This window comes from Canis aureus, chromosome 3 (genome assembly GCF_053574225.1).
Source record: "Canis aureus isolate CA01 chromosome 3, VMU_Caureus_v.1.0, whole genome shotgun sequence".
Taxonomy (NCBI): domain Eukaryota; kingdom Metazoa; phylum Chordata; class Mammalia; order Carnivora; family Canidae; genus Canis; species Canis aureus.
The window spans coordinates 57,122,046-57,183,324 of record NC_135613.1 but is presented as its reverse complement, the minus strand read 5'-3'; the positions used below and the strand labels follow the sequence as shown (position 1 = coordinate 57,183,324).

The following is a 61,279-nucleotide window of genomic DNA, read 5'->3' as shown; positions in this document are numbered from 1 at the left end:
TCTGCTCCTTTTATCCCTCTTTTCTTCCCCCTCTTCCTCCTTTGTAAGAAACATTCCAGCCTTTGGGGAAAGCTCAGGCTTCTGGAAGGAAAGAAGAAGAGAGATTGAACAAAGCCCCAAAGAGCTGAAACTATGGGTTTTTTTTTTGAGGAGAGGATACAGGAACTCCTGTGCGCTACGTTTAGCTAAAGCCTGAGGGGGGATGACTTTGGTTGTGGGGATTGAGGGCATGGTGGAGAACCAGGAAGTTTACCTCAAGAAGCTCCAAGTCTGATGGAAGATACTGGGCGTGGAAACCTCGCATTCGGGGCTTGGGTTAAGGGAAAACAGATTGATGTTGAAAGGAAAGACTTAAAAAAAAAGAGAGAGAGAGAGACTTGATGGGCAGAGGAAGGGACCAGCCTCCCAAATGAAATGGGAGGGTCCAGAATGACCTCATTATCTACCCCTGCTCCTCACCCTCCAGGCTGGATCTCTATTTGAAGCTGATTTCTCCTGCTAGATGGGGTCAAGCTTAATGTAATCATTTTAAAACAACAATATGTGGCCGCCCCTCTGGTTATGCTGAAGCTGCAGCCTAATGGGAAGCTCTTACCCATGGTCATCCAGGTAAGAGGCCCCAGGTTTCTTTTGCACAGACACGGATCCCCTTAGAGACTGGGGCACACAGGTCCCAACCCCTCCCCTCTCTCCTGCTCCAGCTGCAGCCTCCTCATCACGGCTGCCCCACACCCATGCTGCCCTCCAACCCCCCTATGGCCTGGCTGCTGGCCAAGACCTGGGTCCGTAGCTCTGACTTCCAGATGCACCAGCTACAGTCACATCTCCTGTGGGGACACCTGATGGCTGAGGTTATTTCTGTGGCCACGATGAGGACCCTGCCCAGCCTGCATCCCATCTACAAGGTATGTCAGCGTCTCTTCTGTATTTGACTGCACTTTGTGTCACACACCCTTTGAAGCCTCGGGAAGCACCTCCACAGAGTCTGACCTTGTACTAGAGGAAGTCATCTGGGGTTTGTAGCTACAGCGGACGATTTGGCCTAGGACATAACAGTAGGTAGGATGTGCCTGGCCTTTATAAACTGTGAGTGAGGAGTGAAGGAAGACACGGAGCAAGACAAGGGACATCCACTGAGGTGGGAGGGAAACAAAAGGCTTGGTGTCGTGGAGGCCAAGGAGAGAAAGCACTTGAAGAGGGAGGCATGGTTATCCGTGTGACATGCTGCCAAGAAGCCAGCGACATCACAGCCAGAGGAGCCACATTTGGACGTCAGTGTGGAGACCATTGGTTAATCCACTGAGTGATGTCTGGGGGAGTGGAGGTGGCGGCAGGTGACGCAGGTGACGGGAGAGATGGGGCAGAGGGAGCCTTTTGAGAAGACTTGCTGTGGAAGGGAAGCAAGAAGTGAGGAGGCTGCTGGGAAGGCATGCATGCGGGGAGAAGCCAGGGTTTTCTGTGCGAAGGTATCCAGGATGAGGCGTGTGTGTGTGTGTGTGTGTGTGTGTGAGAGAGAGAGAGAGGGACGGGGTTGGAGTGGGGGGGGACAGGGGTGGAGAGAGGGGGAGGAGGAGCGAGGAGGAGAGGAAGGAGAGATTGCCAGGGGTGACATTCCAGGGAAAGCACAAGAGGACAGGAGACATTTGCCTTTGCAGGGAGCAGAGATACTCCTTCTTCTTCCTCTTTTAGATTTAATTAATTAATTAATTTAAGAGAGAGAGAGCATAAACAGGGGGATGGGCAGAGGGAGAAGCATACGCCCCATGGAGCAGGGAACCCGATGCAGGACTCAATCCCAGGACCCTGGAATCATGACTTGAGCTGAAGGCAGAGGCTTCACCGACAGAGCCCCCCAACCCTGGCGCCCCCCACAGATACTTCCTTGAGGGGAATAAGACACAGGCACGAGATAGTTTCACATGTGGGACCTTTGCTAGGTTTTGTGGTGCGAGACCAGAGAGTCCTGGGATTCTTAGAGATCATGTGAGACTGTACACTCCTCAACCTGGGGAGACCTTGGGAAGACCCTTCCCCATCTGTCTTCTCCCACATCTTACCCTGACCCACTCCAGTCCAGTGGGAGGTCTGTCGTTCTCATGGAGACCTGCCCTCTGCCTTCTTCTCTGTCCTTGCTCCTTAAATTTCCACTCCCCTCCTGGACCCCAGGATCCCCCCCTTACCAGTCCTGTTCCTTTCTCCCACAATCAGCTCCTGATCCCACACTTCCGCCACACCATGGAGATCAACATCCCCGCCTGGAGCAATCTTGTCTCCAGATGGGGAATTTTTGACCTGGTACGGAGTAGGATGGGTAAGGAGGGCAGAGGGCTCAACAGTGAAAGCATCCGGGGATCCCTGGGTGGCTCAGCGGTTTGGTGCCTGCCTTTGGCCCAGGGCGCGATCCTGGAGTCCCGGGATTGAATCCCACGTCGGGCTCCCGGCATGGAGCCTGCTTCTCCCTCTGCCTGTGTCTCTGCCTCTCTCTCTCTATCATAAGTAAATAAATAAATCTTAAAAAAAAATAAAACATTAAAAAAAAAAAACAGTGAAAGCATCCCGATGGGTGTTTGGCTGGCCCCACCACCACCAGCCCTGCATCCCCCATGAAGGCATCTCCCTGATTCCCTCACACCCGGGGAGGGACCTGAGCGGGACCACTGACTAGAATCTGACCCTGAAACCGGCCCCCCACCTCCACCCCCCGTGGCTGATCCTGGCATCTGCGGTGGGGTCGTCCTCAGGGGGTGAGCACCAGTAGCGGAGGCCATGTGGACATTCTCCAGAGAGCCACAGCTTGCTTGACCTATCATTCCCTCTGCCCTCTGGCCGACCTGGCTGACCGTGGGCTCTTGGATGTGAAGGCTTCTCTCTAGGCCAAGATGCCCTCAGGCTGTGGGGGATCATCAGCCGGTGAGGGTGACGCAGAGAGGGCGACCCAGCGGGCTTGCTGGAGAGAACGAGGAGGGGGTGGGCCACAGGTCCAGCTGGCCCCGCGGTCGGCAGCCTGGGACCAAGGGCTTTCTTGCCGGGGAGCAGGTACGTGGAGGGGATGGTCGGTCTTTTCTACATGACTGATGAAGCTGTGAGGGATGATCCAGAGCTGCAGGCCTGGTGCAGAGAGATCACCGAGACGGGGTTGCAGGGTGCCCGGGACCGGGGGTAAGTGCGAGCCCCTCCCCACGACCCATGTCACCTCACCCGCCCATCAGCAGTGCACACTCACAGTGTCGTAAGCCCCCTACCGTGGGTGCCCTGAGCACCCCGGGGGGCTCACCGGAGCATCCTCCAGAAATCCTCCTGCCCTCGTGCACCCAGAGCTCCCTCCGCAACCAGACCCTTTTCTCCCGAGTATTTTCCATCCTCTCTGTAGCACCTGACAGTGCCTTTCACTGACATGATGCTTCTGTCATGTCCTGGTCTCAAAGTCGCTGCTTCCATTCTGGTCACCCAGGTTCCCCGTCTCCTTAGACACCCGGGTTCAGCTCTGCCACTTTGTCACCATGTGTATCTTCATGTGCCCAGGTCAGCATGCCTCTGCCCACCTGGGCCAGGTAGGCGGCTGCGATCAGCCCTAGGGGCTCCCGGGATGGAGTCGGCGGGAGGTCGAGTGCCCTGTGGTCGGCCTGGGTTCCTGAGGCTCCTGCACCTGCAGCTGGACTGGTACTCCTGGATCCCCAATGGCCCGTGCACCATGCGGAAGCCCCTGCCCGTCTCCAAGGACGTGACAGAGAAGGATATAGTGGACTCGCTGCCCACGGCCCACCAGGCCCACATGCAGAAGACCTTCACAAAGTTCCTTGGCAGACGCCAGCCCATCATGGTGGAGACCGATGCCTGGGCCCTGGGGGCTGGCGGGGAGAGGAGGCGGCTTAGGAGGGGTGGTATTCTTGGCTGAGGGGCCCAGGGCTGAGCCGTTTTGTTCTCCCCTTCTCAGGTGGCCCTGGGGCAGCACAAGGAGAGATATTTCTCAGGCCCTCGGCCCCAGGCCGTGGCTGCCGTGGACCAGGAGATAGAGGCCCGCAATGCAGGCCTGCAGCTGCCCTATGAGTACCTTCGACCCAGCATGGTGGAGAACAGCGTGACCATATGAGAAGGGTCACCCCGGAGCTCCGGCCTCCCCAAGTGCCTCTGAGCACCCTCCACGTTCCTTGGCCACATCCTCTTGTGACCAGACTGACCACCCCCCCATGCTGTGTCGTCCAGGCGCCCAAGGCGGCTGCCTCAAACAGCTCCAGGGGACTCACAGGGAGGGGTTCCTGTCGACTTCTGGAGCCCAGCATCCCCTGTGCCCACCCTACCTTAATGTCCAGCCTGTCCTGCACTTCGGCCCTCTCCTTTTCCCCAGAGGATCTGGCTTACCCATCATTAAAGAAAGACCTGATTAAATAATAAAGTTGGTTTTGTGAGGTCTGTTGCCCTGCCCTCATTCAGATTTCAAGGAAGAAAAATAAGTGCTGTCCTGGAGTAAAAAGGTCTTCCCGCAATGAGTGTTCCCTTCAAGGGCTTCCTTCCGTCCACCGACAGAAGTTTTGAGCGGCTTCTTGGAACCTGGCTGCGGACAGTAGCTCTTGCCTTGATGCTTCTTGGAGTCCTCACCCACCGCGTCCCATAGGCTGCCTCCAAAGGTCTCCAGCGTGACCCCTAGCCCCGCCTTCCCTCCATCGTGTTCCTTGCCTGGGCATCCCCCACGTCCCTCCCCAGGACTCCCGATAAACCCTCCCCTCGTTTCTGCTTCTTCCTCCCTCCAGCCATCCAAATGTACATGGTAGCCCACAGTCTGAGACGCTGCAAACAGACAAATAAGGAACTAGCTAGAGCAAGTACCAAGGGGTTTCAAATACATGATCTCAATTTATCTACATTGTACTGATGATGATGATGATGATGATGATGATGATTATTTTGCCCAGGCACTTCTGCGTACAGCAGGCGTACTGTTGCCTCATGAGAGTACCGTCGTTGCTCATCTCCAGCTCAGGAAATGCACTAAATCACATGCCTGGTTGGACCTGCATTCTGGTGCTGTTTTGTGCTATTTTACCAGAATGATGGTGTTATCTGGAATTTTGCAGCACAGCAGCCGTATGTGGGGGGCGGGGGGAATGAATGTGTGCAAGCATCCTGAGTTCTTGAGCACCCCCACCATTCCATTAGGCTGGGCACCCTGTTCCAAGCTCATCTCTCCATCTCTGTTGCATTCTATTCTGTGGTAATGTAACAGCAGGTCCTCCGTATTCGTTTCTGGCCCATAGAGGGATTTCGATTCAAATATCACAGGATTGTCCAAAAAAATTTTATATCATCTATCTATCTATCTATCTATCTATCTATCTATCTATCATCTATCTATCTATCATAGAATTGTCTCCAAACCTCTACCAGGCTGCCAAGCGGCCTTAGTATGCTTCCTTCTTTGGAGCATTTGCATTGTTCCCCCCCTTCCCTTGTTTTGCAATAAGTCAAAAGCAACCTAACAAAACCAATCTCCTATTATTTACAAAGAGAACAGTTAATGGTTGGACATGAAAGGATAAAGGGCCACAGCATTTGGCCAGTGTGGACTAAGTACTTTGGACAAAGCACTTCTATTATGTCTGGGTTTTAAGTCTGCTAGTGTAGATTCTAACTAGATTTTTAGTTTCTAGTCATTCTAACTAGATTTATCTGCCTTTGAGTAGGATGCTAGGCTTGAGGGGTACTAGTGATGGATCGCAGATCTCCTTAATCCCATCAGGGGCTAAGTTTATTGGATGTCGGGCTTCCATCCTATGAGGCCAGAATGTCTAGCCCACTCCTCGGGTGGCTGATCTTTCAGGTCCCAACCAAAAGTGAGACAGAGGGGGCATCTGGGTGGCTCAGTCAGGGAAGCATCTGCCTTGGGCTCAGGTCATGATCTCAGGGTCCCGGGATCGAGCCCCCATGTTGGGCTCCCCACTGAGCAGAGAGTCTGCTTCTCCCTCTCCCTCTCCCTCTGCCCCTCCTCTCTCACTCACTCACTCATGCACTCTCTCTCATAAATAAATAACATTTTTAAAAAAGAGTGAGAAAGAGTGAGCAACAGATATGGTGAACAATTAATCACACACATCAACAGCCACAGATTAAAATACCCCTAGAAGCCCCGAACAGGACACAAACAAAACAAAACAAAACAAAACAAAACCACACTTCTTCCTAAATAAAGGGGGAAAAAAGCATGGAAAGAAATGTAAAAATGCTGAAAACCAAAGATGGAAGAAAAACTTTACAAGTAGCCAGAGGGAAGAAAAATCCCCTTAACTTCAAAAGGACATCAAGAAGAGTGTTTTTTTTCTTTCTTTTCTTTTCTTTTCTTTTCTTTTCTTTTCTTTTCTTTTCTTTTTTTTCTTTTCTTTTCTTTTCTTCTTTTCTTTTCTTTTCTTTTTTCTTTTCTTTCCTTTCCTTTCCTTTCCTTTCCTTTCCTTTCCTTTCCTTTCCTTTCTTTTCTTTTCTTTTCTTTCTTTCTTTCTTTTCTTTTTTTCAAATGAAACACTTGGAACGACACGCCGGGTGCTGGAAGACAGAGGGATATCTTCCGAGTGGTAAAAGAACACTGCAGGCTAGAATAAATGAGGAATTTCTACAAATCAATAAGAAAAGGCAGGCAACCCCGTATAGGAATGAACAGAAGACTTACGGCCCCCAAGGGGACACCCAAAGGGCAGCAAATAGACGGAAGGGGTTATACTCATTGATTGTGTCAATTCTGTATCACTTTAACACGTCTGAGGTACCTGGAGGCAGGTGCAGCCTGAGCTTCCCAGGGGCTTCCCTGATGGACTTTGAGGACCACCCATTTCACGGCCACTCAGTGATGGTTAGTGAGGGCTTTTTTTTTTAATTGAAGGATAACTGACATACAATATTGTATTCATTCCAAGCATACAGCATAATGATTTGATATTTATATACATTACAAAACAGTCACCACAATGAGTCTAGTTACCGTCTGTCACAAAACAGAGTTGTTTTAATATTATTGTCTAGACTCTCTATGCTGTGACTACATCCTGGTGTCTTAATTATTTTATATCTGGAAGTCTGTACTTCTAAATCTCCTTTCCCTATTTTTAAAAAAGATGTTATTTATTTATTCATTAGAGACACATGGAGAGAGGCAGATACACAGGCAGAGGGAGAAGCAGGCTCCTTGTGAGAAGCCCGATGCGGACTTGATCCTAGGACCCCGGGATCATGCCCTGAGCCAAAGGCAGACGCTCAACTGATGAGCCACCCAGGCGTACCACTTATTTTATTTTCAGAAGGAACCTACTAGAAGATTTCAGCAACTAACATAACACTTTTTACTGGGAGAGGCAATCTGCTCTGGACCCTGAGTACCTCTGAGTACCTGATTGCTCTTGGGCTATTTCTCGGTGTTGTTTTCACAACAAGTAACCATAACAAGGTAATATTACCCAGAGACAAAGAACAGAGTTGAATCCACTCATTATAAAAATGTTGGGTTTCCCCCCAAACCAGTGGTCTCTCCTATCATGCAACCTGTTTGTGCGGTCATCCATCTAGACCCGCTGTACCTCACTCATGGGTCATGGGAGGGTGTGAGGGACTCATGCCAACATGGGCTCTTCTATTGCTCTTCCTCTAAGTAACCATGTTCTTTGTCTCCAAAGTGGGAAGCTTGAGTCTTCTGTAAACCCCCCAAGAGTAGCAGGCTAGCTGGCTAGTTTTATTATTATTATTATTCATGAGACACACAGAGAGAGAGAGGGAGAGAGAGAGAGAGAGAGAGAGAGAGGCAGAGACACGGGCAGAGGAAGAAGCAGGCTCCCTGCAGGAAGCCTGACATGGGATTCGATCCCAGGTCTCCAGGATCATGCCCTGGGCTGAAGGTGGCGCCAAACCTACAAGCCACCCAAGCTGGCTAGTTTTGAGTGGGCTAAAGTCTCTGACCCTTCACAGTTCTTGACACAGTTATCCACTGGCAAAAATTAAGAAGTGACAACATTCTGTTCTGGTGGGGGTGTAAAGAAAAAGGCACCCGAATACTACCCTACAGGTTTTCTGGATAGCAACTTGTTAATACCTAATATACTTTGAAGTATGTGTGTCCCCAGATTCACTGAGTTTATATATTAATTATGCAGAGCTTTTTACATGTCAGTCATTTGATAATGACTCCCATGCAGATGAATCAAGATAGTGCAAAAGTGGCAGCAGTGACCTCAGCCTCATGATGTTAACATCTCCTTTTGAATAGTCATCCCAGGGATCCCTGGGTGGCGCAGCGGTTTGGCGCCTGCCTTTGGCCCAGGGCGCGATCCTGGAGACCCAGGATCGAATCCCACGTCAGGCTCCCGGTGCATGGAGCCTGCTTCTCCCTCTGCCTATGTCTCTGCCTATGTCTCTGCCTCTCTCTCTCTCTCCCTGTGTGACTATCATAAATAAATAAAAATTAAAAAAATAAATAAAAAAAAAATGAATAGTCATCCCAGTTGCTAACAAATGGAACCTGCTTTCACTCTTTCTGGGGTGACATGGCTTCAGGAATCATTCCTGGTGATCTCCCTTGTTTGTACAAATACAAAAGCTCCCCCTGGGGTGGACTCTGTGTGTAGCTTACCAAGGAGCGGGCCCACTTTGGTTTGGTAAACACTAGGAGCAATGATCTTACTTGTCTTTGTTTGCAATGTCAAGCATGGTGTCTTACGTGTGATTGAGGTCAGCCAATGCTTAATTCCCGTTCACTGCAGATCCAGCATCCCTCACCTCGCTGCTGTTCCTGCCCTCAGACCCCCACTTGCCTGGCTTCTGGCAAAGTCCTGGGTTCTAAATTCTGATTTCCAGCTGCACCAGCTCCAGTATCATTTGCTGAACACTCATCTGGTGGCCAAGGTCATGACTGTGGCCACCATGAGGCACCTCCCAGGGCTGCACCCTATCTTCAAGGTACATCCTCTACCCTCCATGTCCCATTTCTCTTCCATATCAGAGAAAGCAAGCAACCTAACAGCTGCCTAGATTTAAAAAGCCCAAGCCATCTGGCTGGGAACACATCAACAAAGCTGCTTGGAATTCAGCAGGCATCTGTATGCTATTGGAGCAAAGAATCTTTGTAACAATTTGTGAATGGCGGAGAAGAGAAGGATAACTCATCAAGATCTTGAGCCTTGTAGCTTTATTTCTAAAGTTTACATTCTTTTTTTATTTTGAGATAATTATACATTTTCTAACCATTTTAAGAAATAGTACAGAGGGATCCCATCAACTCTATTAAAATAATCACTTAGCATTTATTCAGCACATGCTGTAAGGCAGCTCTGAAATTCTCCAGTGATGGGTAGGAATATGATTGGATATACAGAAGAAGTGTGGCTCTACTTTGGGAGAGTTAGCATGTAGCTGAGAAGACAAATGGTATACATAAGAAACCACAGAGGACGATATTTGGAGATTGAAATCAGGAGAGAAAGCAATAAACACTACATTATTGATGGACAATGTTCTAACACAATTTAGAAGCCATTAAGTAGAAGATTAAAGGGTAAAGGGAGCAGCCTCACAGGGGCACTTTTGCTACTTAAGGAGAGAGATGCAGTACCTGGTGGTTAGAGGAATAGAAGGAAAATGGAAAGACTGCGGAGAAGCAGGACTTGCAGCGTGCCTGGATGCAAGGCTGGAGAGAAGGATCTGAATGAAGTCCAAGCGGCTGCCACGCCCAGAGCCCCTCAGGGTGGCTGATGTTGTAGTGATCCAGAAATCCCGTGATTTGTAAAACAGCTGAATCCAGTGGCTATTACTAGGTAGAAGCCAGGAAAAATAGCCTTGTGCTTGCTTTAAAAATGTCTTTGAAATCGTGATGCCACTTTGCATATAGTAGAAAGGGCAAAAAAACGACACAAGCTTATGAACCAGAGCAAGGGTCAGAAATAGTGAAGTTAGAAGAAGCCAATTAGGGGTCAAAGATGTGTTCAGTTAGGACATGGAGTCTGAAGTGTTAGCAAGATATGGAAGCGACTACTTGCTAGGCAAAACATCTGAGTTGTGTTTCTTCTAGGGTTCTCCACTTGCACCCTCAATCTGTCCATTAGTTAACAATAGCTCTTCAGGGTTCTACAGTAACACAGACAAGATAGACACTAACAGAATTCATGCAGTCTTGGATTTGATTGACTTTATGATGTCTCTGCATCACCATCTTCTTCGTACCTTCATGGCTAAGCTTATTTTTACACCTCACAATCCCCCTTTGCTAGCTCTGTCCCTCCAAGCAGTGTCTCATGACCATAACAAGGTCATCCCTTGGCAAACCACTGAGTTGCTGTCAGGACACCCAGTGGAGCTGAGCCTGCACACTTTCATAAAGATTACATGTGCAGGCTCTGGAATCAGACTGCCCGGGGCCTAAGTTTTGAGTCCTGGCCTCACTTTTCAGATGCATACGCAGTGTCCTCACCTCTAACTGGGATGAAAGGTGCTCCCTAATGGAGTTGGTGAGGGCTACGAACAGTGTGACACACGCCAATGCTACAAAAATATTGTTCTTGTTTTTCTTATGATTAGTTCTTTGTCCTCAGGTATCTTCTTTTCTCATGTGGACTTCAGGCTTTCTATGACACTCAGAGACTGATCCAGAATAGATCACATATTAGGTCACAAATCAGGCCTTGATAAATAAAAAAGGTTGAAGTCATACCATGTGCCTTTTGTGACCACAACACTATGAAACCGTAAGAAAAAATTGCGTTGACCACAAATACATGGAGGTCAAACAACATGCTATCAAACAATGAATGGGTCAACCATGAAATCAAAGAAGAACTAAAAAAAAAAAAGATATAAGAAACAAATGAAAATGAAAACACAGTTGTCCCAAACCTTTAGGATGCAGCAAAAGTGGTCCCAAGAGGGAAGTATGTAGCAGTACAGGCCAACATTAAGAAGCAAGAAAAATCTCAAACAACCTAACCTTCTAACTAAAGGAGCTACAAAAAGAACAACAAATCTCCACAGTGTCAACCGATTCTCAACAAGGGTGCCAAGACCATCTGCGGACGGACGGGGGCGAAGAGGGGGAAAGAAGGTCTTTTCAACAAACGGTGCTGTCTAGGAAAACTGGATGTCCTCAGGCAAAAGAATGAAGTTGGAGCCTTACATTACACATTTACCAAAGTTAACTCTAAATGGATCAGAGACCTAAATTTAATATCTAAAGCTATAAAATTCTTAGAAGAAAATCTGAGGGAAAATCTTCATGACCTTAGATTTGTCAATGGCTTTAAAAATATGATATTAAATGTGCAGGGAACAAAAGAAAAATTAGATAAAATAGATTATATCAAATTAAAAAAAACCTTTTGAAAAAATAAAAAAAATTTTGTGCTCCAAAGGCCACTATCAAGAAAAAGACATCCCATGTAATGGGAGTAAATACTTGTAAATCATATATATGCTAAGAGATTAATATTCAGAATACATAAAGTTGAGTTATTCATACAACTCAAAACAACAACAATATAACTCAACTAAAAAACTGGCAGATGACTGGAATAGACATTTCCCCAAAGAAAATACACACAAAGCCAACAAGCACATGAAAATATAATTCAGCATTGTTAATCACTATGGAAATGAAAATAAAAACCACAATAAAATTATCACCTTAACACCCACTAGGATGGTCACAATTTCAAAATAAATAACAGAAAAGGATAAATGTGGAGAACGCAGAGAAATTGAAACCTTGTACATTCTGGTGGGAACGTAAAATGGGGCAGCTGCTGGGGAAAACAGTTTGGCAATTTCTCAGAAAGTTATACATAGAGTTACCATACAATCCAGCAATTCCACTCTTAGGTATATACTCAAAAGAATTGAAATCACGGGTTCAAACAGATACTTGTATATCAACATGCAAAACAGAATTGTTCATGGTGGCCCAAAGACGGAAACAACCCAAGTGTCCATACACAGATAAATGGATTTTTTAAAATGTGGTATAAAATAAATAAATAAATAAATAAATAAATAAATAATAAATAAACAAATTTAAATGTGGTATATATACACAATGAAATAGTGTTAAGCCATAAAAAGGAAGTTCTGATACATGCTACAACATGAGCAAACCTTGAAAACTTTCTGCTAAGTGAGTTAAGCTAGATGCAAAAGGACGAATGTTGTACGATTCTACTTCTATGCTGTGCCTGGAACAGGCAAATTCATAAAGTCCGTACCATAGAGGTTACCATGGGCTGGGGGAAGGGGAAATGGGGAGTTATAGCTTAATGGATATAAAGTTTCTGTTTGGATGATGAAAAAGTTGTGAAAATAGCAGTGGTGACTACACATCATTGTGTCTTCCTAATGCCACTCAACGGTACGCTTAAAATAATTAGAATATTAAATCTTTATGTACATATTTTAGTAGACCTTGTTTTTTTAGAGAGAGAGAGAGAGCGGAGTTGAGGAGAGGGAGAGAGAGAACCTCAAGCAGGCTGCAAACCCAGTGCAGAGCCCGATGTGAGGCTCAATCTCACCACCCTGAGATCATAACCTGAGCTGAAATCAAGAGTTGGACGCCTAACCGACTGAGCCACCCAGGCGCTCCAGAATAGACTTTATTTTTTAAAGCAATTTTAGGTTTTCAGCAAAAGTGAGCAGAAAAATACAGAGAACTCCCCAATTCCCCCCACTTCCATACCTCCTCCCCCACCACCGATACCCCCGCACCAAAGCGACACATTTGTTGCAATTGATAAACCTTCATTAACACATTATTATCACCCAAAGCCTATCATTGACATTAGGGTTCACTCTTGATTTTGTACAGTTTATGGGCTTTGACAAATGTGTAAAAATATGTATCAGCCATCATAGCATCACACAGAATAGCTGCATTGCCCTCAAAATCCTCTGGTTCCCCCCCTCCCATTCCTCCCTCCTAATGCCTGGCAACCACTGACCTTTTCACTGTCCCTCATAATTTTGCCTTTTTCAGAACATTATTGTCTTAGTCATTTGGGGCTGCTATAACAGGAATACCATTGACAAGGTGGCTTAAATAACCAACATTTATTTCCCCCAGTTCTGGAGGCTGGGAAGTCTGCGATGAAGGCAGTTGGGTGTTTGGTGAGAACCTGGTTCCTAGATGGCTGTCTTCTCATAGTGTCCTCACCCTGCAGACAGCTAGGGGTCTGGGGTCTCTTTCCTCAGGGCACTTAATTCCATTCAAGAGGGCTCCACCTGCATGGCCTAATTACTTCTCAAACGTCCCACATCCTAATAGCATCATATCAAGGGGATCAGGATTTCCACATAGGAACTTTGGGGGTAATGCAAACCTTCAGTCCATAACTATTATGCAGTTGGAATAACTCAGTACTTGGCCTTTTCAGACTGGCCTCTTGTACTTAGTGGGATGCATTTAAGGCTCCCACATGTTTTCTCATAGCTTGATAGCGCATTTCATCTTAGCGCCATTTGAATAATGTTTAATTCCCAACATGTACCACAGTCTCTTCCTTCTCTGTATATCTACCTTTCTGGCTTTGACATCCTTTTTGCTGTCTGGGCTCTGGTCTCTCGGCCTCGAACTCTTCTGATTTTACCCAGCATCCACATCTCCTTAGAGTGTCCCCAGCTCAGCCGTGATGCCTCCATGTGCATCTTCATATGGGCTGCTCCACGTGCTTCTGCCAACCCAAGCCAGGTCACATGTCCTGGGGGGGTGGCAGTGGGAGGAAAGAATGCATGGGTGGGTCAGCAGCCTGGATCCCTGAGCGGTTCTACTGCAGATCAACCAGCACGCCTGGAACCCTGTACCATGCACCCATCTCCAATCATATGACCAAAAAAAAAAGAGGATATTGTAGACTCCGCCTTGTGTCCATCAGGCCCGTATGGTTTAAAAGGTTAAGAAATGCATGGCATACAACCACATATAACAAGATCAAGGGCCAATGGAGAGAGGAAATGAAAGCTTGAATAACAAGAACATGAGCAAAACACTGTATATAAAAAAGATTAATTTTGGGCCTCTGGGGGCTCAATTGGTGAAGTGTCTGCCTTCGGCTCAGGTCATGATCTCAGGGTCCTGGGATCGAGCCCCACGTCAGGCTCCCTGCTCAGCAGGAAGCCTGAGGGGAGGGGGCAAGATGGCGGAAGAGTAGGGTCCCCAAGTCACCTGTCCCCACCAAATTACCTAGATAACTTTCAAATCATCCTGAAGACCTACGAATTTGGCCTGAGATTTAAGAGAGAACAGCTGGAATGCTACAGTGAGAAGAGTTCGCACTTCTATCAAGTACAACTTGTTTTTGGCCACTCTGCGCTGAGCAAAATGACGAGAAGGAAAAACTCACCTCAAAAGAAAGAATCAGAAACAGTCCTCTCTCCCACAGAGTCAGTGGGAAGCCTATGTCTCCCTCTCCCTCAGCCTCTCCCCCTGCTTGGCCATCTCTCTCTCACTCTGTCAAATAAATAAATTAAAAATCTTAAATGAAAAAAAATGAATCTTCAAACGTAGAGATCAGAGAACCAATCTGGAAATTATTGCCATCATCTCAGTGTAAGGAAATGAAAGCCTGGCCTGGGCGAAGGGCTGTGGGGTGGTCAAGGCCAGGGGAGAGAAAGTCCAAATCCTCAAAACATCTTAAATATTTGGTGTATTGATGCCCCATAGCTCTCCGCAACTATCTGAGGCCGATATAAATAAGGCTGACATCATACAGCGAGGGAGGCAGAAACACATGCATCATCATCGAAATCTGCCCACGGATGCCGCCAACCTTGTAAGCCCCTGATCACTGTGTTACCAAGCAGGAGGTGGAGTTGGAGCTCAGACCCTGCCCTCTCAGACGGGTAATAAAAGCCTCGGGCGTCACAGACTCTGAGAGTGTCTGCACTGCACTAAGATACTCTTCTGGAGACGCTCTGTGGGGCAGAGACTGGAAGGTCTTGGAGAGAGAGAGGGGAGGAGGGAGGTTAAAAGGGCAGTTGGAGGGTGTGGGTGTGCACATGATAGAAGGCAGACTGTTGAAGTTGGGGTACAGTGGAATGGTACCATTATAACCCAATAGTAAGTAGAAAAGGGCCCCTTGGAAAAGGGGCCACTGGGGTCCAATAGGGGACTGAGTGAGGGTGGGCCCCATGCTCTTAGGGCACACCTGCTGTGGAGGTGTGAGACAGGAGTGGGGCTGGGGAGGGAGGGGACCAGCTTACCAGACAAGGGACAGGGGGCTCTCCTCGTGCCTCACCTCTCCTTCAACGCTCTCCCTCTATTGCCCCCTCTTGTCTTCCCTGAGGCTTCTCAGTCCAGCTACCTGGACATTCCACCCTATACCCCCCGCCCCCGGCCCCTCAGAGTCTGGCACAACCACCTGCCCTTCCTGAGGGATCTGCACACCTGTTCGCAGTGACTCCACGTGGACCACACATCCCTAACTTTCCACCCGCCATCTCGCTTCCTCTTTTTTTTTTTTTTTTTTTAAAGATTTTATTTACTTGTCAGAGAGAGAGCATAAGCAGGGGGAGCGGCAGAGTGAGAGGGAAAAGCGGGCTCCTCACCTAGCAGGGAGCTCCACGTGGGGTTCAATCCCAGGCCCCCGGGATCATGACCTGAGCCAAAGCAGGTACCTAACCGACTGAACCACCCAGGCGCCCCCTCGCTCCCCCTCTGGACACCAGGCAGGATCCTGGTGGGACTTCCTGGAGCCGACTTTAGTTCTTCCCTCCTACTCTCCGGGAGCCCTGCACAACTCCAGGGTGGGCACTCATGCTGCATCCCCAGGGAGCCCTTTCCACCGCAGCTGGGCGACACGGTGGCCACCGAAACGGGAGGAGCGAGGCCCGAGAGTTCGGATGCCGGGCCTGCCAGGCGGTCCCTTTAGGCGAAAGCTCTGCGCTGCAGCCCCCCAGCGGGGCCGGCCTCCCGGGCTCCCGCACCCCGACAGCAGCCTCTGCAGCGCCTGCCCTTCTGTCGCTGGCCCCCAGAGGGCGCGCCTTTGAAACCGCGGGCGACAAACCCAGGAATTTTTTTTTTTTTTTTTTGTAAAATTTTTTATTGGAGTTCGATTTGCCAACATACAGCACAACACCCAGTGCTCATCCCGTCAAGTGCCCCCCTCAGTGCCCGTCACCCAGTCACCCCAACACCCCGCCCACTTCCCCTTCCACCACCCCTTGTTCATTTCCCAGAGTTAGGAGTCTCTCATGTTCTGTCTCCCTTTCTGATATTTCCCACTCATTTTCTCTCCTTTCCCCTTTAACTCCTTTCACTATTTTTTGTATTCCCCAAATGAATGAGACCATACAATGTTTGTCCTTCTCCGACTGACTTCACTCAGCTAATACCCTCCAGTTCCATCCACGTTGAAGCAAATGGTGGGTATTTGTCGTTTCTAATGGCTGAGGAATATTCCATTGTATACATAGACCACATCTTCTTTATCCATTCATCTTTCGATGGACACCGAGGCTCCTTCGACAGTTTGGCTATTGTGGACATTGCTGCTAGAAACATTGGGGTGTCTCGGTCTTTCACTGCATCACAAAGCCAGGAATTAAAATCTGTGGTGGGGGTGCTCACCTGCAGACCAAGTGGGTCACCTTTCCCACCCTCTGAGTGGGCTGGACTCAAAGCAAGAACCCAGGTCTTTAAAAGAACAGCTGGCACTTTGAACAGAAAGGAGGAAATGGGACAGCATGAACCCTGCAGGTGTTGATAATGAGGAGGGTCACACAGTAGGTTCTGAAAATTAGGGATTCCCAGGGCGCTCCCTCTTTTCTATCCCTGCTGCCGAGGATCTTACAATGATTTTTTTTAAACCTATGCTGTATAAGAAGTATTTCCTTTTTTCCTTCTTAATACAGTTTAGTTTTGCACGAAAATAAAGCTTGAGATTTGCTTGTTTTATCGGTTTTATTTTAAATGTTTTCCATGTATTCTTGTTTCTCAGTTTCCTAGATGATTAAGTTCTGGCATTTGCTTCCTCCCACTCCTTTTTAATGTTGAAATTATGCTTCCTTTTTTACTTTTATTTCTTTTATTTTTGTATTTTATTTAAATTCAATCTGCCAACATATAACACCCAGTGTTGATCTCATCACCTGCCTTTCTTATTGCTCATCACCCAGTTATCCCATGTCCCCCACCCACCTCCCCTCTGCAACCCTTTGGGTTTTTTTCCCAGAGTTAGGAATCTCTCATGGTTTGTCTTCCTCTTTAATTTTTCCCCACACAGTTTCACTCCTTTCCCTTATGGTCCCTTTCATTATTTCTTATATTTCATGTATGAGTGAAACCACATGATAATTGTCTTTTATACTTTTAAAAAATTGAATCCTTAAATCATTAGCCAAGGTGGCAGTCAGCTTCAAGGGAGAGAGGCTCCAGTAAGTAAGTGGCATATTTTTTCGCATATAAGGCATGGGTAACAGGCTATCCATGGCTGATGTCATTTGTGGCTTTCATCTTTGTGATCACAAATGGCTTCTGTGGAGGCCATTCTGCCTGCCAATCTGCAGGCATCTTGTTCATATTCCAGGCAGCCAGAAAGAGTAAAGGGAGGAGACATCTGTTGTTTGATCTTATTTCTTTTGGGGGCACTAGGTTTGTCAAGCAGCTAGTCTCTGATGACTCCTGTCACTTCTTGGTAAAAATCTTCCTGCTGTATAATGTGCAGAAAAAGCACACAGGTCACAAGTGCCCAGGTCAGTGAATTATCCCAGGGTGAACACACCCATGGAACTAATATTTATTAAAGAAATGAAAACTTCCAGCAACCCAAAAGTCCCCTCGTGGCATCTTCTCCAATCACATCTCTTCCCTACCTCCCCCAAAGGTAATTGTCGGTTTTACTTTTAATATCCTAGATAATCTTGTATTAATGGGACCAGACAGTATATCTTCTTTTGGGCCAGCTTTTCTTTTTGCTTGACATTTGTACGATCCATCTATGTTGCATATACCAATAATATGCTTACTTTCATCACTATATACATTTTGCCTGGCTGGTATAAATTTTACCAGTATTTAAAATGACAAACTCTTGTTTTAAGTACTTTTTGTTTGAGTTTGTTTCTATTTTATTAATTTCAGCTCATTACTATTTGCTATCTTTTTTACTTTCTTTGAGTTTATTTGGTATTGTTTTTTAAGATTTTATTTATTTATTCATGATAGTCACACAGAGAGAGACAGAGAGGCAGGGACACAGGCAGAGGGAGGAGCAGGCTCCATGCAGGGAGCCCGATGTGGGATTCGATCCCGAGTCTCCAGGATCGCGCCCCGGGCCAAAGGCAGGCGCCAAACCGCTGCGCCACCCAGGGATCCCGAGTTTATTTGGTATTATTTTTCTTTTTTTTTAAATTTTTTTTATTTATTTATGATAGTCACAGAGAGAGAGAGAGAGAGAGAGAGAGAGAGAGAGAGAGAGAGGCAGAGACATAGGCAGAGGGAGAAGCAGGCTCCATGCACCGGGAGCCTGACGTGGGATTCGATCCCGAGTCTCCAGGATCGCGCCCTGGGCCAAAGGCAGGCGCTAAACCGCTGCGCCACCCAGGGATCCCTGGTATTTTTCTAACGTCACAAGATGATACTGAAATGGCTGCTATTGAGCCTGGGCTTTTTTTTTCTATTTTCATTTAATGTTATAAATCTTCCTTTAAACATGGTTCTAGGGATGCCCGAGTGGTTCAGTGGTTGAGCACTTGCCTTCAGCTCAGGGCATGACCCTGGAGTCCTAGGATCAGTCCCACATTAGGCTCCCCACAGGGATCCTGCTTCTCCCTCAGCCTGTGTCTCTGCCTCTCTCTCACGAATAAATAGATAAAATCTTTTTAAAAAACCCAGCATGACTCCTAACTGCATGTTTTGACGTCCATTTTCATTTATATTTAGTTAAAATGCTTTTCTAATTTTCAGTATTATTTCTTTATAAACCCATGGTTTCTTGATGCTTTTTTTCCCCCTTGAGCATACTGCTTCATTTCCCTATATTTGAGATTTTCTAATTATCTTTGTATAATTTTATTCTAAACGATACAATTGTGGTCAGGAAAGTTACTCTGCATGACTTAAAGTCCTTTGAAATTTATTGAGGTTTATTTTATGCCCCTATTTGATCAATTATTGGAAATGTTCCACGTGCACTTGGATATCATGTGTTTTAGGTCAAATTGGTTAATTACATTTTTCAGATTTTCTATGACCTCACTGATTTTCTGTCTACTCATTGCATTAGTTACAGAGATAGGTGTGATATACATCCTTTCTAAAACTGAGAGTGTGTATATTTATCACAGTTATGGCAATTTTCACATTATCTATTCTTGTACTATGTTATTAGGTACAAAGCACATTTAGAATCATCGTATCCTCCTGGTGGGTCTTCAGGCTAGATCAGCCTTTTGTTGTTGTTAATGTCTAATGTTGTATTTTTCCATGTTTTTACTTTTGGCATTTCCATATCCATAAGCCAACCCCCTGTTGAAGAGTATTTGGCTTTCCTCTGAGTCTTCTGCTATTACGAGGAGTGCTACAATTAAGAGTTTTATGCTTACGTCACTTCTCCCTTTTTGTCTATGTACTTTGGGGATAGATATTCCTACAAGTGGGATTTCTGTTTCAAAAGGCAAATTCATGTATGACTTTGCTACACGTTGCCAAATTCCCATTTTGCATTCGCACCAACATGCATGAGTGTCTGTTTCCCTACTGTCTTGCCAACAGAAGGTTGCCAAGCCTTTGGATCCTTGCAAATCTGAGAAGAGAGAAATGACACTTTGGTATGAATCTAATTTTCATTTCCCTTATTATGGACAAAATTGAAATTTTTTTCATATGTCTATGGGTCATTTAAATTTCTGTATATATAAATAAACTGTATATATATTTCACTCATTTTTTTCTAAGGGGTCACTGTTCTTTTTCTTCTCAAATTGTATAAGTTCAGTCTATATTAAAGATAATAGCCTTTGTGGTACAAGTTACTTAATTATTTCCTACTTTACCATTTGGCTTATTATGTCATTTGTACGGTTTTGCTGTGCAAAAGGTTGGTTTTATTTGTTTTGTATTTACAGAGTCAAGTTCATCTTCCTCCCTTATGGCTGCTGGAATTTTGATCATGGTTACAAAAGTTTTCCCGCTGCCAGATTTTGCAAGAATTCACCCATACTTTCTACTACCACTTAAGGAGGGGAGTGTTTGTTATTGTTTTTTTCACATTTAGTTACTTGGCTCATTTTGAAATTTCCTTGCTTTATGGTTTGAAAAAAGTTTCCAATTTCCCTTTCTCCATATGGCTATGCAATTGTCTCAACATCACTTATTTAAAAAAAAAAATCACTTATTTAAAAGTCTTTTTCCACAACAAGGGTAGATGATATATTTAATATATATAATTTTTCTTATGCTCTTTTTTAAAAAGATTTTATTTATTTACTCATGAGAGACACAGAGAGAGAGACATAGAGAGAGAGAAAGAGAGAGAGAGAGAGAGGCAGAGACACAGGCAGAGGGAGAAGCAGGCTCCATGTAGGGAACCCAATGTGGTACTCGATCCCGGGTCTCCAAGATCACGCCCTGGGCTGAAGGCGTTGCTAAACCACTGAGCCACCCGGGCTGCCCTAATTTTTCTTATGCTCTTATATCAATTTCTGTACTTGTACAATGTCTCGATCTGACTATTTACTTGTGCACAAACACCACAGTCTTGATGATGGAGAATTAACGAAGTATTTAGTATTGGACTAGGCTCTGACTGTGGCCCCACTGCCTTCTTTCTCAGAGATTTCCTGGCTATTTTTGCTACTTTATTCTACTGGCAGGGAGCGGGGGGGAGGTTATTTTCATTCTTTTAGGTATAGAACATAAGTTAGCTGTATATTTATTAGGACTGCATTACCTTTTAAAATTAACTTAGGGAGAATCAACAGGGTGTTGAGTCTTTCTGTTCATAAACATAACATGTCTTTCCACATATGGTCAAGCCTGACTTTTGTCTTTGGAGAACGTTTTATAATTTTCTCATCTTGGTTTTGTAAGTTTCTCATTAAGTATATACCTAGTCATTTTTCTTTCTTTATTGGTATTGTAAATGTGGTCTCTCATTGTTTTTTCCTACTAGTTGTTGTTTTCTCTATGAAGAATTCTGATTTCTGTATCTAATATTGTATTGGGCTACTTTACTAAATTTCCACTTTGTGTTTGGTAGTTTTCCATTTACTTTTTTTTTTTGATTTTCCTGATATATATGCCATAATCTGCAAATAAAGATAAATTTACTTCTTCCTACCTTTAAATTTCTCTGTCACTCCTCCCTACCTGCCATGCTGGCTAACCTCTCTAACACACTGTTAAATTATAGTGACAGAGTGATAGTGAACAATTTTGCCTTTTCTCTGACTAGTAGGAATGCCTCTCTTTTTTTAACCCATAAGAAAGATGTTCGCTCTGTATTTATATATTTTTTCCATGTTAAAGAGATATCGACTCCTATGTTGTGTTTTTTTGTCCGTGCAAAACAATTTTTTAAAGATTTTACTTATTTAGTCATGAGAGACACAGAGAGAGGCAGAGACACAGGCAGAGGGAGAAGCAGACTCCCTGCGGGGAGTCCGATGAGGGACTCGATCCCAGGACCTAGGATCACGCCCTGAGACGAAGGCAGATGCTCAACGACTGGACCACCTAGGTGCTCCCCAAAAGGTCTTTTTTATTAAAGCAGAGGGACAAGATCCGTGGGCAGAAAGAGCTGGCCCAGGATTGTGAGGAGTAACTGACTATATACTTTTTTAGTTAGTTGGGGTTATGGATAGTGTAAGTCTCTAAGGAATGTTTGCCTGTTTAAAGCAAGGTCTCCAGGACCTTGGAGGACTAGCGATTATTCAGATGAGGTCCTTTTTTTTTTTTTTTTTTTTGCTTTTAAGTCTGCTTTAACCTAACAGATTCTCAAAGAGGTATGCCTAAATTCTCCCACAAAGATTAAGGATTTACCCATTTATCCTTCCAATTTTGTTAGTGTTTGCCTTATATATTTCGAGTCTTGAGCCTATAAGTTGATAGTGTATTATTTTGGTGACTGTTCCTTTTGGCATTACACAGTATCTCTCCTTGTTAGTGCTTTCTTGCCTTCTACTTTGCATGATATCAAAATCGTTATAACAGATTTTTTTTGGTTAGTATTTACAAGGCATATCTTTTGCCATTTTTTTTCAGTATTTCAGTGTGATTTTGTTCCAGATAGCTCTCCTAAATAGCACACATATAGATTTTATTTTTACAATCCAATATGACATCTCTAACTTTTTGCAGGTAATTTTATATGTATTGGAAATATTGATGTATTTGGACTTATTTCTCCATCTTATGAGTATAATGTTTTGCCACCTTTTATTTGTTTTTTATTCTGTTTTCTGTTTAACGGGTGATGGTTTTATATTATCCTTTTCCCCCTCTTTTGAATTAGAAACCATCAATTGTATCTCTTTCTGTGTATTTACCTTGACTTTTAAAAATGAAAAATCTTTTTAAAAAGGTTTTATTTATTTATTTGAGAGAGAGAGAGAGTGCGCAGCATGGGGAAGGGCAGAAGGAGAGGAAGAAGAAGATTCCCCACTGAGCAGGAAGATTGACTCAGGGCTCCATCCCAGGACCCTGGGATCATGACCTGAGACAAAAGTAGATGCTTACCTGACTCAAAAATCTAACCATAAAACTTCCCATGAAATCTAAAAACACTTAAGATGTATATAAAATTCTCTCACCAAACCAGAAAATGACTTTTTTTTAAAGCCTAAAGTTTTAAGTAGCATTTTTACTTGTTCAACATCACTCAACATCAGGGAAATACAAATCAAAACCATGATGAGATACCACCTCACACCTGTCAGAATGGCTAAAAATTAACACAGGAAACATCAGATGTTGGTGAGGATGCAGAGACATGGAGCCCTCCTGCCCTGTTGGTGGGAATGCAAACTGGTGCAGCCACTTTGGAAAACAGTATGGAGGCTCCTCAAAAAGCTAAAGATACAACTATCCTACATATTTATTTAAATATAGAAAAAATAGAGTCACCTGAGTGGCTCAGTGGTTGACCGTCTGCCTTTGGCTCAGATTGTGATCCCAGGGTCCTGGAATGGAGTCCCGCATTGGGCTCCCTGCAGGGAGCCTGCTTCTCCCTCTGCCTGTGTCTCTGCCTCTCTCTGTGTGTCTCTCATGAATAAATAAATAAGTAAATTTAGAAAAAATAGTTATGGTTGTTTCCTTCAAGTCAATAGTCAATAAAAATCCTTTAAGTAAAGAAATTAGTTACATTGGACAACATATTTATATCTTTCAGTGTTCCTGGCATTCCATGCCTTACTTCTGGGATCCTATTTCTTCTCAATGAAATACATCTTTCATTAGTTCTTTTTTTTTTTCAAGAGAGCGAGTGAGCACATGGTGGGGGTGGGGGCAGACGGAGAGAAACTTAAGCAATGTCTGTGTTCAACACAGTGCCCCACACAGGGTTTCATCTCACAAGCAAGGGGAGGGATAGAGGGAGAAGCAAACTCCCCACTGAGCAGGGAGCTGGATGTGGGACTCCATCCCAGGACCTTGGGATCATGACCTGAGCCGAACATAGAGGCCTAATGGACTGAGCCACCTAAACGCCCCTCATGTTTAGCTTAGTATAGATACTTCTATAGAAGTAACCGTCAAGGGCAGCCCCGGTGGCGCAGTGGTTCAGCGCCGCATGCAGCCTGGGGTGTGATCCTGGAGACTCGGGATCGAGTCCCACCTCTGGCTCCCTGCAAGGAGCCTGCTTCTCCCTCTGTCTGTGCCTCTGCCTCTCTCTCTGAATAAATAAAAAATAAAATCTTTAAAAAAAAGAAGTAGTTTTGGATACCTTATACATATTTATTATGTATGTTTTTATACATTATATAATTATACATCTATAATGACTGGTGATAAGCATTGAATATTTACATACTGTAAAACTAAGATAAAACAATGGTGGGAATAAAGGCCACATAACAGAATGTAAATACTTTGTTTTTATAATGTGGAAATATATTTTATATAAATACATTTTTATATATAAATAAAATACACACACACACACACCCATTGCACGATCAGCTGAGAGGAACTAGAAGCAGTGACACTCCAGGAGCAACATGCGCAGACCTTGGATTTAAATGCCATTCTCCAATAAAAAGAATTATGGGAGGTGGCTGATTCTAGGACAGAACAGAAACTATATAACACTAGCTTGGAGTATCTTGTCAGAAAGTAAGGAAATGCTCACATACACCACACACACACACACACACACACACACAAACACAATGATGGGGGTATATTTAAGAGAACGTAAGAACCTACTGAAAATGTTCCCAATGGCTAAAGCTGGAGCAATTTGAGCAATAAAATAAATAAAGCAGCATTGGATTATAACTCAAAATATAAAATAAATATCTATGAGTCCATACTCATTATACAAATATATGATCAAATACATAAAGAAGAAAATACAAATCTTCTATATAGAAGAATTCCAAATAATTTATGTAGATACTCTGTTCTGAAGAAGGGAGAGCATAACTCCCCATCCCTAAGTGTGGACTATACATTGTGACTTCCTTCCAATGAGTACAATACAGAAAGAGGGGAAAAGAATAACTTTACAGTAGAGAAACCTAACAAAACTATTTCAGCCAGATGATTGATCAATAGTGATAAGTCATATTGATAGTATATACCCTTGATATGATAAGAATAGCACTTTACCTCTGTGAGCTTCCTCCTCCAAACTCATAACCTCCATATAATTGTGAGAAAAAAAATCAGACAAATCCCAACAATATATACCAGCACTTTTCAAAATTGTCAGGGTCTGGATAGATCATCCCAACAGAAAATCAACAAGGAAACAATGGCTTTGAATAACACGTCGGGCCAGATGGATCTAATAGATATAGTTAGAACACTTAGAATATTCTGTCTGGAAACAGCAAAATACACATTCTTTTCAAGTCCATATAGAACGTTCTCCAGAATAAATCACATATTAGGCCACAAAACAATAAATTCAAAAAGACTGAAGTCACACCGTTCATCTTTTCTTTTTTCTTTTTTTTAAATTTTTTATTTATTTATGATAGTCACAGAGAGAGAGAGGCAGAGACATAGGCAGAGGGAGAAGCAGGCTCCATGCACCGGGAGCCCGATGTGGGATTCGATCCCCGGTCTCCAGGATTGCGCCCTGGGCCAAAGGCAGGCGCCAAACTGCTGCGCCACCCAGGGATCCCTGTTCATCTTTTCTGATCACAATGCTACGAAAGTAAAAATCAACCATAAGAAAAAATCTGGAAAGAACACAAATCCATGGAGGCTAAATAACATGCTCCTAAACAATAAATGGGCCAACCAAGAAATCAAAGAGGAAATTTAAAAAACACATGGAGACAAATGAAAATGAAAACATAATGGTCCAAAATCTTTAGGATGCAGCAAAAACCATTCCAAGAGGGAAGTTTATAGTAACACAAGCCCACCTCAAGAAGCAAGAAAAGAAATTGAAGATTTTATTTATTTATTTGAAAGAGAGAGCACAAGTAGAGGGAGCTGCAGAAGGAGAGGGGGAGGCAGGCTCCCCTTTAAGCAGGGAGCATCATGTGGGGTTTGATCCCAGGACCCGGAGATCATGACCTAAGCAGAAGGCAGATGCTTAACTGACTGAACCACCCAGGTGCCCTGAAGCAAGAAAAAGTTTAAATCAACCACCTAAACTTATACCTAAAAGAGCTAGAAAAAGAAGAACAAACAAGACCCAAAACCAGTAAAAGGAAGAAAATAATGAAAATTAGGACAGAAATAAATGAAATAGAAACTAAAAAAAAAAAAAAAATAGAACAAATCAATGAAACCAGGAGCTGGTTCCTTGAAAAGATCAACAAAACTGATAAACCTTTAGCCAGACTCATAAAAAAAAAAAAGGTAAAAAACTCAAACAAAATCAGAAATGGAAAAGGAGAAATAACAACCAACACTACAGAAATACAAAGACTTATAAAAGAATATTATGAAAAATTGTATACCAACAAATTGGATAACCTAAAAGAAATGGGAAAATTCCTAGAAACATAAAACCTCCCAAAACTGAATCAGGAAGAAATAGAAAATTTGAGCAGGCTGATTACCAGCAATGAAATTGAATCAGTAATAAAAAAACTCCCAATAAATAAAAGTGCAAGACCAGATAGCTTCACAGGTGAATTCTGCCAAACGTTGAAAAAAGAGTTAATACCCAGTCTTCTCAAACTATTTCAAAAAATAAAAAAAATAAGGAAAGCTTCCAGATTTATTCTATGAGGCCAGCATTACCCTGATACCAAAACCAATATCCCTGATGAACACAGATGCAAAAATCCTCAACAGAATATATTAGCAAACTGAATTGAACAATACATTTAAAAAAATCATTCATCACAATGCATGGGTGGTTCAATATTCGTAAATCAATCAACGTGATACATCACATTAACAAGAGAAAGGAAAAATAAAAAATAAAAAATAAATTAAAAAAAAACAAGAGAAAGGATAAAACCATATGATCACTTCAATAAGTGCATTTAGTAAACCACAACCTCCATTCATGATAAAAACCTTTTTCTTTAATTTTAAAAAAAGTTTTTTTTTAATTTTTAAATTTTATTTATTTATTCATGAGAGACACAAAGAGAGAGAGAGAGAGAGAGAGAGAGAGAGAGAGGCAGAGACACAGGCAGAGAGAGAAGCAGGCTCCATGCAGAAGCCTAACGTGGGACTTGATCCCGAAACTCCAGGATCACGCTCTGGGCTGAAGGCAGGTGCTAAACTGCTGTAACCCAGGGATCCCTAAAATCTTTTTTTTTTTTTTTTTAAGGAGAACAATAGTTAAATTATTTAGGCTAGAACAAAAAAGAAGTACAGGAAAGTCATGGAGATGGGATTGGAAAGATAATTTGGTGCCAGACTACGAGAAGTCTAATCGCCAGGTTGAGGAATTAGGACAGTGGTGGGTAAGCAAGAAACCAAGGATTCCTAGGTTGAGGAATAACAGAGGATTCAGATTTAAGTCGTGATTATAAAGCTTGGCAGGGCAAACAAATGTCTTTTAAACATATAAAAAGAGTTTTCAACCTCATTCACAACAGGACAAAAGCAAATGAAAAGACACCAAGATACCATTTCTTTTACTAATCAGGTTGGGGGAAAAAAACCCTAAAAATAACAATAATAAAAGTAATTAACATTCTCTTGCTATATCCCATTCATTTGTTCTAAGTGTTTTAGACACATTAATTCATGTGTTTAATAGCACACTTGTACATGCATAATAGGATAATAGGGTAGTCACAGTCTCATACAGTGCTGGCGGGTTGTTTATTGAATAGAACTCCTAAGGAGGGCAATTCGGTAATATCTAACAAGATCACAGATGTTTATCTCCTTTGAGCCAGCAATAATGTTTCTGAAATGTCAGTATTCAAACACACTTGCACGCAGGTGAAAAGATGCGACTAGAGGGTTAATCGCGGCCTCATTTTCTGCTTTAGTAAAAGATTGGGAAAATATCTAAATGGCCATCAGCAGATGACTGGCTAAATAGGTTATAGTGAATTCATACAATGGAATATTTTGCAGCTGTGAAAAGAATGAGGAAGTTCTTTGTGCTGATATACAAGGATATCCAAAATACACACAAAAACAGCAAGATTAAGAACAGTGTTTTAGTATGCTCTCTTTTGCAAGTATTCATTTTGCTGGGTTTGTTCATAAAGAAATTCTAAAAGAATATACAAAAAACTAGTACCACAGTCTCCAGGAAGAAGGCATGTGGGAATTAGAAAGACAGGGACAGGACGACTTTTCATTCTATACCAAAATGAAATAGCTCTTCTATATAGCTCTTCTATTATTCATTCTAAAAATTGAAGGGGAACTAGTGCATTTATAAATTCTTGGAGGCGGTATGCATTAGTACTATAATATGGAAACGATTTGCCTCTGAGTTTCTTTTTTTTTAAGATTTTATTTATTTATTCATGAGAGACACAGAAAGAGAAAGAGGGGGGGGGGCAGATACAAGGCAGAAGGAGAAGCAGGCTCCATGCAGGGAGCCCAATGCAGGACTTGATCCCCGGTCTCCAGGATCAGGCCCTGGACTGAAGGTGGTGCGAAACCGCTGAGCCACGAGGCTGCCCTGCCTCTGAGTTTCTAGAGACATAAAAATATACATGACCTTTCCCCATTAATTCTTTTTTTTTTAAAGATTTTATTTAAAAAAAAAAAGATTTTATTTATTTATTCGTGAGAGACACAGGGAGAGAGAGAGGGAGAGACACAGGAAGAGGGAGAAGCAGGCTCCATGCAGGGAACTGGATGTGGGACTTGATTCCGGGTCTCCAGGATCACACCCCGGTCCGAAGGTGGCACTAAGCTGCTGAGCCACCTGGGTTGCCCTAAAGATATTTATTTATTTATTTATTTATTTATTTATTCATTCATTCATTCATTCATTCATTCATTCATTCATTCATGAGAGACACAGAGAGAGGCAAGACACAGGCAGAAGGAGAAGCAGGCTCCCTCAGGGGAGCCCGGTGTGGGACTTGATCCAGGGACCCCAGGATCACGCCCTGAGCAGATGCTCAAACCACTGAGCCACGCAGGTGTCCCTAAAAGATTTTAAGTAATCTCTACACCCAATGTAGGGCTCAAACCCACAACCCTGAGATCAAGAGATGATCAAGAGATGATTGTTTGACCACTGAGCCAGCCTTCCCCATTAATTCTTCTCCTGGAAACTTACTCTACTCCCCAGAAAAATCCATTTTATTTTCCCAGGAAAATTTGCAAAATGATTTATCCACACGAAAAATCATTATTCCTAAACTTAAAATTCGGAATGGCTGAATCAACCATTGTCATCTACTAAATGGAATAAACAGGTCAAAGCAATAGTTATAAAAACCAGGTTGCCTAATACCATCCTCCAATCCAAGACTCTCTAGGGCTGGGGCAGAGAAAATGTTAAGATGAGCCTAGAGCATCTCAGAGTGCCATAAGGAAGTGCTAAAAATTAAAAATAAATGAAGGGATGGAGCATGTCATAGGGAACCCAGGGACCAATCCGCAAGAGCCACCAATGGCCAAAGCTGGAACAATATTGACAACAAAGTGAGTAATAAAGTATTAAATTATAACCCACAGTATACTTACTGATATAAAAATATAACTGAGGAGGGATCCCTGGGTGGCGCAGCGGTTTGGCGCCTGCCTTTGGCCCAGGGCGCGATCCTGGAGACCCGGGATCGAGTCCCACGTTGGGCTCCCGGTGCATGGAGCCTGCTTCTCCCTCTGCCTGTGTCTCTGCCTCTCTCTCTCTCTGTGACTATCATAAATAAATAAATTTAAAAAAATAATAATAAAAACAAAAATAAAAATATAACTGAGGAGAAGAAATAAGCGTTCCTTACAGAATTCCAAATAAGTTATGAAGATACTACCTCCTTCAGGAAAAGGAGCATGATTTCCTTCACCTCTTCGGAGTGTGGGCTGGACCTAGTGACTCGCTTCCACAGAACAGTCAGGAAGGGGGAAAACAGTGACCAAACAGCAACCTTACAGTAGAGAAACATGGCCAATGCTGCCTTAGCCAAGTGGCCAAGGTCACACCACTAGGAATGTCACACGGATATCGTGTGCCCTCTGATATAATGTGATGAGAAGGGCATGTCACCTCTGTGGTAGTCTCTCCAAAAACACACAACCGCATTCTAATCATAAGAACATATCACACACACCCACTCTGAGAGACAATCTACAAATACTTGAAAACAGTCCTTCCCCCAAGCTCTCAAGGTCATGAAACATCAGGAATGGCTGACAAACTGTCGCAGGGATGAGGAGACATAACAAGTACATAAAATGTGGCTGTCCTGGGTTGGATCCTGAATTTACAAAGGATATTAAAGGAAAAACTGGTATAGTCCATACAAATTCTAGAGTTCGGTTCATCATAAGGTACCAATGGCAATTCCTTAGTCTTGACAAGTGGACCACCGTAAGGTATGGTGATGATGTTGGGAGAAACACCCAGTGAGGGACCTATGAGAAGTCTCTTGAATGTCTCTGCAGATCCTTTCTAATCAAAGTAGATTCCACACTACAACGTTTATTAAGAGAACTCTTGACAATGTGGAAAATGCATAATTATGATGCCATATTAATGAAGAGGGATGATGAAGACAAGAGGAAGTGAAAGTTGGCTCTCTCCAGCCTGTCCCATCTGGTCTCGGCCCCCCACTTCCATACAGCCACCCAACACTCAGAGGAGTATCTGCCCTCTTCTCTCCTGCCAGCCCAAATCCTCTTCCACCCTCCCCATGAACGAAGCTCCAGGGCACTTGTTGCTGTGGCTCCTTCCCTTTGTGCCAAAGTCTCTCTGCCTGTGGTATTCTGCACCCAAGACACATCTTGATTTTGGTGTAAGACAGGTCACACCCTCCTTCCCAAGAGCTTGACATGGCTTTGCTTCTGCTTCCTCCTCAACAGAAATAAGGCTTTAACTCGATTTGGATTTCATTTCAAACTTTTAGGGCAGGGGCTGCTGTGTTTAAAGGCCGTGTGAAGCAGCGCAGCAGGTGCAAATACAATTGACTAGGCTGGTTTAGGTCCGCTAAGGGCTGGATGCCCATGTGAATCCTCTTTCCTACCCTCCTATTTTCTGAGGCCTGCGCACCTGCAGAAGTGAGTCCCAGGCTGGTCCCTTTGAGCCCTGGGAATCCCAAAATGAGACCACAAGGAGGCAGGAGTGAGGCCAAGGCTCAACAGAGAGTAAGCTCAGTGTGTGTGGGAATCCCTGGATCTCTGTGCATCTAGGTGTGGAGCGGAACACTGTGCCCTAGGCCAGGATCCCTCCTTATCCATCTTTCAAAGCCCCTGATGGCAGACCAGCTCTCCCCGAACATCCCAGCTCAGTTTCCCTTCCCCAGCAGGCACTGTCTTGCAAAGTCTATGTCCCAGTTCTCCTTGTTCAACTTTCTCCAGCTCTAGAGTAGAGACACAGGATGTAGGGGAGATGGGCTGGAAGATGGAGGGGGCATTACTGACCCCAAACATCAAGACCATACGGGCAGTGTGAGCTGAGAGCTGGAATCTGGCTCTTTCAGAAGGAGGCAGCTCCAGAGAACATGGAGGACTGGGGCTGGAAGCTTCTAGGAGCTTGAGATCCCTCTTCTCTGCTTCCCACGTGGTCCTGGCAGTGAGTTGAGGAATATTTCTCACTAGCCTGTGCTGAAGTGGAACTGCCTGCCCTGAATAGTGGTTAGAGTCCAGGACCTGGGTGCTGGACCTGTACTGAGTGCCCCCCGCTAGCCCCAAAGCCCACAGCTTACGTTCTGGCTCACTCTTGCTGTTGTGCATTCAATGGGTCTGGGCAAATATATAAAGAAAAGTATCCACCATTATGATATCATACAGAGTATTTTCACTCCCTGGAAGTCCTCCTCCTCTGCTTGTCCATCCCTCCACCTCCCCCACCCCCAACCTCTGGCAACCACTCATGTTTTCCTGTCTGCACAGCTTTGCCTCTTTCAGAATGTCATATAGTTGGAATTGTACAGTATGGAGCCTGTAGACTGGCTCCTTTTGCTCAGTGATCTGCATTTAAGGTTCTCCATGTCTTTTCATGCCTTCAGAGCGCATTAAGTTTTAGTGCTGAACAATATTCCATTGTCTTGCCGAACCAGTTTATTTGTACATTCACATACTGGAGGACATCTGGGTTACTTACAACTTTTGGCAATTGTGAACAAAGCTGCTTTAAACACGGGTGGGCAGGTTTTCATGTGGACATAAGCTTTCAATTCCTCTGGATAAATACCAAGGAGCATGACTGCTGGATCATATGGAAAGAATATGTTTAGTTTTGGGTTTCTTTTTTCAAGTTTTAATTTAAATTCCTGTTAGTTAACATACAATGTAATATCCGTTTCAGGTGTACAATATGGTGATTCAACACTTATATACAATACCCAGTCCTCATTATAAGAAACACACTTCTTCACCCCATCCCCTATTTCACCCATCCCTCTACCCACCCTCTGGTGACCATCAGTTTGTTCTACAGAGTTAAGAGTGTCTTTTCTGGTTTGCCCCTCTTTTTTTTTTTTTTTTTTACCCCCATGTTCACCTATTCTGTTTCTTCGGTCTAACGCTCTCCCAACTGAGCTATCTCGGCCGCTACCTATTCTGTTTCTTAAATTCTACAATGAGTGAATTCATATGGTATGCTCTTTTTTGTCTTTCTTACTGACTTATTTCACTCAGCATAATACACTCTAGTTCTAGCCACGTAGTTGTAAATAGCAAGATTTCATTCTTTTTTATGGCTGAGTAATATTGCATTATATATATACACACATATATACATACCACATCTTCTTTATCTGTTCATCAGTTGATGGACATCTGGGTTCTTTCCATAGTTTGGCTATTGTTGATAATGCTGCTATAAACATTGGGGTGCATGTACCCCTTTGTATCTGTATTTTCATATCCTTTGGGTAAATACATATTTACCCAAGTATATTTAGTTTTGAAAGAAACCACCAGACTGTCTTCCAAAGTGGTTGCACCATTTTGCATTCCCAGCAATAATGAACGAGAGTTCCAGTCGCTCCACATCCTCACAGCATTTGCTATCGTCAGTGTTCTGAAGTTTGGTCATTCTAACAGGTGTATAGTGGTACATCATCATTGCTTTAATTTGCATTTCTATAATGACACATGCTAGGGAGCATCACTTCACATGCCAATTGCCAGCTGTATATCTTTATTGGTAAGGTGGCTATTAAAGTCTTCAGTACATGTTTTATTTATTTTATTTTATTTTTAAAAAGATTTTATTTATTTATTCATGAGAGACACACAAAGAGAGGCACAGACATAGGCAGAGGGGGAAGCAGGCTCCCTGTGGGGAGCCCAATACAGGACTCGATCCCAGAACCCTGGGATTACTCCCTGAGCTGAAGGCAGACACTCAACCACTGAGCCACCCAGGTGCCCCTTTTGGCACATGTTATAATCAGGTAGGTTTTTTTAAAGATTTTATTTATTTATTCATGATAGAGAGAGAGAGAGAGAGAGGCAGAGGGAGAAGCAGGCTCCATGCAGGGAGCCCGACGTGGGACTCGATCCCAGGACTCCAGGATCACGTCCTGGGCCAAAGGCAGGCGCCTAAACCGCTGAGCCACTCAGGCTGCCCCAGTTTGTTTTCTTATTGTGGGATTTTAAGAGTTCTATCCTTATTTAGAATAACAGTCTTTGTTAGATATATCTTTGCAAATATATCCTCCCAGGGTCACATAATTGAATACTATGCATTACATACAACTACATGGATACACCCCAAAAGCTATTGTGGTGCAAAAGAAGAAAGACCAAAGAAAAAAAATTCTGATTGCTTTATATATGAAATTTAGGAACAAAGAAAGTTAATCCAAAGGGATAGAAACTAGAGCAATGGTTGTTTCTGGAAGTGGAAATATGGACAGGAGGGAATATTTGTGAATGATTGAAATAGTCTATATTTTTATTTGGAGAATGCAAAATAGGTGTATAATTATGTAAAAAAAAAAACAAGCCTAAATTTAAGATGTGTGGATCTTACTCAATAGAAAATATACCACAACAAACAACACCCAAAACTGTGATTTTTGTTTTTATACTACACGATGGTGAATTGGCCTGAATCGATGTCAAAAGTCATTTTATATAATCTTTACATCAACAAAATAAGACAGACCTTATCGACACTGTGTCAGTCCAGGCATGGAATCAGCCTCATGTGTCCTGATACGGGTCTTTAACCTTTAAGGTCAGGTGATGAGCCTAAAGATCCCTCAAAAGAGGGAACCAGAAAGTGCTCGAGTGTGGACCAGACAGAGCTGTGTTCGAGGCTCTTCCACCACTCACCAGCTGTGTGACCATGGCAACTGCCTTAAACCCTCTGAGCCATCTCTTCCTTCATCTGGAAAAAGGAGGTAACATAATAACCTCACAGGTTTGTAGGTAAAAATAAATAAGATGATGTACATAAAGAGTTCAGCAAAATGCCTCCTCGGAGAAGGTAAATCTAGTTGGAAAATGACAATAGGTAAAACAGGACTTGGATTTAGGGGGTTTCCCTCTTTCTCTCAGAAGCTGTATTTACTGAGGTGGATCCCAGGTAAGACAGATGCGCTGGTGGGCACATCCATCGTGATGAGGATGACATGGCCTCTTTGAGGTGCTTGTTGACTGGGAATAAAGCAGAGAGGGATTTGTTAGCAATCTCTTAAAGATGGTTTGCCTGGGCCTGAGGGTTCTATGGATGGCCACACCTAACAGCAGGTGTAAATGATTCCTTATTTGGATTTTCCATTCCAGTATTCCCAAAGATTTTGCAGAATATTGTTCCAAATTGCAATTTGTTCTGATTGTCTAAGAAAGCGTAAAGAGATAGGCCTAATCTACAGATGTCACGCAACCTTGTAGATTTGAAAGGGACCATGTCGAACAAATAGAACATGTTTAAAAATACAACACTATGTTAAGACTCAATGAGTAGGTTTGACAGCAGGTTAGACACACTTTGGGAGAGGATTAGTAAATGATAAAACATTAGGAACTACTCAAAATGCAAATAGGAGGGATGTGTGGATGGCTCAGTTGGTTAAGCATCTGCCTTCAGCTCAGGTCATGATCCCAGGTTCCTGGGATCAAGTCCTGCATCAGGTTGCCTGCCCAGTGGAGAGCCTGCTTCTCCCTTTCCTCTGACCCTCCTCCCTGCTCATGCTCTGTCTCTCTCCATCTCAAATAAATAAATAAAATCTTTTTAAAAATGCAAATAGGAAACAAAGACATGGAAAATGTGAGATAAAAGTTGAGAGATGAGCAGTAAGGGGGGCAAATATATGTCTAATTAGAATTCCAGGGCAGGAAATACTCTGGGGACATCATGGACAAGAAAATTTCAGAACTGAAGAAAGATATATATCCACACTTTCAAAAATCCCAGAAACTCTCTGGCAGAAAGGTTTTAAAAGTTTGGGAGAGGGGATCCCTGGGTGGCGCAGCGGTTTGGCGCCTGCCTTTGGCCCAGGGCGCGATCCTGGAGACCTGGGATCGAGTCCCACATCGGGCTCCCAGTGCATGGAGCCTGCTTCTCCCTCTGCCTGTGTCTCTGCCTCTCTCTCTCTATGTGACTATCATAAATAAATAAAAAAAAATTAAAAAAAAAAGTTTGGGAGAAATCCACACTTAGACACACCATAATGAAATGTAGAACATCCAAGACAAACAGAAGTTCTTAACATGTGGTCACAGAACATGTTCAATGTGCTATGAGAATGCAGTGTTGGGGCAGCACCATGGGAAAAACACTTGGTTTGCTCAACAAATAATTAGAAAAAAGAGGGAAAAAGTAAAGGAATATAGGGATCAAAAGAATCTAACAAATGGAAAAATTACTAGGAACGTGTATATCTTATTCAAGCTTAAAAAATCACTTATGAGACAATTGGAAACTTGAACACTGACTAGATAGTTGATAATACTAATAAATTATTGTTAATTTTTAGGAACAATACTAATATTACAGTTATGTTTCTTTTAAGGGAAATCCCTTATCGTCAGGTTAATATACTGAAATATTTATCTATGAAATAATGTGTCTTCCATTTGCTTCCAAATAAAACAGGTGGATGGGAAGTAGGTAGGAGTACAGATGAAACAAAACTGGCCATAAGTTTGTAATTATCAAAGTTGAATTATGAGCAAATAGGAATTACTATACTATTTGCCCACTTCTTCATATAAATAGTTGTGTTTTTTTAAAAAGATTTTATTTATTTATTCATGAGAGACACACAGAGAGAGGTAGAGACACAGGCAGAGGGAGAAGCAGGCTCCATGCAGGGAGCCCGGTGGACTCCATCCCAGGACCCTGGGATCACAACCTGAGCCAAAGGCAGACACTCAACCACTGACCCTCCCAAGCCTCCCATAAATAGTTGTTAAAAGAAAGAAACAACCAGACTACTTACAAAGTAGCAATCGCTGGACTCACAGTTGATTTCTCAGGAAAGCAGAACACAGTGAAATGAGACCCTCTAGGACAAATGCAAAGGCACTTCAACATGCCTCCATTTTGCTACCAGTAATCCCTCAATCATGAAGATTCTAAATGACACCCTTCTGGGAAAAAGAAAATGGTCCTTAACGGAAAGTCAGAATTTTGAGAATGAATAAAGAACACAGAAAATTATAAATATGTGAGTAAATGTAAGTGAAAATGGATTCTATAAAATATTGGTGTTAAGGGGGATTTTTAACTGCTCAAAAGTTTTATGTTAAACTTTATCATTTTTTAAATAGCTCTATATATTTTTGAGTAGAGTTGACACACTACATTAGTTTCAGGTGTACAACATGGAAGGAGGGTGTTTTTTTTTTTTTAAGATTTTATTTATTTATTTGAGAGAGGGAGGGAGCACAAGCAGGGGAGAGGGACAGAGGGAAAGGGAGAAGCAGACTCTCCACTGAGGAAGAAGCCTTCAGCTCTTGCAAGCCCGATGCAGGACTTGATCCTAGGACTCTGGGATAATGACCTGAGCCAGAGGCAGACACTTAACCCACTGAGCCACCCAGGGACCCTAAAGGATAATTTTAATTTATTTATTTATTTTAGATAATTTTTTAAATGAAAACACTCAATAATAACATAAAAGTCTGAAAAAGGAATAAATATAATTTAAAAATATTCTAAGGTTTGTGATTGTCTGGTATGAGGGTAAAGGGATCAAAATTAATTAAATTAGGTTTTGATACATCGATAGCACATGTTGTAACTTCCAGGTAAGAACTAAAAGAAAGTGAAACAGTGCAGATCTTCCAAACAACTGATAGAGGGGTTGGAATGATTTAACGAATAATCATCAATCCAAAAGAAAGTAAAAACAGGTGAAAAGCACATAGAACAGGCAGGACAAATTGAAAGCATAAAATTAGAATATATATAAATATAAACAATTCCAGTAAATGTAGATGGTTAAGATGCTCTAGCTGAAACCAAAGATAGGTTGGTTTCTGAGAGAAACATAGCAATTTTTAGAAGGGGTGAAAATTTTTAATTGGAAATATTATATTAAAAATGTGTATGTGTGTACACCCAAAAGAATTAAAAGCAGACCCTCCAACACATTACTATTACACCAGCATTATAGTATCATTGTTCACAATAGCCAAAGGATGGAAGCCACCCAAGTGTCCATCAACAGATGGATGGATAGACAAAATGTGGTGTAGGCAAACAATGGAGCTCTATTAAACCATAAAAAGGAATGAAATTCTGCTACATGCTACAACGTGGTCGAACCTTATGCAAAATGAAAGAAGCTAGGCACAACAGAACAAATACTTTATGATTCCATTGATAGGAGGTTCCTACAAGAGGTAATGGGAATTCCCTCCAGAGTAGGGGATGGGGGAATTACTGTTTAATGGGTACAGAGTTTCTCTTTGGAATGATATAAATTTCTGGAAATGGGTGGTGGTGATGGTTGCACAACAATGTGAATATCCTTAATGCCACTAAATAGTACACTTAGAATGGTTAAAATGGTAAATTTTATATTATACATATTTTACCACAATACAAATGTGTGTATACATATATTTGTCACTCTATTAATTGCAGAAACAAAAAATTGAAGGCAAGCAGCATTTGTAGAGTTACACAGGTTTACTTCATATTAATAAAACAAATGCTCAGTTCACCAGGAAGATATAACGATTTTAAATATGTATGAACCTCATAACATCATCTCAAAATACATGAAATAAAAATTGACCCAACTACGTGGAGAAACAGACAAGTCCGCAATCATACTGTGGATATTTTAATACACCTCTCTTGGTCATTGATAGAACAAACAGATGAAAAATCAGTAAGAATGTAGATTCACAACTGAAAAAAGAATGGAAATAAACAAACAAAAAAAAGAATATAGGTTTGAACAACACAGTTGAACTTGGCCAACTAGGCATTTGTAGAATAGCATACCCAACATTGCATAACATATCCTCTTTTCAAGAACACACAGGGCCTTTATAGAAATGGCCCACATTGGACAATAAATCAAGTCTGAACAAAAGATGGCAATCAGGTAAGCTATATTATGACTATGATCAGCAATCAAGCCAGACCCCAACAGCAACAGCCTACTTATGAAGACAGCTGAGTACTAGCAGGAGAACTGATAGGCACAACCACTAGAGTGGAATGGAGATCCCAGAAACAGACTTAGGCACACCTGCCATTTTTGACAGAGGTGATGGTCTAGGACAAGTGGGGGAGGACGGGCTGCTTCATAAATGGTGCTGGGACAGGTAGGTATCCATACCACAAAAAACTGCATGTTTTTTCTTATTGTACATAAATCAGCTTCAAGTAGCTGAAAGGTCTGAATGTAAAGGATAATACTATAAATCTTTCAAAAGAAAACATAGGAGACTACTTTCAACACCTGAGGGTAAGATTCTTTTTAAACAAGATTTCTTAAATAAGATACAAATAGTACTAACTCTGGATAAAGAGCCCGACAAAGTGGCCCACATAAAAATTAAGAACTTCTGCTCACCATCAGCACTATACGATTGTTGAAATGGGTGACTGGAGTGGAGGGGTTTATTATATTTTCTATTTTTGTATATACTTGAAATGACAAGTAAAAAGCTCTCTTATGCAAGTCCCATAAAGAAAGTTGTAAGAGATGATGCAAGAGAGGATATTTGTGGCACATTTATCCCCCTGAAATGTGTTAGTATCTAGAAGACAACAAGAACTCCAATAAATCAATAAGTAAGAGACAACCTCATAATAACTAGACAAAACAGGGGGGCGCCTGGGTGGCTAAGTCAGTTTAGCATTTGACTCTTGATCTCAGCTCGGGTCTTGATCTCAGAATCATGAGTTCAAGTCCTGAATTGGGCACCACGCCTACTTTAAAGCAAAACAACAGCAAAAAAACTTAGCCACTTGTAAAAATAATAAACAAACAAACAAACAAACATTTGAGCAGGAACTTCACAGAAGAGGAAGTCCAAATGGTCAATAAGCATATTTTAAAATTCTCAACCTCATTAATAATTTAAAAAAATCAAATTAAAACTTCAATGAGATACAACTACATACTTCCAGAATTACCAAAATAAAAACACTCATAATGCCAAGGATTAGCAAGGATGTGGGACAATTCTTATCAGTGGCTCATGACAGCTTCTATTCCTTAGAGCCACTTTGGAAAGTCAGGACCATTTTCCAACAAAGTTGAATTTGTTCACACCCCACAAACTAGCTATTCCAATTCTAGGCACATACTCTTGAGAAATTCTAGTCCATATGCACCATATGCATGAAAGAGATTACATTACTCTTAACAGCTACTAATAGGAAACCAACAACTGTCCGTCAACAGGGAAATGGATGATTGTGGTAGATTCATAAAAAGCAGTGGAAATGCATGAGGCACAGCTCCAGACAGCAATGTGAATTAACATTGCAAACATGATATTGAGCTGAAGAAGCAAGATAATAAATATTTTAGTATGATTCCAATTATATAAAGTTCAAGAACAGACAACTGAATAATGCATGTTTACGAGGAAAAGCTGTAAAGATGGGCAAGGAAATTGTCACCACAGGTTAGAAGAATGGATACTTCTGGGGGAGTTTTTAAGGGGGTGTAAATAATGAGATGCTGGCAATATTCTAATTTTAGGTTGCTTCAGTTTTTTCTTTAAATTCCACATTTATATGTGTTCTTTTGTCTGTTTAGTCAGTGCACACTAAAAAGTGGGGGGAGTCTTTCTTAAGAAAAGAAAAACTCAGTACACCCATGTGGCTCAGTGGTTGAATGTCTGCCTTTGGCTTAGGGCATGATCCCGGGGTCCTGGGATTGAGTTCCACGTCGGGCTCCCTGCAGGGAGCCTGCTTCGCTGTGTCTGTCTGTGTGTCTCCCATGAATAAATAAACAAAATCTTAAAAAAAGAAAGTCATGACATATTTAAAGACAACCACCACTCTAACAGCTAACTTAAAGCTCACATGAAAGATTTGTATTTTATTTTATTTTATTTTATTTTATTTTATTTTATTTTATTTTATTTATCTGAGAGAGAGAGAAAGAGCATGAGTGGAGGGTAGGGGCAGAGGGAGAAGAAGCAGCAGATTCCACTGAGCAGGGAGACCTACATGGGGCTTGATCTCAGGACCCCAAGATCACAATCTGAGTAGAAGTCAGACACTCAACTGACTGAGCCACCCAGGTTCTCCACCTGAAGGATTTTAAAAAGTACCCAGAAATTGGCCATCCACATAGAAAAATGTATAATCAAAAAGTGGGATGCCTGGTTGGCTCAGTCGGAAGAGTGTGTGACTCTTAATATCAAGGTTGTGAGTTCAAATCCCACATTGGGTGAAGAGAGTACTTTAAAACAACAACAACAACAACAACAACAATCCAGGAGTAAGAGGGAGACGCAGAGAGCATGGTACTGTTGAGGTCTGGATAAAAGCAATTCATACTCTACTGGTCAGCAGTAAAACAAGAAGTACTATATATCAAGTTAGAGCAAATAAAGACAGAACAGACGCTCTCAGCCTTTTGAGGGCATCGAGTCCTGCAGAATCTGATGAAAGTGGGGAACTCTTTCTTCTGGAAAATCACATTTATAGGGAATTAGTGTGCAATTTCGAGAAATTCACAAACCCATTAAAACTTGGCGGTCAACAGGAGGGCATTTGCAGCCCAGTGCAAGAACCTCCCTGTAGAATCTTAGGTCCCCCCACTCCTGGTGGCAAATTCCCCAGAACTCAGGGCTGGAAACCAGCGGTCAGAGAGTTTTCCTCGCAGGACCCAGGTGGTTCACACAGTAGCTTCCTGGGCTGTGCATCTCCATGAGCGATCCATGCCCTGAAACCAGAAGTGGCAGAGGAGTGACCTGGGCCACCTCAGAAACCTTCCCGAAGGTGGCGAACAGAGAGCAGCTCACAAATCATCTTCGGGAAGCTAGGTAGTAAAGGAAATTGTGCTTATGAGTTTGGAAAGGGTAAATGAAATCCTCCAACCAGCCCCTGGGGATGGTTGCCAAGCCGTTGGGTTGCTCCTTGGTGAGTTCCAAGGGGCTGTGGGTGCTGTGGCGTTGGAAGGCCCCAGGGTGGGTAACGATGGTGTGCACAGCCCATTGTCCATCACCAGGAGGAGGAATGCTGAGCTCAGGGTAGGGCAGGTCCTAGACTGAGTTCTGACAATGCCCAAGGGACTATGGCCATTTTTGGAGATGTATGAAAATGGCACAGCAAAAGATACAAGGTACGGAATCTGCGACTCACAGCTTTGTGATTTATTTTTATTTTATTTTTAGAGATTATTTATTCATGAGAGACCCAGAGAGAGAGAGAAAGGCAGAGACACAGGCAGAGGGAGAAGCAGGCTCCCTGCGGGGAGCCCGATGCAGAACTTGATCCCGGAACCCTGGGATCACGCCCTGAGCTGAAGGCAGATGCTCAACCACTGAGCCACCCAGGTGCCCCAGTGATAACATATCTGATCTTAATTCTTAGAAACTAAACTAGATCTGTCTTCAGATAGAATGTAAGGACATCTAACTCATGAAGTGTGTGCTTCTTAACATGAAGATGAATTGCTAGTCCTGGTTAGAAAAATCTAGAGAGGTTCAGCTGAGTGAGCATAAAAAAAAAAAAGAAAAAGATTCTTTAAGAGGTGTGCTTTCTGAGGACGCTTGAAAGTGACTGAAATGCCTAACAATGAGGGGACGTGGTGATGTTTCACTGCTGAGGGAGCAGAGTTGCTCTAAAAATATTTCCGCTTTTACATAATTACACGCTCTAAATGGAAAGAGTTTGGAGTGTTGACTAGGAGTGTGATTACCCTAGGGAGAGTTATGGGCATACACGGCTGTTGTATTTTTTTAATTATTATTATTTTTTTAAAGTAAGCTCTACATGCAACGTGGGGCTTGAACTCATGACCCTGGGGCCAACAGTTGCATGCACTATCGAATGAGCCCACCAGGTGCCCCCTCAGCTGTTGTATTTTTGATAGAACTGTGAGTCAATAGCCTTCAAAAGGATCCCACCATGCACCGACTGCAGTTCAGATGCATTTTCCATTCAGATGCCAGTTTGCTACCTTGAGGCCTTAGATATTTTCCAGAAATGACAGTTGTCCTGAATATTTCCAAGAGTGCCAGCTGCCATGCTCAGAATGGTGCCGAACTTCTCCTCTGTATTACCCACGACTAAAAATCCAATGCTGGTTGTTGCTTTGGCATGCCTCTGGCAATGTGGAAGATGATCGTGACCCAGGGTGTCCACAAACAGAGAAGGAATTCCTTAAAAGAAAAAGCCTGCACTGCACAGTTAATGAACACGCAATCTGTGTTCACACTCGGGTCGCCGTAGGCGTCCTGAGAAGGTCTGAGTTTTCACCTTCTCAACCAGGTTGCTCAGATTTTCCTGATGTGTCGGGAGGATGTCACTGCAGCCAAGCCACTTTTGTGAAGTCTCCCTTCAAGTAGTAGATGTGGTTCTCGTGAGGCATTCACTCAGGATGGAAGTTGGGAGATTAAAGGAAAAGATAATGAAACAATTCATCAAGAGATCTCAGCCAAGATCCACACCAGGACCTGTCAAGCATTTGCAGCCTGCGGCCCACATCATGTTCTCCCCCAAAAGGCTCAAGAAATAGCAATGGAAAGATTAATTAGGACTCGAGGCGGAAGCAACACCGCATCAAGGAAGACAGGAACCACTGGGGAGAAAATGAACCATTGGAAGTGGGAAGAGCAAAATAAAATAAAATAATAAATAAAATAAATTAGAATAGAATAAAATACAGGGTCTACCGAGGAGAAGCCCTCCCAGAGACAGAGACACTTCCTCAATATTCATTCCGTTCTCGGTTATCTTTTTAAGATTTTATTTATTTATTTGGGGGGGGGGAGAGAAAGAGAGAGAGCGCTTGAACAGAGGGAGAGGCAGAGGAAGAAGGAGAAGCAGGAGGGAGAAGCAGGCAGGAGCCAGACTTGGGCCTGATGCCAGGGCCCTGGGATTGTGACCTGAGCTGAAGGCAGACGCTACACCAACGGAGCCCCCCATGTGTGGGGCAGCATTATTAACAATCCTGCTCTCCTCACATACAGCATCTTGGGAGTCCAGTGAGCAGGCTCTTGAAAAAGCTGTAATTAGACTGTGACTAAGTACAGGCGTAGGCACGCAGGTGCACGTTGAAGTCCAAAGTCTGTTGCTGTGACTCACTGATGGTCACAGTTAAACATCTAGGAAAATGTCTTCTTTTGATTTCTCCACTTTGCACTGGACTGCATTGGGTTACATGGAAAGCAGAAGCAAGTTTTGCCATGTTCTTACTTGCGATGCATATTTTCTATGCGAGGCTCTGCTGTGGAAAATGTTTGTCGACTAGTCTGGTCCAGTACTAGCTGATTAGCCCTGTATTTTGTTTATGTTATTTTTATTTTATTATTTTATTTTATTTATTTTATTTTATTATTATTTTTTTCTCTTCCCATTTCCAATGGTTCATTTTCTCCCCACTGGTTTCTGTCTTCTTTGATGCAGTGTTGCTTCTGCCTCAAGTCCTATTTAATCTTTCCACTGCTATTTCTTGAGCTTTTTTACTCATGTTCTCCGATTTCTAACCCATGCCTCAACTGTTTTATTTTTTTTATTTTTTATTTTTTTAAGATTTTATTTATTCATGAGAGACACACAGAGAGAGAGAGGCAGAAACATAGGCAGAGGGAGAAGCAGGCTCCCTACCAGGGGCCCGATGTGGGACTTGATCCCAGGAACCCGGGATCACGACCTGAGCCGAAGGCAGATGCTCAACCACTGAGCCACCCAGGCGTCCCCCTCAGCTGTTTTAATATCCATTTGGATCCTTCAGCCTCTCAGTTATACATTTTCCAAAACCCCTTAGATGATTTGATTAAGAAAACACCAAAACATGCCTCCAATTCTTACAAAAAACCACACAAGTCGCCTGTTAAATATAAACCTATCCATAGGGGATCCCTGGGTGGCACAGCGGTTTGGCGCCTGCCTTTGGCCCAGGGCGCGATCCTGGAGACCCGGGATCGAATCCCACATCAGGCTCCCGGTGCATGGAGCCTGCTTCTCCCTCTGCCTATGTCTCTGCCTCTCTCTCTCTTGCTGTGTGACTATCATAAATAAATAAAAAATAAAAAAATAAAAATAAAAAATAAACCTATCCATATGAACCAGCAAGATTTCCTCCCCTCACTAGAGACTTTCTCATTTGTGGGTCTGCATGATTCTGTGAAAATCACCCCCAACAACGTGCTGTCTCCCCCTTTTATGATTATAGCACCAGATTTTTCAAATTATTCAATTACATTATGAACTACACCAGATAAGCAAAAGAGCATAAGCATCTTTTGTACATCTCACAAGAGAAATCTCATTACTCTCGTATCTTATACTGAATGACTTTTTTTTAAGATGTAGGGAGGGAGGCAGAGAAAGACAAATATTGCTTGACTTCACTTATATGTAAAATCTAAAAAAAAAATTTTTTTTTTAAGTGGCACACACAAAAACAGAGAAGAGAATGGTGGCCAGGTGCTGGGTGTTGGGACAAATGGGGACAGGTTGGTAAAGGGGACATACTTTCCATTATAAGATGAATAAGGTCTGAAGATCTATAACCACCACGTATAACATAGTGACTAGAGTTGACAGCACTGCATTTTACAACTGAAATTTGCTAATAGAGTAGAGCTTAAGTGTTTGCCAAAACAAATAGGTAAATAAAGGTAAGTACGCGAGGAGCACCTGGGTGGCTCAGGGGTTGAGCGGCTGCCTTTGGCTCAGGTCATGACCCTGGGGTCCTGGGATGGAGTCCCGCATTGGGCTCCCTGCAGGAAAACAGCTTCTCCCTCTGCCTGAGTCTCTGCCTCTCTCTGTGTGTCTCCCATGAATAAATAAATAAATAAAATCTTAAAAAAAAAAAAAAAAGGTAAGTACATGGGCTGATGGATGCGTTCATTAACTCGATTGTAGGAATCCTTTCACCCTGTGAAAATGTATCAGGTCATTACTGTGTACACTTTAGATCTATCAAGGTTTTATTTGTCAACCATAGCTCAATAAAGCGGGAGAAAAAAGCTTGGGGACCAAAGTGATTTTATGGGGGTTAGCTGCTTCCATATTCTCTGATGCATCTTATTGTGCACACATGATGATCATCCCTTCTCACTTGTTTCCTAAAGGTGGCATGCCGGCAATTTTTTCTTCATGCCTGAACAATCCATGTCCACTGTTGGAGAAATTGTAGATAATTTGGGGGGTGCCTCAGTGGCTTAGTCAGTTAAGTATCTGACTTTTGGTTTTGGCTCAGGTATTGATCTCAGGGTTGTGAGATCAAGCATTAGCTGTATGCTCAGCACAGAGTCTGCTTGTCCCTTTCCCTCTGCTCCTTTCCCTGCTTGCTCAAACACACACACACACACACACACACACACACACACACACACACTCAAATAAATACTTAAATAAAAATTTGAAGAAAGAGAAAAGGAAATGTAGGTAATTTGGATAAACAAAAAAAGAAGAAAAAATAATATAAAATCATCTAAAATTCTACCTAAGAGATGTTATCTTTGTGCACAACCCTTTCCTGTATAAGCAGGGAGCCCCTAGGGCCAATGCTGCCTTAGCTGATAACATGTTACCCCATTCCACACGTTGCTCGGATTAGACCAAGGATGAGCACCCTATCTGTATTAGTCAGGGTGTAGTCAGGAAAACAGACGCCACCCTGGGCCCTTCAAGCCAAATAAAGAAAATTGGTTACACAGGAAATGGAAAAGCTGAGAGGCCAAACACAGGATGGTGAGGTAAGGGAGAGGTTAACAACAGCCGGAACCCACTGCTACCCTAGCGCTGAAGAGGCAACAGGAGAGGGAGGTTTTTTTAGAATATGGAGGTTGGGGCCAGCCAGGAACCAGAACCAAGGAGAGGGATTTCCAGGGAGCTGGAACCACAGAGGGAGGTGTCTGTTTGGAGGGAGAAGGACATTCATAGGAGAGAAGGAGTCACAGTCAAGGACCTCACAGGAATAGAAAAATAGAGGAGAAATAGCCCACTCTTTCCCCTTCTACTCTCCAATCATCTGCCACTGCCAAAGGTGCTAAACCACTGAGACACCTGGGCTGCCCTGTTTTGTTTTGGGTTTTTTTGTTTTGTTTTGTTTTGTTTTGTTTTTAATGGTTTGTTGTGAAATGCATTGTGCAAATAGAAGGGGGAATAAAATCATTTGTGCACTTAATAATAAAATATTAATTATTTAAATATAATAATAGGGTAAACAATCATGTGGCCAGTTTGAGATATAAAACATTGGCTGGTTCACTCAGAGCCTATGCCTACCCTTCCTCAATTGTAGTCTCTTCTCTACCTTCAGCAGTGACCACTGTGGTGACTTTTTTTTTTTTGTCAATCATTCCCGTTTTCCCTTTTAGCTTTCTACCTACATATGCATCCCTAAATATTACTAAGTTTTAAAAAATCTGTGCAGCAAGCAGCAATCAAGGACTATAATGAAAGTCTGATGCTGCCACTGTTGAAGGGACGCTCGTGCAGGGGAGGGTCGGGAGCAGGGAGAAGCTAAGCTGAATGGTCTCTGGGCCACTGTCTAGCTTCAGCTTCCCTGAGCATTTATAAGAGCTCTTGACGGGAAAATCATTGAATAGAGAATTGAGTAAAACCAGGCATCAGGCTCAGCACAGTTGAGACATGTAGCAGCATCTTGGCATGGACCAGGTTTTAAGTGTTTGGCCAGAGGGGGAGGCTCTGCTGTATTTTCAGTTCACCATGATTTCCCTGCCAACATTTCTAGATGACATTTACAGCACAGCAAGGCAGTGGGGCATGCAGAAATGAGCCGGAACTTCATCAACGTGTGGTCAAATAAGATAAGTACAGGAAAAAAAACTTGGGCCAGACTCTCCGGTCATTTCATCCTTGGTTTAAAGTTAGTGTGGATGGTAGCAGGTGATAGTTCTCTAACCATGTTTCTTTGTGGTCTGAATGGTTACCTTCTGCATCTAGTGCACGGCTGTCCCCCCTGGATTTTCCTATCACCCTCACTCTGAGGATCCCCTCCATCTCTCCCCTGGGTCAGACTTCTCTCTGAGGTGTCCCATGTCTTCTTGTTTCAAGAAATACAGCCTCCAGTAGCTTCTTCAGAAGGGATGCATGAAGGAAACACTTTGAAATCTTGCAGGTCAGAAAATGTCTGTGCTTACCCTCATATTTCATTGATAATCCAGCTGGGTGAAGAATACGAGGGTGGAAATCACTCTTCCTCGGAATTTTGAAGGTGTTGCTCGGTTGTCCTCTTGCTCCCAGTGTTGTTCGTTGGACCACGCAAAGCCAAATCTGATTGCCCATCCTCTGTATACGATGTTTATGTTTCTCTCTCTTCTCCCTCCCCCCTCAGATTTTAAGATCTCTTTGCCCCCAATGTTCTGAAATTTCATGATGATGCATCTTGGTGGGTCTCTTTTCATCCTTTTTTTTTCTGAGCATTTGAAGGGTGCTTCCAATCTGGAACCTCAGGTCCTTCAGTTCTGGTAAATGTTTCTGTATTGTTTCACTGCCTCCCCTAAATGTTCTCTGTTCTTTCTAGAACTCTGTTACTCAGATATTGAACCTCCCAGGGTTACCTTTTCTCTCCTATTTTCCATCTCTTTGTCTCCTTCAGGGGTTTCCTCAGATTGATCTTCCAACTGATAGTACATTTTCAGGTCTACTCTCCTGCTTTAACTTTTTTTTTTTCTCCTGCTTTAACTTTTAAGGGCTCTTTTTCTCTTAAATTTATGAACACATCATCCTCTTCTTATAACACAAGTGCAATATATTCTTATGCCTTTATGAGTATATTAGTGATAGATTTATTGAATTTTCAAATCACTGTATTCTGTGGGGTTATTTGCTTTTGTTTTGGGCTATCTTTGATGTTGGAAGAAGCCTCTGATTCCTAGGGAAACTGCTTCCTCCCACATTCTCAATCCATGTGAATGAGTTCACCATTTGCTAATTCTTTTGTTGTGTATAATATGTTTAACCTACCTGAGCCTTAGTTTTCTCCTCTGTAAAATGAGGACAGAATCTATTTCAGTAGGGTTGTTATGAGGAGTAAGTGAAATGATACTGAGGATATGGATTATGTGTCTTTTTCAGGCATGAGGAGACTGAACTGCCCAAGATTACACATCTAATCATAGAACTCAAACTCAGATTCCTAATCTGACATGTAATTAGAACTCAATAAATTTTAGCTGTTGTCATTATTACATAATTCATGTGGGACCCACACCATCTCTCAGCTGGAGAGGAGTAAATGACCCAGGCCCGGTCAAAGAAATTTAGCACTGGGATTTTGGCTGGAATGATTTAGAAGAAAAGACTCTTTTTCTGTAGCATAACCCCAGAGCCGCTTTTAGGCCCTCTGTGATGGTTAATTTTATATGTCAACTTGACTGGGCCACAGGATGCCTAGATAGCTGGTTAAACATAATTTCTGGGTGTGTCTGTGAGGGTGTTTCCAGAAGAGATCAGCATTTTAATGGGTGGATTGAGCAAAGAAGATGACCCTCCCCAATGTGGATGGACCTCATCCAACTTACTGAGGGCCTCAATAGAACAAAAAGGTGGAGAAAAGGTTGAATTCACTACCTGCCTGACTACTTAAACTGGAACATTCATCTTCTCCTGACCTCAGCACTCCTGGTTTTCAGCCCTTCGAAACCAGCCTGGAATCTACACCATCAGCTCTCAGGCTCTGAAGCCTTTGAACCACACCCCTGGGCTTGCCTGGGTCTCCTTGCCTCTGTTTCGCTGGAGAACTCTAAAACACTCTGTTTAAAAACACTTGTGGAAGGTGTACCTGAAAGTACAACTAACATAAAATAAAGCTGAATTAAGAAATGGAAGCACATTATTAATGATGATCCTTGGGCACCTGGGTCTGGCCTGCCTGAAGGCATTATGCTCCCTGACCTTCTGGGATTAGGATCCATGACTTTCCAGGATTATGAATCAATACATTCTTTTGCTTTCTCTTAAGTCACTTTTAGTTGAGTTTTTGCAACAAGAAGAATCCTTTATAATACAAAAACTTGAGAACATACTGTTTCAAACCCATGATTTCACTTTGCATATCATTATATTTTCATGGTGTTATTTTTCAACATAATTTTAGGTCTGATTTATATATCCTATCAAGCCCATATTAGTGGGCAGATAAATTCTTATCAATTTTTCAATACTATAAATAACAATGAGATGAATGTCCTTATGCCAAATTTCTGCATATATCACAATTATTTCCTGAAAATAAATTCCTAGAAGGGGGGCTTCTAGGTCAAAAGTTATGTATGATTGTAAGACTTCTGCCACATATAGTACAAGTGACCTCTTGAAAGGTGACGCCAATTTACACTAGAAATGGGAGAATGCCTATGTCCTCTACCACTGCCTGCAATGGCTAGTATCTTTCTTAACATCCCTGCCAGGTTCATCACACACACACGGACAGACAAAAGTAGTATCTCATGTTACTTGGTATTTCTTTACTGAGTTGTCTGTCATGTGTAGATTTTTCAATATTGTGCTGGATTCCATTTGTTAACATTTTATTTAGGAATCCTACATCTATATTCTGAAGTTAGTTCTTCTGGTAATCCTATGTTCTCAGGTTTACTAGTCCTTATTCTAACTTCATTAAATAAACTAATCAATGTAGAGCTTTGAGGATGGACAAATCTGAATTTGGGTCTGAATTCCATGATTAGATGGTCAATTTAATCTTCCTAGCCCTGAAGAGGGGTGCCCTCTGGGAAGAGGGACAATTAAACCCCACAGAATCTGGGAAGGCTCAGCCCTTGGAGAGTCAAGACACCACAAAAGCTGTGGGTGAGACAGGAGGCCAAGATGAGGGGGTGCTTCAAAGTGTGGTACTGAAGGATCAAATCACCAAATTCTTCCCTATCTCACATACACCTGCTAGCACCCTTTCCCACTAGAAAATGAGAGGTTTATCTTTTGAAAGAAGTGAGATGCTCTTGCCTTGTGGAGACCAGATATGGTAGAGGGAATGAGGTGAGGTATGGGACTTGAAGGGGTTCAGGACAAGTCTCCCCAAAATGTGCCACTTTGGCATGTGGACTATTTTGAGCTGAAGGCAATCAAGATCCTGTGGGCCCAAGAGAAACTTTCACCCCTTAACTAGCTAGAAGAATCTGAATTAGGGGTCTTTCCCAGAATAAGAGCTATCACTAGAGATAAACTTTATCTGAATGACCCATCCAATAGCAGGGTAGATATCTAATCACCAAGCATCTGCTTTTCCTCTTATTGCCCTAGGAATAGATTTCTTCCTCTTTGAACCCCAGGCCTCTATCCCATTCCTTAGTTCAGGATGGCATATATACCTCACTTTACCTATCTGTGTACCTCTCATATATGTGAGGTTCCTGTACATAGAAACTTACATTTGATTTTCTCCTGTTAATCTGTCTTATGTCAGTTTAATTCTTAGACTGGCTGGAAGGATTTTTGAAGGGTATAGGAAAATTTTTCCTCCCCAAGAGCCTGAAAATGGGGAGATTAAGTGACATTTAGCACTGAATGATGGGAACCTCAGTCCCTCCTCAAACTGCTCCTAGATTTGCAAGTAGCTTATACTACCAAAGCAGGAGATAGGGCACTTCTTATCTGCAGAATTAAACTATTCCAGAGAAAAGAACTCCCTGTTCTAAAACAAAACAAAACAAAACAAAACACACACACACACACAACCCCCCCCCACAAAAACCTCCCTGTTCTAATTAACCTTTGGAGGTATGCTCAAAGACAGCCCCTTAACCTCCTAGTTTCCCTATGAGAGACCCACACATCTGCAGACCCTGCTTACATATTCAGAGCTTCCAGTCAGCTTTGTAATGCCTCACAGTTGTGTGAAAAGATATCCAAGGAACAAAACATTGGAAAGAATCACCAAAATGAAAGAGAACAAAACAAAAAAAACAATCAAATAAAAGAATTTTTATTCTTTTACTATAACATTTTTATTGTATATCATATTGTATGTAATTATATGCATAAATTTGTTAAAACTTTTTTTTAATTTTATGATAGTCACACAGAGAGAGAGAGAGAGAGAGAGAGAGGCAGAGACACAGGCAGAGGGAGAAGCAGGCTCCATGCACCGGGAGCCCGATGTGGGATTCGATCCCGGATCTCCAGGATTGTGCCCTGGGCCAAAGGTAGGTGCCAAACCGCTGCACCACCCAGGGATCCCTGTTAAAACTTTTTATCATAACTTATTATCTTGATTTTACTATAATTTCTATCATTACACTATAACAAAACAAAAATAAATAAAAGAGTACACTGAAATAATTGGGGAGGAAAGGAATGCAGAATAAACCTTTTAAAATATGCTTCTTGACAGACATGAACACTCATGTTCTTCTGATGTTTCTTTAATGAGAAGCAAGCTTAGTTCCTGTAAGGTTCCAGGTCTCAGGATGACAGAAAGCCATATTTCATTGGTAATTATGGGAAGAATAAAATGGGAATGTATGACTTGACCTCTCCATTTGTTTTCTTCTTAGGAGCCAGCATGCTGACAGAGACCATGAGTACTCAATTACTGCCCTTCAACCTTTCAGTTGTAAGAGAGGGGTAGGAAGGCTCAGTGTGGGACTGTGTTCTCATTACTTTAGTTTAAATGCATAAGTTAACCCAAAATACAAAGGCTTCAAATAAACATTTTCTTTTGCTCACAGATTCTGTGGGTCTGGAATTCAGGTGGGGACACAGCAGATAAGGCCTATCTCTGCTCCATGACCTGTGGGGCATCAGGTGGGAAGGCACTGCAGTTGGAAGACCCGACTACAAGAGGCTGGATTCGCATGAAGGTGCCTTCACTCCCATGTCCAGCATTTGACACAGGCTGTGTACTGAGACCTTTGCTGGAGCTACTGACCGTAGCACCAAAACATGGCCTCTCCCTACAGTCTGGGCTCAGACTTCTTACCCTGCAGCTCAGGGATCCCAAAAACAGCATTCAGCAAATAAAGGAGGCAGCTGCAGCATCTTTTCTGACCTGGCCTCAGAATTCAAACATCATTTCCATCACTCTATTGGTTACATGTTAAATTATAAACCCACTCAGGTTCACAGTGAGGGTGGAAAGACCCCACCTTTCCATGGATGGAGTATCAAAGGATTTGTGGACATGTTCTAAAAACACCCCAGGAGAGTCTTAAAGACCCTAAGATCTGATGCAAGGGACAAGACACCCAGAAACAGACAAGGAGTAGCACTGCAGAATTCTCAGGCTTCTCCCAGCTGTACCTCCAGGCAACCGTGTGCTGCAACAGAAGGGAACTCAATCATCTCCACGGCAACCATCTCCTGAAGGAAGGAGGCAAGAGGGGGGACAGAGGCAGACTCTCCTAGCCCTCCCCCATCCTTCTGATACTACCTTCTGGGCCCTGAGAGCTAGTCCCACAACCAACCCCTACCCCAGTTTCTTTTAGGACTTTGCCCAAACTAAAAAAACCTTTCTTCCTGAGCTGGACCTTTCTCAGAGAAAGTGCGGGACACAGAAAGTCCCCTTCACCTCATCAGTCTGAGCTGATGTCTGTCAGCCTTCCTTCCAGATTCCTGGGAATGATTGGTCAAATCCTGGTCAGGTGCTTATCTCTGGACCAATCAGCTGCACTCAGGAACAGGGTGTGAACCTGGTTCATTTCTCGGTTCACCTGTGAATGAGGAGAGGTAAGATTCCCAGAAACCTGAGGAAGGGAACAACCCAATAGATAAGCATTCCCTCTGGGTGACTCTGAGCCCTCAAGCTTCACAGAAATAAAACTTAGAGGGAAAAAAAAAGTGGGAAATGGGCAGACTTCTGGATTTGGCCACATATTCCAGACACTCCCCTTGGGGTGGATGAGATTGGATTATGTCCTAAGAGCAACAGGCATCCCGGCTATTTCTCTACCTAGCAGCCAGGTGCAGCTAGTGAGGTGGTCTTCTCATCACATAACCATCCTTGCTGAGGCTCATCTTTCCCAATGCCTTCCAATACTATCTATGTGGGCAGGAGGGTCAATCATCTAGCAGGGTGTACTGGGAGGTGCCACCTGAGCAAACTTCCCTGAGAATGGATCCAGCCACAAGAATCCTGAAGCATTCAGATTGATTGGCTTTAATGTGATAAGTGAACTGGATGCAGGTTGTAGTGGGAAAGGTGGTGGACCAGTTAGGATCCTGCAGCGGGAGCCCAGGCAGCTTCAGCCGCGGTGAAGACTGTGAACATATAGAGAAGCTGAAGGACTCGAGACTTTTAACAGATAAGAGCAGCACGCTTGGTAAAGGGAGGAGGCAAGAGTGACTCCCAGATACTGGCCTGTACAACTGAATGTGAGATGGATATGATCCACAGGGACTAGGAACACTGGATTAGGGCCAGGTTTGGGGAGGAAGATCATGAGTTCAGTTTGGACATATTGAGGTTGAGGTGCTTCTCAATGTCTGGAAGTTGATACACAGCAGGCAGTTGGGTACGGGCACCCTCAGAGGAAGGGTGGGCTGGAGGTGTGTGAGCTGACTCCCACCCCACGCAGTGCTCCCACCCAACCAGAATTTGTGTCACAGCCTCTTGACTGCCCTGCTGAACTCCAATGGCCTCCTCCATTCCGCTGACACACCAACTGCAGGGAATGTTCCAAAATGGCACTCCCCAGATTGAAACCTTTCATTGATCTTATGATAAAAATTTCCCAGGAAGGTATATGTACCTGGTGTTCCCCTGGCTACATGTTGTGTGGACACAACAGAAGGTCAGATAATAACAACCTTCCGCTGGTATAAATGAGCAGAGCTCAGTAGGGCATCATTCTAAAATCTCTATTCTTAACTCGCCACCTGCCGCAAACCTACTATGTAAGATCTTCCTTCTGTATGTCTGGATTATATTACAATCTGTAGATTTCTTTTACATTTTCATTGAAATTGAAGATGCATATAGAAAAGTACACATAGTAGTATACGCTCAGTGAATTTTCACAAACTGAATATATCTGCATAATTAGCATCTAAGATCCTATAGGTTTCTGTGTCACTTTGGCTGTTAGAACAATGATAATTTTAGATATTAAGAGATCTAACCTAGGATCAAATGTCCATTTCTCATCCAGTTCAAATTTTACTCTTTCCCCCAACTGAGGCCCAACTAAGACTCAGAAACTCGGCAAACTTCTTGTCCCAAGAAGCCTCCTACCATGCTTCCTGACCAACACAGGGCAGGCTTGATTCTGTTGCTCCATCAGTGTGTAACTGAAGGTGAGGCTGGCCCCTCCTTCTGGAGAAGTGCCCCAAGTCTTTACAAATGGTTCTTTCAAAATCACCTAACTGGGCCACATGGGGCCACCAACTCCTCAAAAAAATGTACAGTTTCTTCCCAGATGATCCTTTCCTTCTGTTAAATGTATACCAGAAGAGAAGAACTAAGACTGATAAATGCAAAAGAAATGCCAGAATTAAAATATCACCATTTTGGAATCCCTAATGAAATAATGGCTCCAGGTGGTGACCATGGCCAGCAAGGAAAGTCATTGGGTGAGGGGCCAGTGGGATACACTCCGACAGAGGGATCAAGCTGGTCACAGCCGAACCCAGTGATGATGAATCTCAGCATCGTCCGAAGTGATTCAACCAAATACTATGTTCCTTCTGATATGATGCAAGAGGAAAACCACAGCACCATCTGTAAGCATTCTTATCAAAAAATAGAAAAAGAAAATTGGACTCAAATCTAACCAAACCTCAGATCTACTACCAGCTTACAGACGCACACTAAACCACATTGTAAGAACACCATCTGCCTAATCCAGTTTGTGGGAAATTATACAGAACAGATGACTCAATTTCCCAAGAAATATAAAGGCACAAGAGGTGTGATTTAAAAGGGATGGTGACAGAGAGCTTTTTTGGGTCGGGGGTGGGGGTGAAGAAATTGTTCTGTAGCCTGATTGTGGTAGGAATCACATGAATCTACACATGTGTGAAAAAAGAATTGCACACCAAAAAGTCAATTTTACCATATGATAATTTACTTTTTAAAAGATTATTTATTTATTTGAGAGAGAGCAAGCAAGCAGGGGGAGGAAGAGGGACAAGCAGACTCCGTGCTGCGCGTGGAGCCCGAAGCAGGGTTCAATCTCACTAGCCCGAGATCATGGCCTGAGCCGAAACCAAGAGTTAGACACTTAACTGACTGAGCCACCTAGGTACCCCTACCCCATATGATAATTTTAAAAAAATCAGTAATATGAAAGGTTACAAAAGAGACTATGGAGAACTACTAGAGATTAACAGGAGAGAGAGGTCAACCGAATACAATGTGATTCAAAGAAACAAACTTTTAAAAAGACCTTTTTAAAAACTGGGGAAAATGTGAATGTGTACTGACTAGTAAAGATTATGATGCTATTATATGGCACATTGTGATCAATGAGATGCTGATAATAATATGGCGGCTGTTTTCTAAAGTCTTTATCAGTAAGAGAGATGTACTAAAATATTTAAAGGTGAACTGATATGATGTCTGAGATATGCCTTAAAATATTCCAGAAAAAATACATATAATATAGTAAATACATAGTGGATGACAGAGTAAGAGGGGGTTTTGTCTCTTGTTCACTCTGTTCCCTCAGACATCTACCTATTGGGATGTGTGGCACATAGTGGTTACTTAGCCAGCATTAGCTGAATGGATGAATAGCCCATTTGAATCATCACTCCTGTCACTGCCTGTTCTCCAAACTGCCACCACGCACACCTCTGCTGATGCTTCTACCTCTTAGCTCTCCTGTCACCCCTAACTCCTCTGGTACACAGCTCTGCCACTTGTTGGTGAACCCATGTCTAAAGCCATGCTCAGATAGAAGAAAAAAAGAAAAAAACTAATTGTCTTCACTGGTATCATCTCCTCCCAAAGTCCAGTGTTCAAGTTCAATACAAGTTTTGCCTTTTTAAAGATTTTATTTATTTGAGAGAGAGAGCAAGTGAGAGAGAAATACAGAGAGAGCGAAAGAGCAGGAGAGCATGAGCAGGGGTGGGGAGGGGCAGAGGCAGGAGCAGACTGCCCACTAAGCAGGGAGCCCGACAGGACGTGAGCCAAAGGCAGATGCTTAACCAACTAAGCCACCTAGGTGCCCCCTAAACTCCCCTCTTTAGACTCCCCTGACTCTTCCATCTTTGTACTGTGAGACCTCAATTAGAATTCTTCTGCATTTTATTTTTGTTGTCACTACAGGGCTGCTACTCCCAGTAGACAATGGGTCATGACAATAATAGTACCATCACACACTAATCCAATAGTCAGTAGTCCAGTCATTTCACATATACTGACCTTTAATCCTCAAAAAAATCATTGTGTGAAAATATTATTTTTCCAGTTTGACAAAGGAAGAAACTGAAGCACAAAGGAGATGAAATAACTTACCTAAAGTCACACATCTAGTAATGGTAGAACAAAAGCAGGTGGTCTGGATCCAGTCTGCATTTTTTTTATAACTATCCTAAGATTGCTCTTTATTACAATTTTCTCCAAACTGCTTTTTGTGATGTAATTGTTTCAAATCCAAGTCCCTATACATCCCTTTATTATGTTTTTTGTAAATTTTTAAAAGTAATCTCTACACCCGATGTGGGGCTCAAATTTACAATCCTGAGATCAAGAGTCACATGCTCTACTGACTGAGCCAGCCAGGTGCCCCTCTTTATTATGTTGTCATCTGCTGATTGACGTGTGTCCCTGGTGTGGAGGCAGTCATAGTCCATCCTGTCTTATGTGGCTATCCTCTGCCACCAGAAGACCAGTGCTCACACCTGCACGTTCCTTTATCCTAAAGGACTCTGTAATGGCCAATGACACTGTAAGAAATATGCAGTGAATAATCTCTGATCCCATTAAATACTTTTATCTCCTACATCATTAGGTAGCATCTGCTTCTCTCCAACCTGAAGCTCTCCCTAAACTGCAGCCTTGTATCTGCTTCTCTCCAACCTGAAACTCTCCCTAAACTGCAGCCTTGTATCTCCAACTGCCTACTTGACCTTTACATTTGGATCTCAAAACAACAGTTGTTGATGATCCCCCCCAAAATGCGATCAGAGAGGGGCACCTGCGTGGCTCAGCCAGTTAAGTGGCTAACTCCTGATTTCAGCTCAGGTCACCATCTCATAGAATTTCTTTGACTACTGTTTAAAATTGCTGCCCTGTTCTTTGAAACTTTGCTATCCCTTTCCCTTCTCTATGTCTCTCCATACCATGCATTTCATATTTTATCATTTGTTAACGTCTTTCTCTCCTCACCAATGTAAGAGCTCCATATAGCAGGGACTTAGTCTTGTTTTTACTGCTATATCCTCAGTGTGTAAAATAGGACTGGCACGTGGCACATAGGGGCATGAAGTGCATAGCATGGACTCAATCATAGATCGAGCCCTGTCTTGGGCTCCATGCTGAGCAGGGAATCTGCTTGAGATTCTCCCTTTCCCTCTGCTCCTCCCCCCTAGCACAATCAATCAATCAATGATTAGAGAGATTGCCAAGTTGAGCTGGACACATGGACACCCATCAGCCTCCCTTGCGGGGAGCTGTGGTCACGTGGCAGAGTCCAGCTCCTGACAATGATCTTACACAGCGTCTCTTACAAGAGCATTGCATGCTTAACCATGACCTCTGTTGGCTCTAGTGTGAAGCTTCCCATTTGTATTTATCTACAGAACACATTTCAAGTTTTAATAAATTCACGAAATGACCACAGGATTCAAGATAGGTACTAAACGGTTAAATTTCAAAAGGAAAAAAAAAAGAATAAAAGGCTAAAAGAAAGGAAGGGGTGAATGAACAAACACAGGAAGGAAAAAAGAGAGGGAGGAGGAAGGGAGAGATAAGGAGGGATAGAAGGAGGAAGGAAGGAAAGAGGGAAAACTCGTCTGAAAATTCAAGAGATGACCAAATCTGACAATTAAAATCTATAAAATATTGTGTGAAATATTTAAAAACACCTAAATAAATGAAGACATATATCATGTTGATTGTTCAGAAGACTCAGTATAGTGATTTCAATTCTTCCTAAATTGATCTATAGATTAACACACTGCCAATAAGTACCAGACAGCTATTTTGTCAAACTAGACAGTCTGAATCTCAAATTTAAAGAGAAAAGCAAAGCATCTAGAATATTCAAAACAATCTGGAAAAATAAGAGCAAAGTTGGAGGACATATACTACCTTTCAAGACTTACTATAGAACTACCTAAACATAGAGTTAATCTACTCTATTATTACATATTAACATAAGTTAATATATGAAATGGCAATATATATCACTAGCAATGTAACATTGGCATAAGGATAGACATATAAATCCATGGAGTAGAATCCAGAAATAGACCCACACATATATAGTCAATTGATCATCAACAAAGTCTCCAAGTTAATATATAAGTTTTCTCAACAAAAGGTGCTGTAATAGGGATACCTGGGGGGCTCAGTGGTTGAGCATCTGCCTTTGGCTCGGGGCATGATCCCAGCTTCCTGGAATCGAGTCCCACACGGGGCTCCCTGCAGGGAGCCTGCTTCTCCCTCTGCCCGTGTCTCTTCCTCTCTGTGTGTCTCTCATGAATAAATAAAGTCTTTTTTTAAAAGGTGCTGGAATAACTGGATATTTATATACAAAAGAGTGGATCACAACTCTTACCTGATACCACATGCAAAGATAATTCAAAGTAAATGACAAACCTCAATGTAAGAGTTGAAACTATAATACTTTTACACAAAAATTTGAGATAAAAATTTTAAAACTTTGATTTGGGTGAAGTATTCATGGGAGAAAAAAATATATCAACTATAAGAAAAAATTCATAAACCAGAAATCATCAAAATTGAAAACCCGCTCTCTTCAAAAGACACTATTAAGACGATGAAAAGCCAAGCCAAAGAGTGGGAGAAAATATTTGTAAAACATGTATCTAATAAAAGAATTGTCTCAAAAAAAAAAAAAAAAAAGAATTGTCTCCAGGGCAGCCTCTCTCTCTGTGTGTTTCTCATGAATGAATAAATAAATAAAATATTTTTTTAACTTTTATTTATTTATGATGGTCACACAGAGAGAGAGAGAGAGAGAGGCAGAGACACAGGCAGAGGGAGAAGCAGGCTCCATGCACCGGGAGCCCGACGTGGGACTCGATCCCGGGTCTCCAGGATCGCGCCCTGGGCCAAAGGCAGGCGCCAAACCGCTGCGCCACCCAGGGATCCCAATAAATAAAATCTTAAAAATAAATAAATAAAATCACCTAAGTCAAAAACTAGGAATCAATGCTGCAGAGAATGGTCAAGTTGTCTTGCTGTTTTATCTGCAGCTTGGTTCCCTTTAAAAAAAAGAAAAAAGAATTGTCTCCAGATAATATAAAGAACTTTTACAACTCCATAATAACAAGGCAAACAACTCAATAAAACAAAATGGGCCAAATTTAATAGACCCATTACCAAAGAAGATCTATGAGTGGCAAATGAGCACATGAAAAGATGTTCAACATCGTCAGTCACCAGGGAAATGCAAATTAAAACCAGAATGACTAAAACTTAAAAGCCTGTCAATACCAAATGTTGGTGAGGATGGACAGCAACTGGGGCATCGCTGGTAGGAAAGGAAAAATGGCAGAACTACTTTGGAAAAGAGTTTGACAGTTTCTTGTAAAGTTAAACATACAATTACCATATGACTCAGCAATTCCACCCCAAGGTGTTTAGCCCAAGAAATGAAAACAGAAGCCCACACAAAGACCTGACAATGTATGTTAATAAAAGCAATAAATCATGTTGAAAGCAGCATTATCGGGATGCCTGGGTGGCTCAGCGGTTGAGCGTCTGCCTTTGGCTCAGGGCGTGATCCCAGGTCTGGTGATGGAGTTCCACATCAGGCTCCCTGCAAGGAGCCTGCTTCTCTCTCTGCCTATGTCTCTGCCTCTCTCTCTCATGAGTAAATAAATAAATCTTTAAAAAAAAAAAAGCAGCATTTTCCACAAAGTCAAAAACTGGAAATGATCCAAATGTGCACCAACAGATAATCAGATAAACAAATTGTGGTATTTGTATACAATGGGATATTTCTCCACAAAAAAATAAGAGGAATGACCTAAAAATGAAATAGAAGTAGATACACTTTTCCCTGTTCTTCCCACCAAGTACAGCTAAAAACTACAAACATTATCTAGAACACACACATAAAAAGACTCCAAAAGGTAGGGAATAAAAAAAAAGATAGCGATAAGATAAGATAGGCTGGCTATCTCAGAAATGAAATGGTAGGGGATCCCTGGGTGGCGCAGCGGTTTGGCACCTGCCTTTGGCTCAGGGCGCGATCCTGGAGACCTGGGATCGAATCCCACATGGGGCTCCCGGTGCATGGAGCCTGCTTCTCTCTCTGCCTCTCTCTCTTTCTCTCTCTGTGACTATCATAAATAAATAAAAATTTTAAAAAAATCTAGGCTTTCCTGAAGCCCCTGGAAAGAAGTTCCAGATTTATTAAAAAAAAAAAAAAAAGAAATGAAATGGTAGTGAGTTCCCAGGGTTTTTGCCTCATATGTCTGGGCTGGATGCTGGAGAAGCTGCCAACCTGGGAACACTAATAGGTACAAACAAAAAAGTCCCCAAGAAATTTCTCTGGCCAACAGAAGAAGAATGGGGCCAACGAGCAAGACAGAAAACTTTTAGACACAATTTCTCTATGCCAGCCAATCACCAGGAAAAAGACCACAGCCCTATCACCAACCCCATCAGCAAATGCTGAATGGATAGCCCCAAGTTCTACTCTTTTCTGGCTATAATGAGACACCTCTAACATTCCCCTGCTGGTATTGGTATCAGAAAAAAAATTGGTGGAGAACCAGGACTTTCATCTCTACTTAGTGTTGATAAGGTTGCCCTTTCAAAACATCAGGGGAGACCATGTGGGGATCCTAGACTTCCATCCCCAACCAGTGATAACAAGGTGCCAATC

General features: G+C 42.6%; 1 long non-coding RNA gene across 1 annotated transcript; it reads right to left on the bottom strand.

The window, feature by feature from the left end:
• Positions 1-31,928: 31,928 nt before the first annotated feature.
• On the bottom strand, positions 31,929-59,283 carry LOC144311060 (uncharacterized). The gene is made up of 3 exons (XR_013376653.1): positions 56,713-59,283; positions 32,271-34,324; positions 31,929-32,216 (listed from the first exon to the last, which is right to left on the bottom strand). It is a non-coding gene; the product is annotated as an uncharacterized LOC144311060 (long non-coding RNA).
• Positions 59,284-61,279: the final 1,996 nt, after the last annotated feature.